The sequence below is a fragment of the Schistosoma haematobium genome, chromosome 3, assembly GCF_000699445.3.
Source record: "Schistosoma haematobium chromosome 3, whole genome shotgun sequence".
NCBI classification, from domain to species: domain Eukaryota; kingdom Metazoa; phylum Platyhelminthes; class Trematoda; order Strigeidida; family Schistosomatidae; genus Schistosoma; species Schistosoma haematobium.
In genome coordinates this window covers 27,189,044-27,249,991 of record NC_067198.1, presented here as the reverse complement: position 1 = coordinate 27,249,991, position 60,948 = coordinate 27,189,044, and the positions used below count along the sequence as shown (strand labels likewise).

At 37.4% G+C, this 60,948-nt stretch overlaps 2 protein-coding genes across 2 annotated transcripts; both read left to right on the top strand.

The window, feature by feature from the left end:
- The first annotated feature begins 2,135 nt into the window (after positions 1 to 2,135).
- Positions 2,136 to 4,748, top strand: MS3_00000099 (uncharacterized protein). The gene has a single exon (XM_051208006.1). It carries the CDS (start codon positions 2,660 to 2,662, stop codon positions 3,692 to 3,694), a length of 1,035 nt encoding a protein of 344 aa, XP_051069460.1. The 5' UTR covers positions 2,136 to 2,659; the 3' UTR covers positions 3,695 to 4,748.
- Positions 4,749 to 17,366: 12,618 nt separating this feature from the next.
- Positions 17,367 to 56,207, top strand: TGFBRAP1 (transforming growth factor, beta receptor associated protein 1). Its single transcript, XM_051213475.1, has 20 exons — positions 17,367 to 17,422; positions 22,099 to 22,237; positions 22,279 to 22,331; positions 22,372 to 22,456; positions 22,494 to 22,592; positions 22,635 to 22,709; positions 22,769 to 22,873; positions 22,919 to 23,053; positions 23,101 to 23,261; positions 25,834 to 26,134; positions 31,665 to 31,769; positions 34,111 to 34,401; positions 35,189 to 35,484; positions 36,141 to 36,209; positions 36,643 to 37,021; positions 39,119 to 39,234; positions 48,031 to 48,160; positions 51,086 to 51,357; positions 54,871 to 54,961; positions 55,521 to 56,207. Exons 2-20 carry the CDS (start codon positions 22,136 to 22,138, stop codon positions 55,821 to 55,823), a joined length of 3,168 nt encoding a protein of 1,055 aa, XP_051069459.1. The 5' UTR covers positions 17,367 to 17,422; positions 22,099 to 22,135; the 3' UTR covers positions 55,824 to 56,207.
- Positions 56,208 to 60,948: the final 4,741 nt, after the last annotated feature.

Sequence of the window (60,948 nt, the reverse complement as noted above, 5' to 3'; positions counted from 1 at the left end):
GAACTTATCTGGTGCTAGTCTCCTGGGTTTTGCAAAGACCGGTTCACCTTCGGTTTTGATAGTGTGACTTACTTTTAGTTTGTCTTTAGAAGGCTGTGGGTTCGGTTTAGTTAAGTTTGGAAATTCCGCGAGTATATCTTGGAATTTCGCTGTTGTTACTGGAGGAGTTTGAATCAAGTTAAGAGAGCTGATGTGACTTTCTTTGCCTTTTGTGTAATACGAAGTTTCTTTTAGTGTTAATCGCCGTTTCTTGGTGTCAACTAGAAATTCGTATCTCTCTAGAAAGTCCATCCCCAGTATTGCCAGATCTAAGTCGGCTACCGTGAAAACCCAAGGGAATTGCCTCCTGAACCCCAAATCTAGGGTTAAAGTTTTCTGCCCAAATGTCGCGATTTTAGTTTTATTTGCAGCTTGAAGTGTAATTGATGATGTTTCTCGACTAATCTCAGTTTTATTTTGAGGGATGATGCTAAGAGCAGCGCCAGTATCCACCAAGAAATTCAAGCCAGAGTTTCTGTCTCTAACATAAAACAAGCGACTGTTTAGGCGCCCCTCCTCAGTCGTCGCGACCTGGGGAGGGGTTACTCGTTTCCCGCTGCCTCAGGATTATGCTTAGGCCAGGCGCATGGTTGCATGCACTTGGTTGAGTTGACACCAAACTTCCAGTGGTACCAACAAAATTGCCCAGATTGTCTGGACATTTGTGACCTGTTTTGTGACTTGGCTCGTGGTCGTTGTGGTGACCTGCTCCTGTTTCTATGACCCATTTGCATTCTGGTGACAGCCTCAGTGAGACTATTAACACTCGCAATGAGTCCTTCTATGACGGGGTCTTTTGCTGATTCTACTTTTTGTGTGTGATTTATTGTGCCTGATCCAGTTGGAGGACCTCTTTCCATTATTCTGTCGGCTATACGCGCTAAATGAGATAATGAGGTTTCAGGATCTTGTGCATCCAAACAGTGTTGGACGTAGCATGGGAGAGCTTGTATCCATCCTTGTTTTAGGACTGCTTCACCCACTGTGTTATCACCCACTAAGACTTGGAGGTGACGTAAAAACTGTGATGGCGACCGATCACCTAGTGTTTCACCTTGAAAAAGTCTTTGAATTCTTTGACTATCTGATAATGATAAACGGTTCATTATCTCTCGTCTTAAGATGGTGTATGGTTGTGTTGATGGTAGATCTAAAATCAAGTCACGGACTTCTTTGGCGACTGAAGGAGGAAGGATAGAACACAAGTCTCTATAGCGAATCCCTTCAGATTTGATATTGTGTCTCGTGAAATAATGCTCTAGTTGAGCAAACCACAACTCAGGATCACTACGATCAAATTCTGGAAGTCGGGATTTCGTGGTCATAACAGTGTCTATCTCCACTGGTGACAAATCCTCCAGATTATGGGTTTCTGTTGAGTCTGACATGAGGTATGTGACAAATATAGCAATAAAGTTAGCACGAAAAAATGGTTTCTATAACACGAATAACTTAAGGTAATTAAAAAAAAAGAAAAAACTATTCATATATCCAACTTAGTTTACGGATAATCAGGTCTACTTTTACGATTGAGTACAAAAAATATAATATTAATAACAAAAATGAGGTTAAATTTGTGTTCAGAAGGGCTCACCAATTTCGTGTCTATAGGTAACCCTCGTGCTATTGATAGAAGAAACCAGACAAGTAGTGAATAGGTCCTTATTTCGATCTTAGCGCAGTCACAGTGGAGCGTGGGATTATCTGTTCAGACAAACAAAGGCTCTCAACATTCAATATAAGATAATAGGGAATATAACGCTTATACAAAACAAGGAAGTGAATGAATACTTGAACAATACTGTTTTGGCATATGCTTGGTTGTTTGAGGTCAACTCTTAACCAACCAACCTAAGCTGTTACAGAATCATCTAAAGGATATAACCCTTCCGATGTTGCAAAGTAATTTTGTAGGAATATTGATTGGGTGTGATGCTCCGGATGCACATTGGATCCTGGAACAACGTCTGGGGGACAGAAAGCATCCGTTTGCTGTGCGTACTCATCTTGGTTGGATGATTATAGGTCCTAAGGGAGTATTAAGGTCTCTACATCAAGTTCATTGGTGTCATTGTTCCACTAATGATATTTTGCGAGATTTAGAAAGATTATATAATCATGAGTTCGAGGATACAGATATGTTTTGTAATGGATATTCTGTCGAAGATAAAAAAGCTCTAGAAATAGTTAGCAGTTCGTTTAGATTGGAGGGTGGTCATTTCCAAGTTGGTCTACCATGGAAGTATGATAAGCCAAGACTACCGAATAATTTGGAACTAGCTGGACGCAGACTGGAATGCTTAAGGAAGAGGTTTATGAAAGATAACAGTCTTTTGGAGAAATATCAATTTGTGATGAATAAACATTTAAGTAAGGGATACATCATTGAAGCTAGTGAAAAGGGATCTGTGATGCTGTTTGTTGGTATATTCCTCATCATCCTGTTATCAACCCTAAAAAGCCTGGAAAATTGAGAATTGTTTTTGATTGTGCGGCTGTCTATCAAGGTTGTTCTCTTAATGACCAGCTTTTGAGAGGACCGAATACTGTAAATAGTTTAATTGGTGTACTTCTACGATTCAGATTAGGTAACGTAGCATTAGCTGCTGATATCGAAGAGATGTTTCTTCAAGTAAAGATTCCGAGACAAGACAGGGGAGCATTTCGTCTATTGTGGTGGGAAGACGGTGATATAAGACGAACGGCTAAGGAATATTGTTTAACAGTTCATCCGTTTGGAGCCGTGTCCTCCCCCTTTTGCGCCTATTTCGCTCTTAAGAAGGCGGTAGATATATTCGGTAAGGAATTCAATGAAGATATCCAGGATGTCGTAGATAGGAGTTTCTGTGTCGACGACTATTTAGCCTCTATTGATAATGTACAGGATGCGATTGAGCTGGCAAAGGCCCTTGGTTCTCTCCTCAGAAAAGGTGAGTTTAGACTCACCAAGTGGATAAGTAACTGTTTACAAGTTCTCGAATCAATTCATCCAGAAGAGAGAGTAGAAGCCGTAAGAGAGATTGACTTTGAAAGACTTCCTACGGAACGCACGTTGGGATTATTTTGGAATACTATGGTTGATTCGTTTGAATTTAAAGTTCGGATACCGAAACGCCCCCTCACTAGGCGAGGTATATTGTCAAGTGTAGCCTCACTTTACGATCCTCTGGGATTGGTAGCACCGTTTATACTTCCCATGAAGCAGTTACTTCAACGTTTAGGTAAATTGGGACTAGGATGGGACGAAGAGATTCCAAATGAGGAAAGTAAATGTTGGTTAAAGATTTTAATTGAATTTCAGAGGGTTGAGAACGCTAGTTTTCCACGTCGTGTATTGTTACCGCAATCAGATCGTTCGCTCCTGGAACCTCATATTTTCAGTGATGCATCGGAAACTGGATATGGTGCAGTGGCATACGTCCGCTCTTACATTTCTGACACTGAAATATGTTCTCGTCTTGTTACGGCTAAGGCAAGAGTAGCCCCCTTGAAGGTTCAAACTATACCGCGCTTGGAACTTACGGCAGCAGTTTTAGCAGCTCGCATGGGATACCACCTGCAGTCAGAATTAGATATTAAGTTTGCAGAGGTTAATTTTTGGACGGATTCCATGATTGTCTTAGAAATGAGAAAAGCCAGTTTAAAACATTCATAGCAAATCGAGTCTCGACTATTCACAGTCTTACTAAGGTGGACCAATGGAGATTCGTACCTTCTAAAGAAAACATCAGACTTTGCATCCAAAGGGGTCAAGTTTGACATTGATGATGTCAAGATTGGGAGAAGGGCTTTATGTTCTGCGGACACAATTAGTTGTTTGTGTGTGAAGGTTATTCATTTTCTAAAAGAACTAGAAGGGTCCAACAATGTTACGATTTGGAATCAGAATAAAGAGTTCGCGGTAAATAAAGAAATTAGTGGATTGGTCCTCTATATGGGTTTATATATCCATGTTTACGTTAGTGTATATGAGCTTCTATGGAGGATGAAGCATTTTGTTAGATGGTCGATATTGCGATTGTTTATGTTGGCGCAAATATTTTGGAAACATTTGTCTAAGGAATATGTTTCATTGTTGCAACTTAGACACAAATGGACTCAACCAGAGATGAACATAGGAGAGAGTAACTTGGTGACGACATGTACTGGGTTTTTAGAGAAAGACAAGTGGTTATTAGGTCTGGTAAGGAAAGTGATACCTAATAGTGATAGGTTAAGACCGACGGAGTTCCGGACAAGCGAAGGGATCTTGGTAAGAGATATTAGAAAACTGCGTCTAGAAGTTGTAGATATTAGGTAGCTACTCGGATCCCTAGGCGTACTGGTGTAAGTCCTAGGGATCACGAGATTGTTGGTATATTGAGTGTTTGTTGTTGATTGTTTGTAATGCATATACTTGGATTCTTGTTGTCTATTGATTTGTCTGAAAAGAACCAAGGTTCTTTTGGTCGGGAGTGTTACGGGAGAACTGAAGACATTTGGCGGATTAAAACCTTTTATTGTACATTAATAATTTACTGTGTTTTTTGGATGTAATTGTTTTACTTAACTTTTGAACTTGTTTGTTTATATCATTATTTCGGACATTTTGGTTTGTCTTTGGTTTGATATTTTGGTGCTCTCTTTGTCTTTGGTTTGGTATTTGGGAGTTTTGCTCCGGGAACCTACAAAATTGAAGGTTTGTTTTGTAATTGTTATAATTATTGTTGTTAGAACGACATTTGGTCGATTATTTGTGAATTACGAATAAACTTGGTATCTAAATTGGAACTTGGTTCCGTTGTTAATTTGGGTTCGTAATTTGCAAGTAGATCGATAGTCCGTACTTCAATAACTGGAACGAGCAAAACTTGGACGTAACACTGACACCTTTTCTTTCAAAACTAGTAATCAAGAGTGCGCAAAGGTAAAACATGTACATCACAGTAATGGTATATAAATCCCCTAAATGGTTTTGTAAGTTTTCAACATCAACGACGGTTTCGAAGGTCTTCCATCAAGCATCCTAACCAAACCATGTTCGAACACATCTTGCTATCATTTGCTTATAACAATTAATCGATTTAGATTACATACACTTCAACACATCGGCTATAGTGAAGTAGCATCTCCGCATCTCGTGCTCCTGTACTTGTGATTTCATTATCTTTGGAATCCTTTTACAAAGAGAAACTCACGTTAGTAGCGTTGAAAAATACCGAATATCAAGGGCAGTTTCGTTGATGAGCCTGGATACTGTCTGATACACCACACAGTAAACTGTGAGCCTTTTCCTTGTGGTAATGTTTTGTGTATGCTTTTATATATTGTAGTGCATTCTTCGCTCCTTTTGACCTTTTACATTAGAATTTTTTATTCCTATATTACGCAGAAACACACTGAAATTTATAAGGATCAGTACACCTCCAGTCTAATAGGAAAATATCTAAACCTGGTTCTACTATTCGGAACATGGCTTTCATGAACACAGCATGAATGACAAACGAAGGTAGTTTCTCGCAGTAGTGAAGAAACTACTCACAAAGTCAACGGGTATGTTCACTTACTACGTATTGATGTTTCAGAATCAAGTAAAACTTTTGATAAGGTTTTCCTTAAATATTGTCAACGGTTAAGTGAATTTGTAAATTTATGGTCTTGTTTGGTACCAGTACATTTATCTTTGCCACTGTATAAGTAGACTTAATTCCAAAACTGTAAATTTGTCATGATGTAATTACTTAATCTATAAGACCTTACGTGGAAGTCACATCATTTTTAATTGCCGCTTCCGCATTCACCATTTTTGGACTTCTTCAGTTGTTACATGCTGAAATTAAACCTTCTCAGTAATTATGTGCTCAGATTCAAATATCGTTTGGTTAGGAACCAACATCGCTAAACACTCTTCTGTGATATCAAACTAGGGTACGACGCCTTAACAGAAATTTCGTTGCGAATGAGATAGGTCACAGGTTAGAGACCCTTCGAAAAAAGCCTATCTGCATGACCCAATTCAATAAAGCAATCTCAGCATGTTCGGGTGCTTCACGTCTCGTCCCGACATAAAGCCGTTAGTCAACTGACTTTGTAACAACTAAGGTCGAACAGTTAAGTATATGTCAAAGCAACAGAGCTCGAGTATTCATTCACTCTCTTATTTCGCATAGTCATTATATCCCCTATTATCTTGTGCTGAATTTCGGAAAGCTTCGTGTGTTTGAACAGGTAACCTCCTGCTCCACTGTGACTGTCCCACGAACTAAATAAGGATCTATTCACTACTAGTCTGAGTTCTATCAATAGAACGAGAGTTACCTACAGGCACCAAAACATCACCTGCCAGCTTGATTCTGAAAATTATCAGGACCCCGGCACTGAGGTTTGTTCTGGAAGGGAAGAGATTCAGTTGACCTAAAACGAAACTTAAGGTGTCCATAATATTCACACCCGATTATTGACTCTGTGGCACGACAGTAGACAATCGGAAACTTCTTAAAAATGCTCATCACGGAAAAGATCTATCTTAAGACCGTATAAAACAACTGACGTTGACTGGTGTCGGTATCACAAATCCCACAGCGAATCTTCCAGAAACTGCAAGAAACCTTACAGCTTCCTCAACCTTAGAGTTTCCGCTATAACAAACCTTTACAGACATTCCACCACCAGTACATGTTAAGGAAAAATAGCAGCCTGTGGATATAGCCGTTTATCTCACATCAATCTAGTGCTAACGAATGTTTACTATCTTTTGGACAATGACGCAGCGGTTCGGTCTTCGGCTTACAGGCGGCGAACTGAAAACAGATCACATAGTGTAAACCATACATCTAATTTGATGCAGGGTCACGCAATACCATTTACATTTTTGCTGTCTCATGCTCGTAAGTAACAATCATCGGAATAAACCTGCTGAAAGCCACAACCTACTTATCGACTCAAGCAAACGGAAGCTAGTGGACAGAGATACTAAATTATCTTTCTGCGGAGCTTCTTTTTCAGGTTGCAAGTTATATCCAATAACAATCTAACACCAAACTAATTTGCACTTCCAGATGATGCTTAACAAATATCGCAAACTATACAAAACACGGTATAAGTCATTGTGTACAATTATTAATGTTACACATCATATCACGACCTCAGGACCATCTGCATTCTTGTAAGTGTACCAACTAGCTCCTGAGTAGTTACATTAATCCGACAACGAATCCAGTTACTAAATCCATTTAGGAATAACTCTTTTATCAAGCAGACTGTGGGAATCTCCTCTGCTTATGATTCCTTAAGATGGGCATCAGTAGCTATAGCCAAACTTGCGATTATCAGTGACCTTGCACGAAAACCACTTTAGAAGATTGAATATTTGAATGACCGTTACATCCAAAATCGGCCTAGTTAAAGAGTATAGTCGGATCGCCACATCTGTGGACGACGATTTTAAGACGGCAATCATCCCTTCCCCAAAACTATATGCTTTTTAGACGTGCCTTTCGATTTAAGCAATGCAGCGCGGAATTTTCAGATTCAGCAACAGCAAATGTGAAGGACTCGAATTTATGCACGCTTATGTTGATGACTGTTTGAACTCAAGAATCCATTATGCAACATATGGAACTTATTTTTAAACGACTCCAAGAACATGGCAATACTGAGAACTTTCAGAAATGTCAGATCGTAACGTACTCTCCAGACTTTCCAGAGCATACTGGTGAATCAAAGGGTATTCGCCCTCTGGGAAGTAAAACGGTGGGCATTCTAAATTATCCAGAATTGACTATCCTCAAACTATCGAGCGAGTTAAACGGTCTTCCAAGATTTTATCGACAATTCGTACCATATCGCGCGTCTGTGATGAGTGAATTTAACTATGTCAGAATGGAGATATAATCAAAGTAGATGATAGTCAGAGGAAAGCATTTACCGCAATGTAATACAGTACCCTCAAGTCGACTACGCATATAAAACACCAGACACAATCTGTAGACACTTCTGATCCATCAACAGGAGTTATACAACAATGGGGAAACAAAGCTTTGAGATTTTTTTGGAGATAGTTCCAAGACAATGAATCGAGGTACAGCAACTCGGCAGAGAACTTCTAGCTTCTTATTATTCGTATGGCCTTTTAATACTCCGTAAAACGCTGTGAATTCGCTTTGTTCTCCAATCATAAACCTCTAACGTTTTTCCACAACTTTTCTGAGTACGATTACGCACTTTAAGAGTCCCGACAACTGGACTTCATTTCGCAATTTAACTCAGATATACATATTTCTAAGTCAAATGAAGTAGCTTTAACTACGCTATATTGTGTGATTATGTCAAACATTCCCCGAGGAATTAACCACCCCAAAGTCACCCATTTCTAAAAAGGGACGCTGATCGCCTAGTCACGCTGAAACACAACCCCAAGATATGTTGTACGAATTTTCTAATCCAGGTGTACCAGCAACCATCGATCTCATAGCAAAATGATCTTGGTTGGCCTACTCTTTGTAGACTCTCAAGGTTTTAAAGGGACTAGTCACCACTGGTTTCAGTTATATTATTTCACAGCTGACGCTGTGTTCAATTAATTTTGATTAACAGCCTTTCTAGAATCAGATTGATACACCTATATTTCGGCATGTGCGAACCGTCTCACATGGTAACGAAAGCAGTACCTACCTCAGATAAAGCTGTTGAAAGAAAAACTCTCACCTTCTTCGACTGACTATTCACAGACTTAGCTGCCATTTGAAAATCACTTGGGACTAAGGACGTCGATTCGAATCCAGACTTTTCCACACCCTTACCGAAATCTTAGAAGTCGAACGATTCTGAACAACCACGTTCCAGCCACAAGTTAATAATTTGGTAAAATGACAGTCAAAAATCTCCCTTCCGGCCCTAGAAAATAACGGTGGACTAACGCCTTTCTATTAGTATTGGGTGATAGACGACGTTTTACTGCAGACAAACTTGTTTGTCTCATGAGACGTCAAAGTCCACATGCTATGCATTCAGTTAAACGAGCTCCCATGCAACTGTAATCAACTGATGACTACATTCAATCTGCTTGATGGTTTTTTTTACATAACTTTTGCACAGCACTCACTACGTTTACTCTCGGACGCTATTTATGAACGACCACAGTAAATCCAAGTACTATACTATCTGTAAGAACGAAAATGAAGGTAGTTTATGCATCCACCGACAGGAAGCCACCTAGTTGGAAGGCAGTTCACTCTCTATAGACTTTCCAACAATACAACAAATCGTGATGAAAACAAATAATAACGGTTTCATATATGGCCGTAATCCGACGGAACGTGCAAACAAAAATGTCGAAATAATAACCTTATATCTGACAATATGACAAAGGGCGTTTGTCATAAAATTGTGTGCAAGGAATCTTCGACGAACAGGTAAACGTATGCGCTCAAAAACGTATGAGGCAATAAAGATAGAGAATTTACAAATAGAATATCTAAAGGACTATTGTTCAGGATATTTTCGTATCATACCCCTTTTCCCCTTGCTTTCTGTGTACTACAGCCTGCTAATTGCGTTTTTATCTTCATATTCAAAGTGAAAGGGTGGAAGTGATACTTTTTATTACGGTTTCTTTTAATGTCTCACCTTATTGTTTGGTTTAAGGACCACGTTATTTTTGTTTATACCTGAACTACAACCTTGCTTCCCGCAGACGTACGTGAATTGACAGCCATTAGTTTCAACACTGACGTATTGTTGCTGGATTGTGTTTATTACAAAGCTCACTTCAAAACCACAAAAAATAATCTAATGGTCCTATCGACTTACATCACAGAGTCATGAGACAACTGACGAATGTAATAACTGAACTACTGGCAATACTTCTTGAAGGAATCAAAACTGCCGACAGACCGAAATGATGCAATTATCTGCCTAGTCTATAAAGCTCGGAGAAAACAGTTGATCACTGTCCTCCATTTGGCCTTAACACTATAGTGGCCAAGCCAATGTCGAATAATATTCGGGCGTCCATTATATATTGCGTGCAACGTAATCACCCTTAAGTGCGGGGCAACAAGTTTGTATACTAGGTCCTTTATGTATTAATACTAAGAGATAAGATAAAATTAAGCTTCAGTCAAGAGACAATCCTCGCCCCCTTCTTTGCTTACCTTAAACAAACAGTTTATCAAGTGTCACAAAACAGTTTGTCCTGTTTTTTGATAGAGTCCAAATATGAAAACTCGTATAAAATGTGTCTGACAGAGTTGGATCACAAGAATAAATGAGCAAAGTAGCTCAATCGACGGATCGATGGGCATTAGTAATGAACTCTAGTGAAAATTAACTGGCTCAACTCAGTCATTGAGACGAATTACTTTACAAGAATTGGAATGAAATTATTCGAAGTAACTGGTCATGATGATCAAGGAGTATTAGTCAGTGATGACATCTGAACCAAGGATAACTTTTAGGGACATCCATCAAAGGCTTTAAGGTTTTATAGGTTTCATGTGAATCATTTTGTCACATAAATAAAGAAGTGTCAAGGATGCTAATGTAAGCGTATGTGAAGTCGTACTTTAAATACGGAAGTGAAGCAGTTATTTCCTGTCCCAAATATGAAGCGGAAAGGGTGGGAAGGGTTCGGCGGCTAGGAACCGAAAAGGTGTAAGGTATCTCAACTTGATTTATGAATGTGGATTAAGGTGCCTAAACACATTTCTGCCATCTTACCGTAGGTTACAAGCTGGTCCGATATTGTATCGGTATTATTATGTCCTGTCTGTTCCTCTAAATTGAGAATTTTTAATCCGAGAGGGTATTCACCGAAAGTTAAGAAATCAAGGTCTTACGCCTAGATATTATTTTCTCACATTGTCTCCCAAATTTATTGAATTCCCTACCATAACACGTGGTACATTACCTACTGGTACATTCAGATAAGTTGGATCTTCGTAGAGCCACAGATTAACATAGGTTGCCTGACCTCTGATCCCTACCTGTGAAGACCGAATACTATGAGTTTAGTACGCGCTATACGGAAACGACGTCTACTCTCAACGTGACTCACAGTTCTAAAACTTTTATCATGACCTTGCGGACAGAAGTAACATTTTTAATCCAGAGAATCTGTCATGAGCTCAACATTCGGTATATTGATTTACTTATGAGTTGTATCCCAGTTAATAATTAACTGTGCTTTTGTCTCAACTGACCATTCGCTTTTTACGGATTTCCACGTTCAGACTAGCTTTAGTATATTTTAACGGTTAATACTACCCATTTTTATCCTTTTTCTGTATTTTTTGACAGTATTAAACTCTTTCTGGGGTTTATTTAACAATTTATGCTTCGACATGGTCATTAGAAACTCATTTAGTAGTGTGGTGGTTCCCAAACAAAAAGAGCTTACACAAAATATATTGCTACACTAGGTTAATAGTGATATACCAAGAAAATTAATAGTAAAGAAACCTAGATGTCTGTCCGTTAGTAAAACCAAAGGTAACAAAATACCGTTAGCAATGCAAAAGGTATATTAAACAAACAGACACTAACAGTTACTATAGAATGAATGTTACTTGTGAATGGCCTCGTGAGAACAACGACCACAAACTGAGTTCACTTGATTGACAGGTGTTCCTCTGCAAGTGACTACACCAATGACGTAATGAGGAAGACGGAGCCCAATAGTATTATGCAATAGTAATCCGCGCCAAAAGTCCAACGTTGAGTCGGAAGGCCTATAATGATGTTATAATACTATTATAGTCTTCAATCAAAACGGTGGCCAATAAAACAGAAGAACAAACGGAGTAGATAGTGTTCTATATTTTAAACAACGCAGTAGTAGAATCGTATATCATTCATCGAAACAATTATTATCGTCTTTTTAACAAGTGATACAGCAAAACAACAGATATTGAATAAAAATGTGGTTACAAATAAAGTGTGACAAATTAGAGAAAAAATGTGGTTTTTATTTTTGTTGTTACAAAAATCACTGAATATATGTCACCATAGTAGACCCGAGTGACAATTTGTTGTCGCATGTGTTATGCAACATGACAAATGCAAACGTTTGTTCCACGAAGCATGCATTATACGTTACATTATCATTATCTTACATACCTGAAGATAGCCGTGACCTTCCTCTCAGTTTGTAGAGCGAAAAACGACAGGATTATTTGGGAAAAGTTTAATAGGGAGCTCAAACTTCTCAAAATTTTGCCACTGACGTTTACATGGATTATTCGAGTGAAAGATAGCAGGCAGTAAATTCATCCATGACTCCGTGTAATGCTCACCAACACTGCTGACGTAGATGATGTTTCACTGGCAAATCACTTGATGAAATCAAATAGCGATATGAGAATACTGCCTGACATACTATATTCTGAGTGCAATCTCACTAGGAACATCCCTAAGGAATATTATGAAACGTTCTTTCGCTTAGTTATGCAGACTTTGATATTCTATGGTGGAAGTTAATAAATTAACTTGTGAAGCCCAAAAACATATTCACCCGACAAGTGGTTTGTGCAACCAACTAGGACGGGGATACTAGATCTCGGCTGATGAAGATAACCTTCCCATCTCGTCAAATAGCGGCTGAGACTCTCGAATAATTTTGTGTCAACAGAAGCCATTTATCAACTCAAGTCTACATGCGTACGGACAAGCAGAAAAGCAAATTGGAATAGAATATTTCACTTGTAGACTGACATGAACGAGGGAAAAATATAAGAAAGACAGGGATCACCCACACGGAGACCTCTCTGTGGGTAGGTTTCCTGTCCATTCACATAAAACCCATTTAGATAAACGGATAGGTAAGCTCACGAGTTTCAGATCGAACACCGCGAGTTTAACAAATAAACTGGACGAGTTGACTTAGCTAAATATTACTATAGATACTCATGTAACAGAAATTTCTGACGTATAAGCGTCCTCTCAAATTACCGGGCGTGAACTTGCAACACCAAGCATGTCTTAGATTCGCAATGACAGAAAAACAGATATGAAGTCTGTTATAACATGTGGCTTTGTGCTCTATTAATGTATGACGTAATGATACCGCCAGTTAAAGAACAGTGAACTATCGACCGGACCAATGGAGCATAAAACAAGTACGAGCAGTCCTCCCTGTCTAGGCCTGCTTGTTAGGTCCAGAACATCAATCTCAGCCTGAGAGTAATGAACCATGTACTGGGTTTATATAAGTTGTTTAATCTGCTTGGCGTTTTTTGGCGAGATTTTTCCAACGGGCATGGGGTTGCTGACATCATGCCCAACCCTCCTCCTTTATCCGGGCTTGGTAGCGACAGCAACTCTAGAAGAGCTACAGGCGGAGTGAAAACTACAGAGGCATTACAATACTATCAGTGCCGGGAAACGTTTTCAACTGAGTGTTGCTGAACCGGATGCAAGATGCAGTAGACGCCCAACTTGTAGATCAACAGGCTGGATTCCGTGAGGGTCAGCCGTGCATAGACCGAATTGTGACACTATAGGCCATCGCCGAACAACCAGTTGAATGGAACTCGTCACTACAACTCAACATCATTGACTATGAGAAGGCGTTCGGTAGTCTGGATAGGAAGACTTATGGAAAATTTTTCGACACTATGGTAGACCTGAGAAAATCGTCAACATCATCCGTAATTCATATGATGGACTACAGTGCAAAGTCGTGCATAGAGGACAGCTGACAGATGCATTCCAAGTAAGGACCGGAGTCAGACAAGCTTAATTACTCTTCCCCTTCCTCTCCTGGTAGTCTACTGGATTATGAAGACCTCGACGTCTGAGGGAAAGCACGGAACACGATGAACAGCTCGGAATCAATTAGAAGATTTGAACTGCGCAGATGACCTGGCCTTTGTATCCCATACACACGAACAAACGCAGATGATGAGAACCAATGTCGCAGCAGCCTCTGCACCAGTAGGCCTCAACATACACAAAGGAAAAAGCAATATCCTCAAATACGACACGGAGAACACCAACCGCATCACACTTGATGGAGAAACTCTGGGAGAGGTTGAAACATTCACGTATCTGGGTGGCACCATCGATGAACATGAAAAATGTGATGTAGACGTAGAGGTGAGGATTGGCAAAGCAATGTCCGCATTCCTGCAATTAAAGAACATGTGGGACTCAAAACAACTGTCAACCAATATCAGAGTTAGAATTTCCAATACGAACGTCAAAACAGTTCTGCTGTGCGAAGCTGAAACCTGGAGAACTACCACAACCATCATCACGAAGTTACAAGTATTTATAAACAATCGTCTACGTGTGATACTGAATGTCCGTTGGCCGGATACCATCAGGAACAGCGTACTGTGGGAGAGAACAAAGCAGCTTCCGACTGAAGAGGGAATTGGAGAAAGACGCTAGTAGTCGGTAAGACACACATTGAGGAAATCATCAAAGTGCATCACGAGGGAGGTGCTAACTCGTAATTGTGAAGGGGAAAGAAAAAATGTAAGGCCGAAGATCACACTACATCGGGAATGGGAGGCGGACATGAAAAGGATGGATAGCAATTGGAAATAACTGGAAAGGATTTCCCAGGATAGGGTTGGATGTGGAATGCATGTGGGTCGCCTATGCTCCTCCACGCGGGGTAACAAGCGTAAGTAGGTAAGCAAGGGTTTATACACAAACCAAACAGACCATATCGTATAAAATAACATTTGCAAATAATCACGTAAATCGGCTGTGTACGTGGGAGACTGTAATTAGTAGACTGGGCATAACTCTAGAACAGTAAATCGTGTAATAATAGCTTGTGTGTTAAAATAAAGCTTGTAATTGGAGGAGTATAGTTGTGTATAATTTAGCTACTAAACATTTATACATTAGGAACACATGTCTAATATTTGTCCACAAACAGTTCTCAAAAGTTACCATTCATAATTCTCGCCGGTATATAACAGTGTCCTAAGTCGCCCTGTGCCGATGATTCTTCTTGATAGTAGATCAAGTGCATACGCAGCAGTTTATCAATTCTGACTGACCTATATGATGTTCATTGAGATCGTCTAACACCTTGAGATGTCTAGTGAAAATTGACTGCAGGAAGACCACTGCTGACGCTGAGTACGACAGTTGTTTGCTAAGGAGTTCATCCGGCTCTATTCACCACAGATTTACTCATTCTTATTCTGGGAGACCTCAAGTCAAACTTTCCGGCACACATTTAAACTGATGGTGACAACTCCACTGAAGTCCCGTTCCTCAACCTCAATGGAGATTTGAGACTATTTAAAAATGTGAGTTTAGCAGCTCGGTGGAGAAACAGACAGTTAGATTGCGAATTTATAAACGAAGGATTTCCAACCGGCACTTCAATTCTGCCCCTCATGCAATGAATGGTCGTAAAGAATCACACTCTCACAATGCTAATACACAAATGGTACTACTGGACGGAATGTAGATGAACTAATGACGAATGTGCATACAGGCAGTTCAAACAAGCAAGGAAATAATGCTCACAAGGAACAAAAGTTGGGCTTTAGTATCACACCAAGCTAATCGAAAATTCGTTTCTAATCCGGAAAGCTTATTCTGCCAGGGTCTTTCTTCGACAAGCCAGAACCAGATTTTCCCAGTTGTTAGGTTATAATACCCAAATTGACAATGACGGTGACACTGCAAAGCTCTTGTCAAAACAGTATTTTCAAAGATTTCAACCGTCACATACAACCTGAATCTGCGTAAGGTTCATCTGCAACTCAACAGGATTCTCAGTATCAAACGTGATCTATGATGTGGTGCACCAGAAAGTACAGCATTTAAACAAGGACACATCTCCTGGCCAGGATATAATTCATTCAGCAATACTGAGACAAGTGGATTAATTGTTGGTTAAACCGCTGAGTATGATGTTCTCACATTCGCTAAGTCAAGGAACGGTCCCAGAGGACTAGATTCTGGAGCACGCTTCACTAATTTTCAAACGAGGTCGACGTTGTGAACCTTCAAGCTACCGGCCGGTAGCACTTCTCTCATCACCATCAAAAGTTATAGGGTCTCTGATATGTGACGGTCTAGGTGACTACTAACTACCCACCCCAAAAGAAGGGGTTCAGAAAGGAGAACTTTTGTACAACTAACCTGCTGCCGCGTTAGACAGACAGATAACCATCCTTGATCGCAAGGCAAAGGTTGATGTCATATATCTTGACTTCTCAAAAGTCTTTAAGTGTGGTCAATCGTGCATCTCCCATTAATAAGCTCAAACAGTTAGGTAACAAGTGACTATTAACAAACGATCTAAATGATCGTTTTATTACGATTAGGGTAATCTTTAATTTCTTTCAGGCTACAGAATGCTTTAATGAGGTTATTCAGGGTTTAGGACCAGGATTTCCTCACTTGTTAATCTATATAAATGACCTTCCTCAGTAAGTTTCTTGAGAGTTTTTATTTGATGCAGCCTATGTGAAACTTCGGAGAGAAGTCTGCAACCAAGATGATAAGCTGGCCCTTTAGAGGGACTGATTCGACTTCAAGGGTGGCAGGAGAACGGACTTACTATGAACAAAACTTAGGTAACTCCCCCCTAGAGGTACCCCAGATTGAAAAACTATCTAAGAGTTTTTATACCCTATGATCTGAAGTCCCACGTCGACGGCGACAAAAATGCCTTCCGACCAAATCTAGCACTTGTAAGATTAGCGTGCATTTTTGGCCGGTTCGGATGTAGGACGTTTCACTTAATCTTCAATAGTTTTACTTAACCATACTTACAGAATGGAACTATAGTTTTCCCCTTGCTTCAAAACGATAAGAGTTCGCTGGGACGTATCCGGAGACAAGCCACGAAATCAGTTCGTGGACTCACATTCGAACATTATAAAGAACACCCCAGATCACTGAGTCTTTTCCTATTAGAGTATGGGCGTTCAGAGATGACACTCTGATGACTTACAGAATCTCTAGCGTTCATGAAATTCTCCAAAAATGTCTAATTAACCCTAGTCACAACACAAACCCTAGGTGTAACACCCAGAAATTAGAGAAAATGCATCTGGATGGACTGTAGGCATACTTTTTACTTTTTATAAGCAGCCAAATTCTAGAATTCTCTGCTGGCTAAAAAGTTTCGGGCGACTTTCCAGGAGTCCAGTATCTTCTCTGGTAGAAATATATTACTTAAGACTTAACATATTCTTTAGGAATAAAGATAGTATCTCTTTATAACTTACTTTTATTTTGCTTTCTATCATTGAATATACCTAGGTTCCTGACTGAAGGAATCGTTGATCTACTGCTACCAGATAAGAAAGCCCGTTAACCTAAAGCTTCTTTTATTCCATCCAGATCCATTTGACTTATTTTCAAAGTGAAACAATGTTTTGAATGTAGCGTTACGTTATGGCTTGCTCTACTACTGTGATACTAAGTACGTTGTAATCGTTGTCAGTTTTTAATTTTGTTTGTGGATTTTGATCGTGCTATACTTGCCTCACAGGCTGCAGGTCTGGTAAAAAAAATATACATCTATTGCGACTTTCGATTTTCAGGATGTCAGAGAGAATTTCAGTGTCATAGGGAAACACTCATATACTTGGTATCTCTGATAAGTTAGTAAATGGACCTGCTACATAGTTTCTTGTCATTTAAGTTCGCTCGTCTGATTTAGGTCGAAAATAGTCTGTTCCTGTACATTTTAGCCTCCAAATTAATTTGCGGAAATTTCGAGGGAACTGTCACTGTTGGCCCAATGACAACATAATGTCCATATTGTGAGAGAAACATGTGCCTTTTGAGGAAATATTTGGTAAGCCGTAATAGAAATGGTTTGGGACGATGGCATAAAACCCAAAGTTCCCCCAGGTCTGGGGAAGACCCATTACCGTGCAGTAATGCATCCATATTCGTCGTTAAAACCCCATATTTTATTTTTACATTTTGGGGAATTTACACAATTTCGGATTTTCGCCAGTATATCTCCGGAAGTTTCGGCAGCGTTGTGGAAATCCATCTACGTTTAGTTACCACACCCCAATAGTTTTCCGCATTTAGGGGATATTTTGCACGATTTTCGGTTCTTCCCAATACCTTATTAGAAAAAACCCCTAGATTACCTATTGTTCAGGAAAGTCTACCAACTTATTAACAAGTACCCACAAGTTGATACACACCTACTCAATTCTTTTCTTCAGTTAACTTCGCAAATTAAACGCAGTTTCAAAGCAATTAAACCACGGCAACAAGAACTAGTCTGTCGCGGCAAATAAGCATTTCCGTAGTTGAAGGACTTATGCGTTATAAATAAAATTGTTTATTGAGGTTTTAAAAATGTGCAAATAAACTGTACGTCCATAACTAATGTCTTCGAATCCTGACACAATTGCAATTGCGCCTCGGTTTGGTACATCGGGTTGATGTTAAACTGTCGTCCACAGTGCTCTACAAAAATAAGAGGAACGTTACTCTTTTGCATTACAAACGCAGTATCAAAACAGCCAAATTGCCAATAGTAGACAAACGATTGCTCTATGTCATAGCAAACATCCAAAATATGAATCCATAATACCATGTGAAAGGTTGATTACGTACTAGTGGTAATAATAATGTTTGCTGAACTAAAAGTTTACAGCTAGGTCTGTGAGCACTTGCGAAGCCAGCTGAAAATAAAATATACAGCAAATAGTTACTTCAGTATAAACATGTGTTAGAAACTAATATACAATCAGAAACAGATATTCAATTACAGACTAAAAGAACATTTGGCTCACCCTTTCTTTGGATCGCCATCCACGCTTATTAAATTTATCTCTCGCGTCATGCAAGAAAGCCTGACTTGTGTTATTTCTTTCTCTGGACAGGTTGCACTTCAAAACCGTGAACATCTATAAATATATTAAGACTGTGATGTGAACGTACTTTAAATCGTTCTGTAGAATATGTAGTTATTTATATTTATTTTATTCTTAGTCCCACGTAAGGTATAAGTAATTACCAGTTCCGGTGTCAACACGTAATACAGACACGCTTTGATTGACTTCCGAAGATCACACACGATCGCGGACAATCTGGTCACCTGAAATTTCATAAACAGCTGTCACAACTTACGAACGGGTCACGGAACTTTTGTTCCTCCAAAGCAGCTTTAACAGTACGCATTTCCTCAGATGGTTTCAATGGAAACGCGCAACTCGAAGTGTCTAGGCTATTGCTGTAACTGTCCTTCACATCCATGTATGAGCTTTTGATTTAAGCAGTCAGTTTGTCCATCTTGCTAGATAGTTCATTGACTTCTTTCAGAATCACTTTCAATATTTTACTCTCATTATGTTTGCAATTACCCCAACTTACGGGTTACTAACTGCCGTTGAAGTAGATGGAGGCGGTGGTGAGAACACTTCTGTTTTCGAGGAACTATTTTATAAGCATGTACTCAATAGATACCTACTTAACTATTGGGGAAAAGTCCCCAGTCAAAATGTTGGCAACTGGAAACTCAACTGCGACATACGCAGCTTCCATTTCAGTAACCTCTAGTTCTTCAGAGGTGCACAAGTAGTTTTTCATTTTGCGTTTGACAACTCTGACAATGAATGGATTGTGTAAGCTCATCAATTCACCTCTTTGACTTCTCTGTTCTACATGTCAGCGTGTCATCCTCAGGTGCAATTGTGCTTTTGTAACCGAGTACTTCAGTGAATGATACTTTCAATCCCTCAGTTATCAGATAATCATCTGAAAGCAATGATTTCAAAGTGATGACAACTTAATACAATGATGCAATACTGTGCATTTTCTCAAAGCTGCATGTGTCACAGTTGAGTTTCCAGTTGCCAATATTTTGACTGGGAACTTTTCCCCAATAGCTAAGTAAGTATCTACTGAGTACATGCTCATAAAGTAGTTCCTCAAAAATAGGTGTTCTAACCACCACTTCCATCTACTTCGACGGTATTGGGAAGAACCGAAAATCGTGCAGAATATCCCCTAAATGCGAAGAAAATACTGGGGTTTAATCACTAAACGTAGATGGATTTCCCCAAAGTTGCCGAAACTTCTGGAGACATATTAGAGAAAACCCAAAACTTTGGAGATATTGCCCAAAATGTTTTGTTTCATGATTAGTAAACTATTATTTTGGTATAGATGTGTACACGCGTGAATGCTATGCCTTTTAAAAACACGTCGTCATTAACCTTTCATTGGTTTAAACATTTTATATCCTACTGGTCGATCCTTACTTGTAGTGCTGGGAGAGGCTCATAACTGTCTAAACGTCTCCTGTTTTTTTCTAAGATTACGAAGAAACTATGTTGTTTTTAGATCATCACTTCCCGGTTGCCCACACCGTGGAAGGGTTGTTCTGGAGGTACCTGAAAAGGAAATTGGATTAGAGGTGGTCTTAGTGACCCGAGAGCGTGACCGCAGTGCCCAAGGGACAACTGCCTGAGGTCGGTCACACGACCTTTTCATGGGCAATTTTTGTGTTAGCTCCGTACTTGTTGAGACCCTACCGCCGGAGACGGATATCCGTGAGATAAGGCGAGGTGTGCATTTTTAGGGTCGACCTTTTCTAACCTCACCCCTCCTTGTGGGAAGGCAGCATCGCTGTCATGCTGGTTGTCTGAAGGAAACACCTTACTGCTGTCACACCTCTGTACAGTAAGCAGTACGACTTCGCCTTCGGACCTTGGGTTTGTTGCTTTTAGTCTTACCGCTCTTCAACCGACCTTTCTGACGTGGTAGGACCTTGAGGAACAGTTGTTCCAGCCAGTATAGCTCGGTTGCTTCATCACGATAGGCAAGCCCGACCACCACGTCAAGGTAGCAACAACGTCACCTATGGAGAAGGCGAGATATCCGTCTATCAATAAAAGGACGAGTATACTGCGCGGCAGTCCGTTCTGTTTTAATTTACGGCAGCGAAACATGCCCATTAAGAGTAGAAGACACTCGTAAGCTACTAGTATTTGACCACAGATGCCTCAGAAATATTGCTGGAGTCTGCTGGGATCACCGGGTAAGTAATAGTGAGGTTAGACGCAGGGTATTAGGAGATGATGGTAAATCAGTTGATAAGGTTGTGAATCTTCATCGACTGAGATGGTTGGGCCACGTGTTACGTATGCCTGAACACCGATTACCACGACGTGCAATGCTAACCGGTGTGGGGGATGGTTGGAAGAGAGTTAGGGGCGGCCAAACCAAAACGTGGCATCAGTGCTTGAAGTCACTAACTTCTAGTCTGAGCCATGTTGGTAGATGCAGACTACTTGGTTGGGGTACGCGTGACTTTCGTAACCAATGGTTGGAGACTCTTGGTGACGTGGCTCAGAATCGATCACAATGGCGTCGTTGTATACACTCTCTGTCTTCTCTTAAACTAAGAGATTAAAATCGCTTCATATCTTTCTTTCTACGAACTAATTCTTTCTTCCTGTACTATATCCTTATTGCAATCTTTCTTTTATATATTACCACCTCTGAATTAACTACTTTTATGAATCCGGTGTCCATCTTGTTGTGTTAATGAGGTATGGCAACTTGGACTGATGCATATATGTACCTGATCCTACGTTGTAGCTGACTGACTGACATTTCTTGAAATGCTCTGTATATCTATTATGGTGGTATGCTTGCAAGTATGTATAAACGGAACCACCATGATAAATCATTCAGCTACACTTCTGTAAAGTTGTGTGAAGATAAACTCTTGTAGGTGATATCCAAGTGCTGTTTGCTGTAAAATAAATGTGCAGTGCTTTCCGTGTGATATTTAGGTTTTGCCGTTGTTCCTGAGCATGAAATACCGCTGGATAAGTTCTGTAATTGGGCATAGAATTTCGAGAGGTTCATATGAACCTATTGTAAGTGTGAACTTCGAGTGTTGAAATTCGTGATATTTTAGATATTAGCTTCCTCCAATTTCGTTTTCATTTTTATCTATTTTCTATCATATTTTTTTTTAAAATTGGCAGTATGGCAGGTAGTATGGGGTTTCACAATGTCCTTTTTGTCTGATTGTGAGGTGTTTTTATATGAATGTTGTCACTGTATGAATGTGTTCATGTAGTTGCTTCAAATACGTTTATTTTCTGTCATTTTCAGACACTGACATTTTTGCGTTCAACAATTATCCTACCTGATGATGAATGACTACGTCAATAAAATTGAACCGGAGAACACAAAGTATTCGTTATTTCAATTACATCCAAGTTCATGTACTGCTATGGAAACTGAAGTGGAGGTATTTTTGTGACAACTATGTTACCTTGTATCCTTTCATAGATAACAGCCATGTGTTCATTTTCAGACTTACTATTTATTGGAACAAGCAAGGGGTATGTTGTTCAGTATGGCTGTTTTCTATCATGACTAAAGTTTAGTATCTCAATTGATTATTCAAGAGTTGTATGACAATAAAACATCATTTTGTTTCAGTAATGTTCTATCAAGGAGAATATTTGTAAATCTCTGATTTTTTTATATGTTAACCTAATCAGACTAAGCCTATTTCAAGGCTTGAAACTTCTTCCAAAAAAACAACACTTTCTATTTTCAGCGATGAAAATCTTACCTTATGTAACGCGGAAAAACTTGAGGTATGGAAATAGATTTTGTAAAACCTGTTTTATTGTTTCTAGATCATGAATTTTATTCCATCTTTCAAAGGCGTTTCATCATTCCATTTGTGCTCTTTCGATGATGAAAAAGAGAAGGTATTTTAATCATTTTCAAATTCGAATTAATGATGTGTATAATTATTACGCTAATTTAGCTGTGCATAGGATTTAAATCGGGTTTAATCCAACTACATCATATTTTTGTATCAACATGTATGCTTGTTTTTGAAACCAGGTTAACAGAAGTTCCACAGTCTCTTGTAAATTCATACTATTTTTGCTTGATTTAGTGACTTTTGTTTTAGTGCATCTCACCACAATTTTTATGTGTTGCATCGGACAGTAGTTACATATCAATAAATTTACGTACAAACAGTACTACAGAGTTATTGCGTTCAGTAAAAGAACCAGTACGAAATTACATAGTCTATTTTACTCAGGTTTGTTAGAACACTAATATATTCTTATAAAAATTCAATACTTGCAGAATGAATTTATTGTTTCTGGTCCAGGATCATTGGGTATTATTGTCGATGCTAATGGTGTATCTCATCGTGCACCACTTCAATTATCACCAAATATAGTAGAAGTTTTTGTGTGGAGAAATTATTTCTTCACTATTACTGACGAATTTTTTACCATTCACAAGTATGTGTAACTTTTAAGAGTTTTTGTAATTCTTTATCGTGTATCCATGTAATTTATTTATAAGTCTAAAACATGTTTCTGACTATGACCTACTACAATGTTTTAAATCAAGTTTTACGTTTCGTATGAGTGTATTCATGCGGAGTCAATTCGGTGATCTTAAAATAAATACGTGTAAATAGCAAAATATTCAATTATCGGAACCAGGAAAAATGAGCGGAATAAATAACTGTAAGGGCAAGGAACATCTATATGTACAAGCAAAATTACTGGCTTAATTTTTGTAATTTAAGTATACTCGTGTGCTAGACTTGCCATTCCGTTCATCTTGTTAAGTAGAACCGCCGGGATTTCTGTAGGTGACAAAATTGTATCAACATATTAGACTGCTAATCGATGATGTAAAAGTTTATATATTCCATATTCATGTTATTACATGTTCTGAATAAGCCTACTGTACAAGTCATTCCGTTGTTTCACCAATCTGCATAAACCGTCAAACCATTTTTCATTTTACTTCTATGTTGGTTAAAAATGTATGCTAAAAGTTGTAATTATATTAATTAATAATCTTTTGAAGTCAGTTTAGTTTTGGTCCTATGATATCATTGCAACCAAGCGAGACATTATTTCACTACTTGGGAGCAATCCTATTTCTTATCGATTTCTGTTGTCCAGGATAATACATTCCTTATTAGCATCTCAGTTTTCTGAGTTATATCAGATTCCAGCGGTAAAATAAGAAAAGCTGAATAGTGGATACTAGTTCAAAAAATCATCGTACATACCATTGAGATAGTTGAACATATTGAATAAATTTGTTTTTTTATTATATAGTTATAATCAGTAACTTTTAAAAAATCTCTTTGAAATAAGTCACTTATGCTCTCAGAAGCGTTGTTTGAAATTTGAAGTTCCATGCAATTAAGGAAAAGGCCATATAAATCATACAGAATAAATAGCATTATAAGATTAACACTTTTGCGCTCATAAGATTTAGTTTTTGAACATAAGAATCATAAAAAACAGCTGGTATGCTTTGGTGTTTTAGTGAAATTATAAACTGCTGGTGTAAAAAATTATGTAAAAGTAGCTTGATTGTATCACTTTTCAATGTTTAATAGAATGATGGGATGGTGGTTGACAATCAAGTTTCAAACCTAAATCTCCGTCTAATCCTGTTTGGTAAACAAAGAAATATCATTCGTTCTAAAACGAGGAACATACATTTTAGCTCTTTTCCTATCGAGGTAGGGATTTACTATGTCTTAAAAACATACCGTTGCGAAGAGATGTGTCCGATGATACAATAGTTATATTCCATAAATCTGCTATACAGACACAAGAGGAACTCATTCATGATTGCTTGCTTGATCTTACAGGATTAGAACAATATATAAACTCATATGGGAGAAACACAGTATCAGATTCCATTTGTACTTGGGTGAAATATAACCCGACAAGTTTGCTGTAAAAAAAGACTTTATGCAGATAAGGACCGTACACCCAAAACTATTTTGTTAAATATCTGACGAAAAATAATTTGCAGTATTGACTGTTAGTGGTTAAGATATTCAATTTACAGCCATCAATTCACAATTTTGTACATCGCTTCATCTACTTCAGTTTTGGGAACTATGTATTATCCGTAACCCTCACTTTTTTGTGGATCATATCCAAGTACCTTGTGAATGAGTTAAATTATTATTGATTATCTTCTTTCTAAGAAATCCTCAGTGAACTAAAAATATCTTGTGTTTGTATAATTTTAAAATGAGTTCATTGTCTGAATGCCTTCTATGTTTGAAGCGATTACGAGTTCGCCTAGTATGCGAACGGAACAAAGACTATGTGACCAAAGACCAGTAAGCTAGCTATTCTGATGAGTCCCAGCCCCGCTAACTAGAGATAGAAGTTCAAGTTCGAAACGGGGAAATATATTCCGCAAGCAACCAGAAGCACGAGCGATAACAAACGGGCACAAATCAAACGTATATATACGGAATAAAACTGTCATTGGGAAGCGTTACAAAATAACATACTAAACGGTACAACGAACCAATAGCGTTTAAGATCCTCCCAAATGAAAAATACGACATGAAGGTGAAAAGAGCGTTTCTGGCGCGAAAACAAGGGGATTCAAATTTTCGAAATAAATTTACACTAAAATTAGAGATGCTATATCATTCTGACAGGTAGTATTTACTGATAAATTAACTTTATGGGTGGTCGTCTGCTGATGTACAATGAAATACTGGTATTTCTGTTAAATGTTATGGATTCTTTCTATACATCTTTCCAGTCATCCAGTGACTATCTACGAAATGTCACCACAATTAAAAATATCGTCAATAGAAAATAGAATTATTTAAGATTTGACTGAAGAATGTTTAGAATTTTAATTAATTTCATTAAAATGATATCAGACTGTAGTCCTGTCCATCTTACGCCAGGAATTAGTGATGAAGATATAAATGAGACTATACTATCAATTATCATAGTATTAACAACCTCCTCATCCTAATCTCATACTTCTAAAACTAACATACCTACTACTCTCCTTTTGTTCTAGCGTCTTGACACAATCCCAGATACAAACAATAAATCTTCAAAAGCCATCTGTAGCTTGTTTTTCTGCTGATGCTCATTTGTTATACTTTACTGGAACATCTGACTGTAATACTGACACTACATCCATCAGAAATATTCAAGTCTTAGGACCAGAACGTTGGGATTTGATTGCACGGAGGTTCATCTTAACTGGTTGTCTTAAACAAGCTTTCCTTGTACAACAACAAGAACGAAATCGTCTTACTCAAGCCATGCAGTTGCAAGTTGAGAAATTCAAACATGAACAACAATTATTCGATAAGGTAAATTTACAGTTAGATTCAGTTTTGTTGTAGGCTGTCATTTATCAACTTTTAATTTACTTTTCCTTTACTTACGCCTGTTACTCCCAATGGAGCATAGGCCGCCGACCAGCATTCTCCAACCCACTCTGTCCTGGGCCTTCCCTTCTAGTTCCATCCAATTCTCGTTCATTTTTCGCATGTCTATCTCCATTTCTCGGCGTAATGTGTTCTTTGGTCTTCCTCTCCTCCTCCTTTGGCCTTGAGGATTCCATGTGAGGGCTTGTCTTGTGACGCAGTTGGGTGCTTTCCTCAATGTGTGTCCTATCCACTTCCAGCGCTTCTTCATGATTTCTTCCTCCGCTGGGATCTAGTTTGTTCTCTCCCACAGTAGGTTGCTGCTAATAGTTTCCGGCCAACGGATCCGAAGTACTTAGCGTAAACAACTGTTAATAAACACCCGTATTTTCTGGATGATGGCTTTCGTAGTTCTCCAGGTTTCTGCCCCATACAGTAGAACTGTCTTGACATTTGTATTGAAAATCCTGACCTTGGTGTTGGTTGACAGTTGTTTTGAGTTCCAGATGTTCCTCAGTTGTAAATATGCTGCTCTTGCTTTGCCGATCCGCGCCTTCACATCTGCATCAGATCTACCCTGTTCATCAATGATGCTGCCCAAATATGTAAAGGTTTTTACATCTTCCAAATCTCCTCCGTCAACTGTGATTGGATTGGTGCATTCTGTGTTGTATCGGAGAATCCTGCTTTTCCCTTTGTGTATATTGAGACCTACTGCTGCTGAGGCTGCTGCCACACTGTTCGTCTTCACCTGCATTTGTTGTTGCGTTTGCGATAGAAGGGCCAGATCATCTGAGAAGTCTAGATCGTCCAACTGCATCCTAGATGTCCATTGTATCCCGTGCTTTCCTCCTGATGTTGACGTCTTCATGATCCAGTCGATCACCAGGAGAAAGAGAAAGGGTGAGAGTAAGCAACCTTGCCTAACACCGGTCTTTACTTCGAACAAGCTTGTCAACTGTCCTCCGTGCACGACTTTGCAGTTTAATCCATCATAGGAATTCCGTATGATATTGACTATCTTCCGAGGCTGGCCGTAGTGTCGAAGAAGTTTCCATAGTGTTGTTCTTTCCACACTATCAAATGCTTTTTCTTAGTCAATGAAGTTGATGTAGAGTGATGAATTCCATTCAATTGATTGTTCTACAATGATCCGTAGAGTTGCGATTTGGTCTGTACACGATCTATCCTTATGGAATCCTGCCTGTTGGTCACGAAGTTGGGAGTCTACGGAGTCCTTCATCCTGTTTAACAATACCCTGTTGAAGACTTTTCCCGGTATTGAGAGAAGAGTGATGCCCCTGTAGTTATCACATTCGCTGATATCTCCTTTCTTCGGTATTTTGATCAGTAGTCCTTCTTTCCAGTCTTTTGGTACTTGTTCCTCATCCCAAATCTTGCTGAAGAGAATGTGGAGTATCCTTGCAGTTGCCGCTACATCTGCTTTTAGTGCCTCTGCTGGGATGTTCTCCGGTCCTGCTGCTTTGCCACTCTTGATTTGTCTGATGGCCATGCTGATTCCTTCAATTGTTGGTGGGCCAACATTGATTGGGAGGTCCGTGGGTGCTGCTTCGATGTTGGGTGGGCTCAGTGGAGCTGGTCGATTCAACAGTTCTTTGAAGTGTTCTACCCACCTGTTTTGCTGCTCTTCAATGTTGGTGATTATCTCGCCTTCCTTGCTTTTCACTGGTCGTTCTGGTTTGCGGCGATTTCCAGAGAGTTTCTTTGTCGTGTTATACAATTGTCTCATGTTTCCTTTTCTTGCAGCCTTTTCCGCCGCCGTTGCTAAATCTTCCACATATTTACGTTTGTCGGTTCTGATGCTTCTCTTCACTTGCTTGTCTACTTCTGTGTATTCAGCTTGTGCCTTGGCTTTTTCTGCTCTTGTTCGACTGGTATTGATTGCTGCCTTCTTGTTCCTCCTTTCTTGAATCTTATCCAGTGTATCAACAGTGATCCATTCCTTGTGATGGTGTTTCTTGTGACCCAGGACCTCATGACATGTTGAAGTGATTGCCTCTTTGATCCCCTTCTAGTTGCTCTCCACAGTAGTTCCTTCTCCATTGAGTAGATCATGAAAGGCCTGGAACTTGTTGCTGAGGACTATCTTGAATTCACTGAGTTTGTTAGTATCCTGAAGAAAGGCCGTATTGAACTTTTGTGATATTGTCCGCCCCATTGTCCAGTGCTTCTTGAGTTTCAATTTCATCTTGGCGACCAGTAAGTGATGATCTGATGCTGTATCAGCTCCTCTCTTGGTTCTCACGTCCTCTATAGTCCTCCTGAACATTTTGTTGATGCAAATATGGTCGATTTGGTTTTGCGTGGTGTGATCCGGTGAAGTCCATGTGGTTTTGTGTATGCGTTTATGTGGGAATATGGTGCTGCCTATGACCAGCTTATTGAAGGCACATAGATTTGCAAATCTCTCACCATTTTCGTTTCTTTCTCCCAGTCCGTGTCGTCCCATGATGTCTTCATATCCAGTGTTGTCCGTTCCAACCTTGGCATTGAAAACTCCCATCAGAATGGTCAGGTTCTTTGTTGGGCACTTCTCGACGATTGACTGCAGCCTATTGTAGAATTGATCTTTAGCGTCTTCATTGTAGTCGTTGGTAGGCGCATAGCATTGGATGATGTTCATTGAAATGCCCTCTTTCTTTGTTTTGAAGGAGGCTTTGATGATCCTTGGTCCATGAGATTCCCATCCTATGAGTACCTTTTGTGTTTGTTTGGACAGTATCAATGCAACTCCTTGTGTATGTGCAGCATTTTCTTCTTCATGGCCGGAGTATAACAGAAGCTCCCCTGAAGCTAGTCGTTGTTGTCCAACTTGTGTCCAATGTGTTTCACTGATCCCAAGTACCTCTAGGTTGTATCTTCTCATTTCTGCAGCAATTTGGAAGGCTCTCCCGGTGTCCCACATTGTACGAACATTCCATGTACCTAAATAAATGGTCGCTCTGGTTATCAGAAGGGGCATCAGCCTCGTGACTTCCGAAGGAATTCGGCTTTCACCATGAGGCGTCATAATTCTTCTAAATGAAGACCTTCTGACTCCCAGGGCAGAGTTTAAAAGGTTTGAATAATTTTTTCTGGCTAGCGTTTTTTTAGCGAGTTTTCTACGGGGGGGGGACGCTAACCCCATGCCCAACCCTCCTCCTTTATCCGGGCTTGGGACCGGTAGTGGCCCCCGGAGGGACTCCAGGCGGAGTTGTCATTTATCAATATGTTAGATAATTCACGATGTTTCTTTTTGATACAGTTTTATTATGGTTTCTGAATTTTAAATCTCTTAAACTATGCTTATTATTAACATGGTAACTAAAGCAACTGTCCTTCACAATATATAAATTTATTCAGTTCATGGTTATGCTATCGGACCGGTTTTCATCGATGCCTATTTTAACCATATGGTTAAAAGTGGCAGGTGTTAGACCACATCTTCGGTGGACGTTTGCATGACACCTGTTGAACTTTTGTCTGCTATTCAGAAAATTTGATCATCAATCTCTAAACAATGTGATTGATTAAATATCTCAACAACTTTCTATGCGAAATATTACCGTTTTAGATAGATGACTACTGATATCAGATCATTGGTGTCTTGAAACTGTTATTCGTGGATAAAATAATGGTAAGTGATTAGTGGTAACGTTAAGGGAAGAACTTTCAATGATACGTGTAAGTCACATCGTGTAGCCACTGATATGAACTCAAGTAGCGTAGATATGCGTGTATCCCATGTCACGATGCATAAACCACGATAATAAACATTGATTGATTACAACTGTGGACAAAACCCAAATATCTGATAAGTTAATTGACTTATTTTCCACCACACATCTGTTAAGTAGTAGTCAGATTATAATCCCACTTTAGTCTTAACTTAAAGGTTACTTTCCCAATCCTTTAGAGGATTAATGAGAATGTCGAAACTAACATAAATCTTAGAAAAATATCCGGGAAATATTATGCAAGGACATTTGTATTATAATACGCTCACAACTGTGATATGGCTTCAGTATGATTTCCAATAGTTTTGCAGCTGATATCATTTCATAAGTAGCTGGATAATTTGTTTTTATACTGTGTTCTTTCTACTACTTATTTTGTCTATTTATTTCTACTTGGCTTTTATTAATAACATTCATTTTCTCAACTATTCACTAATTGTAGTGATTTTTGTCAATCTCTCATCATGCTTATTTCCTGTTTTATTTTATTGTGATAGTTTATACATCTGTTTATTCCTTTTTCTAATGATTGTTCATGATTACCAGATAAATTGTTACATCACATAAACAAGGTGAATCATCAAACTATACAATTATACGTGCATTTAACTAAATTAGGAATTATTTAAACGTCGGGTTTAACAAAGATTTAGGAAAGTGTGTATCCAATCGACTTTTTTTGTTTTTATTCATGGGTTTAAACCATTATGTTGCTGTTTGACCAAGTACTTGGCTTTAATCTACACTGTGTGATGGTTAATAATACTAATCACCTAGACAAACCGAAATTGGTGGAGTGGAATTCAAACCTACAACCCACTTGTTTAAAACATAGTAATTTAGCTATTTTACTTCACATAGTAAAGTGTTTAGTTTCAGTGAAACATAATGACACATCAATTTTCAAAGCTGCTTGAATATATTAATCATTATGTGCTGTTTTATTTCTGAAAAATATTTTGTTATTGCCTTTTGTTTCAAGTAGTCACTGTAATGCGTACAAATTTCAAACAATCATTGTTATATCACCCTTTGATGTGGTGCTTATTACTACAACTGTCTTTGCTGTTCTTCCTTTTTTTCTCTGTATAGATTCGATAGTTTCTGTGTGACTTTTCACAACACTTGAGTAGATTCATTCTAGTTGTCAGACAAATATTAGTTGATTAGACAGTATGCAACTATTAAGTCACTTTTACACCTTATAAATCTATATTTCTCATAGGTAATTGCCGCTTTCTATGCATGTACCGCTGTCATCTGTATTCGTGTTAATTATATTCACGTATGCTATTATGTACACTTCGTTTGTTGTTCATCTACTAGCTTACATTACTCTTTGTCTGTTTAAACTATATAAGGTGAGTCACAAAATTGAGTTGACTTGTTACTAACCCCAATGTTTTATCCAATCAGTTTACACTCATAGTTTTTCTCCAGCATAGCGTCTGTCAAACAAATGATTCCAACTGACATCTTGTGTTTTGACTTTTGGTGTACTGTTGGATTTACGTGTTAAGTCGTAAGGATATATCCGCAGATTAACTTATAATTCATTAATCACTACAGGGCTGTAGTTTCAGTAAGTCGTGGAACTTTTATCTAATATTCTAAAGTTAATTAAGGTTATTTAAATATTTATGTTTTTTGGGCCGATTACTTTCCTTGTCACTTTCATATCTTTTAGTATTGTGATAATTAATAACAAAACGATTTCCTATATTTTGCTTTTCCAGAGACGTCAACGGGTACTCGGACTTTTAGGATTTTATCATTTTGAAAAGGGCGAACTAGATAAAGCAGCTTCCTACTTTGAACAGAGCACTATAGACATACGTGAAGTGAGTTACTTCCCTTTATATAATCCCTTTATTGTTATTATTATATTTGAAGTGGTTCTTATTTTGGTATATTGATGATTAGCCTATTAAGCTGTGATCTGTGAAATTAATCATGTCAGGAATAAGACAGTTATTGTCACTCCATAATTAGATAGACTGAAGCTGTGACTAACTATATACTACCACTAGATTGCAACTCAGTGGTATAAATGTCGCAAACTCATGTGAATCAGCTCTTTCATTTCTGTTGGTTTCTTAATGCTTTTTAAGCTAAAACCAGTCCGTGTTAAAAACTCTTCAAATAAATGATGCAGTTATTTAGAATGAAACTTACTACGTTTTATTACAAATTTAATATTTAGTCTATTACAGTAAACTGTAATGAGATATATTCTTTTTTGAGCGGTGGGTCAGTGGTGAAGGCACTTGAGTTTTAACTAACAAATGGAAGTATGAAAGCCTTCTCAATCTACCTCGATTTAAACAAACGAGTAGTATCACTAGCACCCCCAAATACAGTATAGCTCAAAGGTGAGTGAATTAACTTATTATTGGTTAGACGGCAAATATCATTACATTGTTTCTTATTTGATTAGAGAGTTTATCTATTAATTCAGCATCAAACAAACATAAACTCGTGGAATCCCTACCTTCAACATATTATTTAGCACTAGAAGCAAAAAGTTGTTTTGAGTTTAATCAGCGAATGTGATAACTACAGGGGCATCACTCTTCTCTCAATACCGGGAAAAGTCTTCAACAGGGTATTGTTAAACAGGATGAAGGACTCCGTAGACTCCCAACTTCGTGACCAACAGGCAGGATTCCATAAGGATAGATCGTGTACAGACCAAATCGCAACTCTACGGATCATTGTAGAACAATCAATTGAATGGAATTCATCACTCTACATCAACTTCATTGACTAAGAAAAAGCATTTGATAGTGTGGAAAGAACAACACTATGGAAACTTCTTCGACACTACGGCCAGCCTCGGAAGATAGTCAATATCATACGGAATTCCTATGATGGATTAAACTGCAAAGTCGTGCACGGAGGACAGTTGACAAGCTTGTTCGAAGTAAAGACCGGTGTTAGGCAAGGTTGCTTACTCTCACCCTTTCTCTTTCTCCTGGTGATCGACTGGATCATGAAGACGTCAACATCTGGAGGAAAGCACGGGATACAATGGACATCTAGGATGCAGTTGGACGATCTAGACTTCTCAGATGATCTGGCCCTTCTATCGCAAACGCAACAACAAATGCAGGTGAAGACGAACAGTGTGGCAGCAGCCTCAGCAGCAGTAGGTCTCAATATACACAAAGGGAAAAGCAGGATTCTCCGATACAACACAGAATGCACCAATCCAATCACAGTTGACGGAGGAGATTTGGAAGATGTAAAAACCTTTACATATTTGGGCAGCATCATTGATGAACAGGGTAGATCTGATGCAGATGTGAAGGCGCGGATCGGCAAAGCAAGAGCAGCATATTTACAACTGAGGAACATCTGGAACTCAAAGCAACTGTCAACCAACACCAAGGTCAGGATTTTCAATACAAATGTCTAGACAGTTCTACTGTATGGGGCAGAAACCTGGAGAACTACGAAAGCCATCATCCAGAAAATACGGGTGTTTATTAACAGTTGTTTACGCTAAGTACTTCGGATCCGTTGGCCGGAAACTATTAGCAACAACCTACTGTGGGAGAGAACAAACTAGATCCCAGCGGAGGAAGAAATCATGAAGAAGCGCTGGAAGTGGATAGGACACACATTGAGGAAAGCACCCAACTGCGTCACAAGACAAGCCCTCACATGGAATCCTCAAGGCCAAAGGAGGAGGAGAGGAAGACCAAAGAACACATTACGCCGAGAAATGGAGATAGACATGCGAAAAATGAACGAGAATTGGATGGAACTAGAAGGGAAGGCCCAGGACAGAGTGGGTTGGAGAATGCTGGTCGGCGGCCTATGCTCCATTGGGAGTAACAGGCGTAAGTAAGTTTAATGTCACAGCCGGCATATCCACCTTTGTATTCGCTTGTTCAATTCCACTAATTCTTAGTATTATTATTACAATCCAGATATCATCTTACTGCACTTTTTTGAAATTGAGTGGATTATTTCAGTTTATCAGTACACATCACATACGATGTTTTACCGATATTTTGTTGAATTATGACATCAATCAAGACTTATAAACATAGGTTTATGAATGGTTGTACATAAGTATGAACGCAACTTGCTTCTATTTATGTATTACAATTTATTTACTGCTTAGGATGTGAAAATTTAAAAAACGTTTGTTTATTCCTTCTTTTCTGTAATCAGATTCTGTTTCGGTATTCTGATCTCTTGCCAAAAGGTTGTTATTTTATGCCAAATTGGTTTTACAAACTACATCAGACTAATCCCGAAGCTAATCATGATAATGACGATAATGCTCAAACGTCTGGAATTAATTTGACTAGTGATTTGTGCATTTTAAGAGCTGCAGAAGATTCAGATAATGATGATCATGATCTAACAATTAGTTCATCATGGTTATTAAAATATGAAGAATTCCTTTTCAACTTTTTGCGTAAACATCATAAAAGTAAATTTGTTGAGAAGCATTTACATGTGAGTATGGTTAAATATATCATTACTGTCATTTCCTCGCTTGTTAAATACATTTTCACATAATTAATTATGAATACTATTGAATTGTGAACTAATAAGTTCACAAATAGATATTGAATTGCAAACCGATTAGTTTGGCTTCTTCAGTCGATGGCTTTAGTCATCACCCAGTAAGTTTAGTCTACAAATCGTAGTGCAATCGTGGGAGAATGTGGAATTGGTTACTAACTGGTCATTCCACCTCTAATCATTGGTAATTTTCATAAGTTTAAAGAAATTAACTACTGGGAAAAGTTGCATAAATTTAAAGTACATTATACAAGGGAATTTTCAAAAACTACTGCTACTATTCGTTACTTATAATCCAGTTTATTGAGGAAACATTTTACTTCGTAAAACTGAATATTTATCTAAGACTTTACATCAACACTTCTTGGTAATCAGTCTACTTTTTTTTATTCACACGACATCTATAAATTGGTGTGAACCGCTAACAGAAACCGTTACCCAATTTAGGTGTTGTGTTCTCTGAGCTGGATGATTCAATTGTGAAACTTTGATTTCTGTTTACTAAATATATTTTCTCTGCAGTATTCGTCTTGGAGTAACCAATATTTCTTATAGAGTAGTTGTGCAACATGTTGTAGTACTTTGAAATGTGTGCGATTATTGATCATTGAAGATATTTACCGGTAAACCTAACGTTTAAAGTTTTTAACTGTTATCTTTATCATGTTCTGAGTTACCTTATTTTAAACTTTACAGTAAGTTCATTTTGCTCTTTCAGTTTGTAGAAACTGCTTTAGTTAAACTGTACGTTCGATTACAACAGGCTGGTATTCAACCATATCCCTATGAATTAATCATTGATACGTCTTCTAGTGATTCTCAGTCAGGTGAAGGTGGTCTCACTAAGTCAACTAACAATAATAATCAAGGTTTAGTTTATCTGATTTCAAGCTTGATACACATTGACGTGGAAGATTTAACTGTCTACTTAGAAAATAATAGTGCTTACCATGCTTTGGCGCTTATTTATCGTTGGCAAGGTAACCTTTCAGGTGCATTGGAAATATGGCGAAAGTAAGTAAGGGTAGTTTTAACATCTCATTTATTCTTGATTAATCTATATTTACTTGTATATGTCTACCAGTTAGATCTTTCTATACATATGATGCTGTGATTTACAGCGTTCCAGCTTCCCACATAACAAAATTAATTAGGTTTTATTAAAAATTGGCTTTCGTTTTACCGCAGATCTTTTTTTGTTTATTTACTGTCTTTGCAGATAATATCGTAATACTGTGAATTGGTATACAGGTTACCTAAATCATACTTAATCAGTAGACAGTCGGCGTTTATATATATGATAAGTATATATTTATATATAATAATAGCTCATAAATTAGCCGTAGAAGTTACCATTTCTTAAGTCCTTCGGATATGACAACTAAAATACAAATAAAGGAATTTATAAAGTTTCTGAATAAACAACTGATTTAACTGTGGCGACTATTGAATTTTTGTCTGTTTTGTTTATCATAACATTTTGTTTTTCTTATTCATGTTGATTGTCTCTTAGTTCTACTCAAAAGTGGAATGAATTTACTCGTACATTTAAAGAAATTTCTATATTTTTTTTATAGCTTTTTTTTCGAATACATACATTAATATGAATCAGTAAAATACATTTCAAGATATGTTGGCTAAATTCCTCGATTTATGTAATTTATTTTTAGACTAGTTTACAATGAACTAAATGATTCAAGTTTTCCAGGAGTAGAATTTTATATTTCTATACTATTGGAGTAAGTTTAAAAAGTTTATATTTCTTATTTTATTCATTATTTGCATTGTACTGTATTTTACGTATTTTAATGAACTATACAAATGTAATCACTCATACTTTGAAACATGTTATTATATGTTGGATAATGACATGAGATATCAGGAGCTAGTCGAATGTAAGATGTTGTTTGTTCTTGATATGAATTCAATCAAACTTATCCATCAAATGTGTTTTTAATAAAACATTAAATGGATGTTTACCGGTTGTAAAGAAATTAAATCGACTAAAATATTTGAAATCTAACAAAGGTCTTTGTAGACTCATGGTTTTTATAGTAGCACTACGATTCAGAATTCATGGTATATTTTATACACCATCTATTTTGTTTACTTCTATATGAATGAAGGTTAATAATGATGCTTTTACCTACTTAATCATGTTTTACATTTTAGCCTATCCGCGCATAATTCAACTGACTCTCAGAAACAATCACTTTATAAGGGAGCGGCTATTCATTCGTCAAATGATGTAAATTATGAGTTCTCTGTTTATTCTGAATTAGTTTGGAATCATTTTATGCAAGCTTTAACAACTAATCATGAGATTATAGCTGAACAGCTCATGCTACGTTTTCCTATTCCCTCAAGTTATGTTAATTCATCATGTGAATTGTCTGTTATTGAAGGCAGTACAACCGAAACGTCCTTGGAAAGTAGCCTTGCACCATCCCAAATTCTATCACCTAATCATATTATTAAAAGCCTTATTTCTTCATATCCAAATATGACAATGACTTATTTGAAACATTTGTGTTCTTCTCTACCCAATTGTGTAAGTCCTCTGGTCTCTTGTAAATGACTGGTCATGAAAATTTTTCTGGGAAAAATCTCAGAATGCACAATCGGTGTACTGCGCTTTATTTTTATAGGATTTAATGCATTAAGCATGTCTTATGTTGATCGTAATTTCTGGAGTTTAAAACTTTCTGTAAAGTTGCACTGATAGTTGTGATGATGTTTTGAATGGAAACAGTAGTATGAAAAGTCTAACTACGTGTGTGCTTGTGTGCAGTGTGAATGTCTGATATTAAACAAGAAGTTGACAGCGAAAGTGTTGGAAACAATCGAGAGAGTTTTTAGCATAGATGAATGTATATAGTGTTGAATCCTTGGTTTGGATGGTTCAAATGGGATAGCATGATTAGTACTTAACTTCTATTTAATTAAGAATTATAGAATCATTCTTTAAACGTGCAGTTAGCTCCTCCTGATAATCCTGTTGTTAATCGATTGATCCTCGATGACTGTTGTGGTAGGCTGTCCTCTTACCATGTAATTGATTAACGTTATGGTTACCAGTTAACAGATTAAACTTGTGTCAATATCTCCATTGACTGCGGATTGACTTGAGGTTTCCAAAAGTTTCCAGTATTCTTTAATTTTTTGTGGTTTTCTATGTCCATCGATTTAAGTAACAACATATTGTTGTATATCTGCTAATCTTTATGAATAGGTGTCCGGTCTAATAGTTTTCGTACTTGATACAATCTATCTTGTCGAGCCTGCTTCCCCTCATTGTTCCATCATTTTTTTGTATAAAATAGACTGCTGGGATTGTGCTGGTTTGCAAATAACTCTAATTTCAAGTGCTTCTAAAACCGTGGTAGTAATTTCTGGGATAGAATTTTCCATGGGATGAAGTGATTTATTCAAATTAGTTCAGTATAATCAATATTGTTTACTTTCTCTTTATTGAACACGTTAGTAGAATATAGATTGAATTAAAGCGTGTTCCTTACAGGGGTGTGTTGTGGCATGCTAATTAGTTGAGAAAAAAAATCAGCGCCAGTATATACTTGGAGAAGACTGTAGAATGTTGTGAAGAAATTATATATGTACTATCATTTTTCTTTTTTCGATTCTTACTTCTATTCACCCTTGTTTATTTGGAATACAATTACGTTCCTGTTCAACCGTCTTCCGATTTGGTGACTTATCGATTGAAGTTGTGTTCAAGATCACTAAGCAACCCGGGTAGCTGGGTCGTAATAAGAGAGTTCATAACACAAGTTACCTAGAATTGAGACTTGAATGTTATTGAAAGAATATTTCTCAATGTTTATCCTATATGACCTATTTTGTGAACCTAGTTTTAGTTAGCTATAAATGATCTTTTTAATATTCATTCTTGCTAAAATATTACTTATTCATGGATTCAACTTACCACACTTCTAAGTAGCATAGCTTAAAAAAGTGAAATTGAATTTGAAGAGAAGAACAGGATACTGGGGCGATAGGGAAGTTTTAAATTGTCGAGGGTTCGCATTAAATTAAAGTAAGATATTGTCCCATTGAGTGGTTTATGTAGATTTATTTAGTGTGAAGGTGGTTTTTTCTCAGTTTCGGAATCTTCGAAATCCAAGGCTCATTGGATTTCTTTTCTTTTTAGTTTTGGAATGTCTCTTCTACCCTACCAAGCGTCTTATTCGAGACCTCCAGGTCTTTCAGTGAGCTCATTACCTTTGAGTTTTAATTCATTGATTTTATGGTTGAAACTGGTGAAACCAGTTAGTGTCAATCTGTGGTAAAAATACTTTTCACATTAGAAGGAACTGCGCTTATTCTTATTACAATCTGTATAATAGTTTTTACTGCATATCCTCATAAGAAACGTAAGATTTCAGTTGTATTGATGCTAATATACAATCAAGACATTGTTGTTTTCAGAGTTTTATATTTTCTCATGTCAAATATATTAATCGAATATCATACTACTATGAGTACGTCACAAAATTTGTAATTTTATGATTCAGTACTCCTCTTTACTATGAAACTCATAAATACTATTTATTTTGTTATTATCTTCACTTCAAATACAAACCCACTTCTATTTTTATGATGATCTTTGTTTATTTATTTTGTATTTTAGCATCCAGAAAATCATAATCTGTTAGGCAAACTTTATTTAAATACCCTATTAATGAAATTAAGGAGTACTGACAATTTATCTGATGATCAAATGAAAAAACAAATCCGTAAATTGAGGTAATCCTTTTATTTCTTTGAGTTTATTTACTAGCAAATCTTGTTAAATATTTCATAAAGCTTATTAGTATGGTACTTCAACAATGGCATCAAATAATTGCATTGATATAAACTGATTGACTGTCAACGGAAATCGTATGATTGAGTGTGAATTTTACTGCCTCCTGCCAACAAGCTGTTGTAAATTGGCTCACCAAAACGTATTCTAAATGAATAAAATCAGTGGTAGTAATATTGATATTTTGAAGCCACGTTCTTTTTACGCATAGACAGTCTTTATACTATCGCTTATTTTTCTAATTATATTATTCTCATCGTCAGGTTCGTTTGAAATAATATATGTTATCTGTTGTTCTGTTAACTGGCGAATGGAAGTTGTGTATAAGGTGATAATTGAATGAAATGGATAACGATGCAAATCGGTAATCAAGTTGAAGTTTATGTATGTCTGTGTGCATTAGTTAGTGATACTACTGAGTTGAAAGGAAAACGATTAGGCAACTTACTGGCACTCCAAAATATCAAAAGTAGTCAGTGGATCATTATTCTAGTGATTAATGAATTTTTGAAAATAATTGTAATTCTAACTATTTAAGCTATGTATCGAATTGATTCACATTTGAAAGTAAGTTCGTACCTTTGAAAAGTTCCTGGTAGTCTTCACTCGGTATCTTAATAAGAAAGATTCACATTTGAAGTGGGGTTTACCATGTTCATGTCTCAATGAAGAAGTTCACTTACTGAAATGTGAGTATACTATAATTTTTTACAGCTTAAGCTAAAATTTGAATACTGTATAGGGGGTTGGTAAAGATTGTTGGGTTTTATGGTTAATATCACGAACCAGCCTTAATCAAATAACCATTTAAAGTTAGGAAACACTGAACAGATGTTTCGTTCTAATGTGGAGCTCCCGATAATTAATCATTCATAACTCCACTACAGATCGAGTCTAGGACCTTCAGGTCCCACAGCGAGTACTTAGTCTTTAAACCACTGAGCAAGTATCTAATGGTTTACATGTTTAACTTGAATCTATTCTCATAATTACACAGCCATCCCCCAATTTTATTGATGGGTAACTGCCTCACACTCTTCATGGTTGAGATCCACTGGTCACGACTGATTACTGAAACTCCGGGAATTACCTCAGAGTTAGTCACTGATCAACACATGGTTATTACCATTGAAGTTGAGTAGGTGAATTTAGCGTAAATTCAGTCAGTTTTAAGAATCACTGTACTTATTTGAGATTGGATGATCATTGTCATAGACATTGGTTGTATTTAATTAATCACCTGTTTATAACAAGTAAAATACTTGGCATAGGAAGGCTTTGAGACATATCTTGCGTCACACGATATTGTGAAGAATCGATATATTGAAAATCATTTCGGAAAAACTGATAAAGTTCAGTATTCACGGATAAAGTCCAAGTAAAAACATAATTAAGATCATAAATTGGTCATGAGCTATATGGAAGCTATTTAACCGACATCCCCTTTAAGATGTTTAAAAATGACAATGCTCATAGGTTTATTATTTTCATTATGTCCAGTCATATATTTCTGAATGTCTGCACTTCTCATATCCTGTTACTCGAGAATGCAACAAAAATAATACGAATCTTTTTCCAATATTAAATCTTACATGTTTGAATTAAATCTGTCTCACTGTCACTTTTCTACTACTACTGGGACTGTTACTACTTTCACTATCCAGGGAGTTGTTTCGATAAGTTTATCTCACTGTGCTTACGTGGTATGACACCTACATCGATGAATATGTGTTCCAGGTTCTATAATACATATGACTGACTGACTAATTAGTTAAACAAACATTATGAAAAGAATAGGAGTTTCATAATGGCATTTTTCCACGATAACATATCTTAAGGAATTTGACTTACTGGTGGGAAATAATCCCATAACCTGCTAATCATAATCAGACAAGTTCATTTTATGTTGAAACAGTAGAGTAAACAACATTAGCATCATATGCTAATTATTATTGGCAAATTGGATGAAATGCTAAAATTTGACAGTTATTATACATAAAAAGTTATCATAGTGAAATCATATACACACAGTTCTCTTTATCATTTTGAGGATAGCAAAAATAAAGATTTGAGCGAAATAACATACATTTATTTCATTTCGTTTGATTCCTACCAGCGGCTTACAACCCGTAATATTTAAAAATCCTAATTACAAAATGGGTTCAAATTACTTATATGATAAACTTTGATCGGAGTTTTTTTAAATGTTCACTTATCAGTGTAGTATAGCAAGGGTGTGACTGAGTCTTGTAAACTAAATAAAATATTGTTAACATGTATCTAATTTGGAAGAAACATATTTCAACACTGATAGTAACAAAAGGACAGGAATCTACAGACATGTGGTTGCGTAATGATCATAAGTAAGAATGTGTGTGGTGCATATATATCTGGTGCCCCCTTGTACCAATATTTATGTGTTCAAATAAATAAATATGAGTAAGAATAAAACGAATCCATGTTATTCTAGTCAGATCTTTGTTCTTGCTCTCCTCAGAATTGAAATGAATTGGTTTCTTAGTACACTATCCTTTTTTTATTATGTTGAGGATGCTAGATCCCCAGAAATCACTTGGTAAACGTCTCAATTTTTAAATTTTACCATGAAAATTTGAATTTCTCATTTTCGCGCCAAAACATCAATTTCTACCCTCAGTTTGTATTTCCCACCAGGAAGGACTTTAAATGTCATTGACTCGTTTCCTCTTTCAGTACGCTATTTTGTGACGTTTTCCAAAGACAATTTTGTGCTGTATGTATACTCATGAGTTGTGTGCTTGTTCGTTCGTGCTTCCCGGCTGCTTGTGGAATAGATATTTTCTCGGCTGAATCTGGTCTTCTCCCTCTGGTTAGTTGGGCTGTTGCACAGTGGAATAGCTTAACTAGTCCTGTTGTTGTGTTGCTGATTTTCGTTCTGTTAGCCTGTCCTAGGTGATATTGTAATCTCCTCGAACGTAGCATATTATTACAAATAGCATTTTAATGTTATCAAGTATTATTCAATCATAATAAATTTAGACATATAAGCAATGTAAATGTAGAATAAGTCAATAATTTGATCGGATTAAACATACCTTATTTATATCTGTTTTTGAATATTTAGGTCGTTGCTTTTTTTTTTACCAGAATTTGGTTTCGTGATAATATATTCAAAAATGCAAATTATCGTGTAATATAATAAAATTGTTTGTAAATATGAGTAATTTTACAAGCGATATTAAAGATTATGAATGTAGCATGTCATCGAATTTTTAATTATATATAAACTCTTTGATATTTACACTATAGAATCAGACCTTCTTTTCGATCATTTTCATCAATATAGTGATAATTCATGTCAATCAGCTACAACGTAGGATCAGGCACATATATGCATCAGTCCAAGTTGCCATACCTCATTAACACAACAAGATGGACACCGGATTCATAAAAGTAGTTAATTCAGAGGTGGTAATATATAAAAGAAAGATTGCAATAAGGATATAGTACAGGAAGAAAGAATTAGTTCGTAGAAAGAAAGATATGAAGCGATTTTAATCTCTTAGTTTAAGAGAAGACAGAGAGTGTATACACCGACGCCATTGTGATCGATTCTGAGCCACGTCACCAAGAGTCTCCAACCATTGGTTACGAAAGTCACGCGTACCCCAACCAAGTAGTCTGCATCTACCAACATGGCTCAGACTAGAAGTTAGTGACTTCAAGCACTGATGCCACGTTTTGGTTTGGCCGCCCCTAACTCTCTTCCAACCATCCCCCACACCGGTTAGCATTGCACGTCGTGGTAATCGGTGTTCAGGCATACGTAACACGTGGCCCAACCATCTCAGTCGATGAAGATTCACAACCTTATCAACTGATTTACCATCATCTCCTAATACCCTGCGTCTAACCTCACTATTACTTACCCGGTGATCCCAGCAGACTCCAGCAATATTTCTGAGGCATCTGTGGTCAAATACTAGTAGCTTACGAGTGTCTTCTACTCTTAATGGGCATGTTTCGCTGCCGTAAATTAAAACAGAACGGACTGCCGCGCAGTATACTCGTCCTTTTATTGATAGACGGATATCTCGCCTTCGCCATACGCGACGTAAGTTGGCAAAAGCCAAACCAGCTTTTTAAATCCGTACAGAGATTTCCCCAGACACCAGCCCATTAGGGCTGATCGGACTCCCAAGATAAGTGAAGTTGTCAACGCGTTTGACTACTTCACTCCCTATCCTTAGTTCAGGCGTTGACGCAGACCAGTCCTGAAGCAACAACTTGCATTTAGAGGGAGAGAAGCGCATTCCAAACATTCTGTTATTGTTGCTCAGCGCTACCAAAAGACTCTGCATTCTATCAGCGTCTTCACCAAACAGGACTATGTCATCTGCGTATTCTAAGTCGATAAGTGGACCTTCTGGTAGGAAATCAATAATCGAGAATTCAGTAGACGAGAATGTTATTTGCATCAATAGGTCTATGATGAAGTTAAACAAAAATGGAGAAGGTGGACAGCTGTTATGCCTTTAGGTTGCTGTCGATTTTTACCCTGTGCTAATTGTTGTGTCCTTGACTGGGAAATTAGAGAGCAGAGTACTTATCGATCGATTACAGTGACACGTAAACACGGACGGACGGCCTAGAGTCTCGGTTGGTCCCACTTCCCTGTCTAGCCCAGCCTGTTGAGTCCAGAACACAAGTCACAGCCTCGGAGATATGAATCATTATATTTCAAACATACTTTGTTTATATACCAATCAAGCATACCACATCGTACCATAAAATAGAAAACAACATTTTGTACAATATTCAACAAGTGAACAGATATCGACCAATAGAAAATGTCCATTTAAAGTCCAAGGACACCATTAGACTTAACATGATAATTATTGGTCTGTTCCTCCGCATCCACAACAACAGCCTTGAAGGACACCACTTGAGGTTGCAAAAGCAGATGACAGTTCGCCATAAGCTCTGACTCGACTTGTTTTGCTCGAGTAAAGAGCCTTTACAAGGTTTATGTACTTCTGGGGTACGCCTTTCAATGACAGACACTGCCACAGAATCTCGCGGTCTACAGAGTCAAATGCTACTTTTAAGTCAAGAAAGACCACCATTGTCGGACGTCGATAAGTATGCCTGTGTTCTAGAACCTGACGAATGGTGAATACGTGGTCGATGCAGCCACGAACAGGTCTGAAGCCAGCTTGATTCTCTCGTGTTTGTAGTTCACGAGTCTTAGTTAGGCGTCTGATAACTATCGAGGCTAGTATTTTAGATACTATATTAGTTAAACTAATCCCTCTATGGTTGTCACAGGATGATTTTAACCCTTTCTTATATATTGGGACGATAAGTGATTGCGTCCAATCAGATGGAATAACGTATAACTCCCAGATCTTAGCTAAAATATTAGTCAACCTAATCGTTAAAATTCGACCACCATCCTTAAAGACCTCTGGAGCCAATCCATCTGGACCAGCTGCCCTTCCTCGTCTCAGATTAACTATAGCCTTTTGAACTTCAGCAAGAGTTGGGGGACCTACTTCAATGTTCCATTCACACTGTCTGGGAATGGAGGGTAGTTGTAGAGTAGCTGAAGGTCAGCTGAACTGTTCCCTAAAATGTTCCGCCCATCGTTCTAAACGTCTGGACTGAGAGTAGATGAGGGTGTCGTCTTTTTCCGATATAATCTCACTTACACTCAACTTATTAATTTCAGTTTCTTTTATTAGTCTGTAAAGCTGTCTTGTGTTCCCTATAGCCGCCGCCATTTCCATCTCTTTCGCTTTCGTTGCCCACCACTGCTCACGGTCGTTCCTGAGACTTGCTTAACCTAGATCTGATTTGTTGTCGCTCTTCATCATGCTCGGAACCTGATGGGACGAGTTTGCGAGAATCCATCAGTGCAATAGACCTAGAGGAAATCCATTGGTTCTTTGTAACCCTGTGGTTTAAATCATTAATAGATGTCACTGCTGTTTCCACAGCTGTTTGTATAGCTTTCCAAGCAACATTTGAGTCAACCTCGTTTTCAGAACTACCTAAGTGTGATCTCAGTTGTTCCTGGAACCTACTTTTGGTTTCCTCGCTACTCAGTTCGGTTCTAATGGGTTTTTTTAATGTGGCTGTTTTGCGTCCAGTGAGTCGCAAGCAGATGCGTTCCCGTATTAGGGCGTGATCGGAGTCCAAACAGGTACTCCAGAATGAGCGACAATCTTCTACCGACCCTCTCCAACGATAACTGATGGCAATATGGTCTATTTGAGTCCATCGTTGGTTTGGTGTAGGGGGTCGCCATGTTAGACGATGTCTCTCCTTATGCTCAAAATTTGTGTTTGCTAAAAATAAGCGATTGTCTGAGCACAGTTGCAGTAGACGGTCACCATTATCTGTTCGCTGTGCCGGAATGCTAAAATATCCACCTAAATGCCTTTCTGTTTGGTTTAAGCTACCTATCTGAGCATTAAAGTCACCCCCTATGAGTGCTATGTCTGGGCGTTTAGCTTTCTGAAGAAGTTCAGATAGCTTTCTGTAAAATTCATCTTTCATTTCATCTGAGCTGCAGTCGGTGGGAGCGTAGGCAGAAACGACGAAAAGGCAACGACGTGTGTCCCTATCCTTCCGAGTTCTTACGGAGCCGTTTGGCCGAACAGCACATAGACGACTGTTAACGGGGATCCACTCTAACAGTGCTTGTTCCGCCCTCATGCTTAGTGCTATCCCTACTCCTGCCAGTCCATGAGAGCTGGCCATCGGGTCACCAGATACACGGAGGGTGTATCTCGTTGGCTCTCCGTTTTGCCGAGGTGAGGTCAAGTGAACGACCACACTGGGATCCTGTATGCGTGTTTCAGAGACAAAACATACATCAATGGTACGAGATTCTAGGGTTCTAGCCAAGGAAGCCTGTTGACCGAATTGACATAGGGTGCGTACGTTGAAGGCTCCAATGTGTAGTTTGGAGCGAGGTTTCAGTAGACCTTGGACAGTGTTTTGAGCATTAGAATCGTCAGCTATGGTGACACTTGAGGGGGAAGCCGAAAGAGGAAGTTGAGAAGTGAAGGCCGATGTAGGAGGAATAATAGGAATTGAGGAGGGAGGTTGGTTATGAATACAGTGGTCTTGAGTGCTGTTAGAGATATGAGGGTGGTAATCACTTTCCGGTTGCCCACACCGTGGAAGGGTTGTTCTGGAGGTGCCTGAAAAGGAAATTGGATTAGAGGTGGTCTTAGTGACCTGAGAGCGCGACCGCAGTGCCCAAGGGACAACTGCCTGAGGTCGGTCACACGACCTTTTTATGGGCAATTTTTGTGTTAGCTACGTACTTGTTGAGACCTCACCGTCGGAGACGGATATCCGTGAGATAAGGCGAGGTGTGCATTTTTAGGGTCGACCTTTTCTAACCTCACCCCTCCTTGTGGGAAGGCAGCATCGCTGTCATGCTGGTTGTCTGAAGGAAACACCTTACTGCTGTCACACCTCTGTACAGTAAGCAGTACGACTTCGCCTTCGGACCTTGGGTTTGTTGCTTTTAGTCTTACCGCTCTTCAACCGACCTTTCTGACGTGGTAGGACCTTGAGGAACAGTTGTTCCAGCCAGTATAGCTCGGTTGCTTCATCACGATAGGCAAGCCCGACCACCACGTCAAGGTAGCAAAAACGGTCGGGAGTGATAATTTATATCTTGACATATAATGAAAAGATGAATTAAGCAAAGAGATATTTCCTTTCAACTAGTTTTTCATCATGATTGTACACTTGACCATACACTAAGAATAAATTAAATTAGCCAAGGTGACTTGGGTTAAATATTAGTGTTTACAGATTTAAGTGTTTATAGAAACAGTTGCGAATGATGAATAAAACACGTAAAAGTTAAAGTGCATAAGGTGAATAATGTTCTAAGGTATTTATTGATAAACGAACAAATTACAATGTACAGATAAAGGATTAGTAATAATAGAATGGTTGAAGTGTTTGATAAGAAGTTGAATATTAGTAACAGTTACTTAGTGAAGAATATGTAGGATCGATAATAGGATATTAGGATTGATAAAGTATTTGACAAGAAGTTCAATATTAGTAATAACAGTTGAAATATGTAGTCGAAGAATTGATGGTTAATAAAACTAATTAAGTATAAAGCATGAACTACTAAAGTCAAGTAAGGAACCGCAATCGGACGAGAATTGCGGAAGTATTAAAAGTAGTTCTCTTCACTTTTTATATAACCTATATCAATGGCCAAGTCAGAAAGAGGGGTTGTACATCCTCTTTTAGGTACAGGGGTTGGTTTTCTGGATATGGATTGCGACAGCTTCAACGGCGTAGAGAAGGCAAGCCCGTAAGCTATGTGGTAGATTTGATAGAATTAAGTGCCTTAATAAAGTCAACTTGATGTCATGTGTAAACTAAATGAGTGAGAATAGAACTTTTAATCACCATTGTATGTTCTTTGCTCAACCAGTTCATATGCTGTTCCATAACACTGATGGACAATAACACTAAAATTATGTGGCTTGCCTTTTCAATTTGTCTTAGATATGATTAATTCCGTCTATCACACCACAGGAAAGCGGTTAGTACAAATCATCATATTGTTACATCAAGATATTGCCTATTTCTCTCCATTTACCACTCTAGTCTTCAATTTATTTTTGAGAATGACAGATTCACTATTTAGTTACTTACTATCTTATCAGTAGTTAGTTTTATATCTACCTGTATTTTGTAACTTTGTGAAATAGAACTGAATTTTGCCAACTGATCCGTTATTCATTATTGATATCACATAAAACACTACTGGGCCGTTTATATAATGAGAGTGTTGCAGTTCAAAAGAAGCTCGCCTATGAACTAGCGATTCTTGAAGGAAAGGTCAGTTAACGGTAATTTTATAATGGTTTATTCAGTTTTTGTTGTTGACAAGTTTTTGATACTATTTTAAATGCTTACATCTCAAATTGTGAGCATTCTTGGGACTGCAATAATCTGTTGGTTCGAGTTTTCGTGGTTAGATCGTGTATTGTGTAACAGAGCTTTGGCTGAGTGTTTTAAATATAGACCCTTTAATTGTCGGAGATTATCTCCAATCCTTTATTACACTTTCGTTATCGGCATATTGATACCATATATACCTTTCATGCCACAAGGCATAATTCAAAAACATATAATTAATCGATGGATTGCATAATTAAAACCTTTCTTTCCATGTCAGTCCACAGGCTATCTTTAGTATTGCTACGTAAATTATCCTCTTAATTTCTGGATGAGCGTTTCTAAGCAAGAATAAGGAATAAATTGTGAAGTAAATTGTATTCATTTCATTCACATGTTCACTAATTTGTTCTAATAAACAAAATGTTTTATAATTGTAATTGTAATATATAGATGAATATTTTAAATGTGAATAAGACCATGATGTAATCGGTGATAAGAATCATTTGCAAGTTTTGATTACAACAGATGAAGTGATGATAATGGTAATAATTACCGAACAGAAACAACGTTGAATTAATTATAACAGTGGAGATAGTAATACTAATAATGATAACAATAATTGTGGGGGAGAATATGACTAATGTCCAATATATGTTTTCCTATGGCACTGCTAGGTAGTTTGGAGTCAATCAAGATTAAATCGTAATCATGTTGACATTTAAGGGAAAGTTATCGGGGACAAGTTGAGAATAGTGCACATATAAGCAAGCCCATTTTAGTAATCTTGATGAATAAAAGACTATTATTTCGTTTTATTAAATCGTAGTATACACGGTGAATGATTCACTAAATCCCGTTTTCTCCCATAGTAATTCATTCTGAAGTAAACGTATACGTTTATGACGTATTAATTTAGCTACATATTTTACCACAGATGTGAAATTCTTCGAAAAACAGTATCGAAATAGTTTGGTTGATCTGCAGGTGGTGCTAACGTTTAGTTCAACTTTTGTGAGTGAGGACAATCATTTATTATCAACATGGAGCTTGCTGTAGTCTTTTAATAGGATAGACCTATCTGTTTGGATTCTGTTCACTTTAATATTTTGGTGACCAATAGGATTTAGATTGTATCAATCACAAAACATTCTTATCAGTATTAAGTGATGTCATGGTAAAGAACGGTAATTAAAATACGACTAAATGGTTTGAGAACTGAATAGTCTGTCGCAGAAATCCAGCAACAGCACTTTAAAAGAAAATATGAGGTAACAGTACATATAAAAAAAGTTATAGATTACGAAAACAGATCGATCCTGGACCATCTACGTGGAATAACACATTATTAATATACGCATCTGTAAATGTTAAACTGTGTAATGGAAATTTAAAATATCTGTAACATTTACAATTATACTATATAGATATCACCCCCTTTTGATGCATTATATCCAGTCAATTGATATTATGCTAATAAACGATTCTTTTATGCTGAGAAGTTATCAACGTGCCAAGGAGTGGTGGTTTGAATTTTTGATGTCTATGTTGCTTGCTTACTTAAGCTTACTACCCAACTTAGTCTGTCGAAAAATATGGAGAGTAGTACACAACTTCATGGATTGATATAAGGTAGTTTAATGATCGAGAAGTAAGAGTAATACTAAGATAAGACCAAATGTGTGAAGGATAATTATCCACTTAAGGAATATAAGAAGGATGTCTAAATTTAAAAAAAACATGGTGTTAATAAAAAATGACTAAAGATTAAAAACATTAAAATGAATTGCCAATAACCGATTAAATGTATGTGAAAATTTAGGTATTAGTCATAGTATACCTTATTTGCCGAGATGGGGTCTGGTTAGAAAAAGTGGAGAAGTGGTCAGTTTATGACATGATGCCCGGGTGTAAAACAAAACTGAACACGACTGGGATCTTTCAATCCTTTATAATTCTCTGATTGAGGTCTGAGAGATGGTGCAATCTAGTTACTTGAGACTATCAGATGTGGCTCAAAATAGACTTTGGTGTCAGTCCTGATGTAATTTATCTTTCTTTTTCATATGAAAGTGAGAACTTTTTTAACTGGAAAGATTCCTTGTTGTACTTTTATGTACTGAACTGCTCATCCGATAACATACTAATCTCGTTCACTGCTATTCATTTATTGGTATCTGATTATATTCACCCTTGTTCATTTATCCCTTCATTATCTCATACTCTGACTTATATGGCCCATATTTATTTTGATCCCCATTTATGTCATTGTGTACGAGTTCAAATAAATAAATAAAATGGATATTTTGCCATTTGTTATTTGAATTTGTATTTTTGAAACGCTTATTTGATAGGATTTCACTTACAATCCTATTAGTTTACTGATAAAATCATCAACTCCTTTGTCAAGTATTTCTAAAATTCGAATCATGAAAGGAACATATGATGTCTTCACCTTCTAGTCTTAATCTAGCAGTTAAAAAACAATCAAAAAACCTAGATGATATCTACTTTCGGCACTCAGCATCTTTTATACATCTGAAGATAATTTTTGTCGCTTACTTACTTCAGCTAGATAGAGATTCAAATCCAGAGTCATTTGATCAACTCTTTCATATTATGCGTCTGCCTAACATTGCACAAATCTGCGGCTGTACATGACATTGAAATAAAGAACCTTCAGTTTCGTAGACTACTGTTTTTTTTAAAAAATTTCCCCAGTCGATTTCATTTCTTAATTAAAAATTGTCGGTTTGATTTACATTTCGCAAGCCATTTACTTAAACCTACATATTTATTCAATTCAACAACATGAGTTTCTTAATATTTAGCCTTTTTTGTTGTTGAAAAAATCTTTTTAATCAGGCCAATAATCATGTGAAGGCTTTAAAATATCTTATTGAAGATGTAAATGATTATAAAGCCGCATTGTACTATTGTCTTACATTCAGCCGTCAACAACCTATTCATTGTAGTGCACGTAACAATGATACTAATGTAAAATGTAATACAATAGCAGTAAATTCACTTGGTACTTATCACCATTGGGACCAGTTTGAATTTATGGAAGGTGATTCTAGTAATCAATCAATATCCTCCTTGTTATTTACAACATTTGTTGAAATCTGTCTTGATAGGTAAGAATTTGACTTGATTTAAATTATAGTTTACTATTTATGGATTAATATTTTCATAATAATAATATGTAGGAGGGTTTTTAAAACTTGATTTATTCTCATGAATAACTTAAAAACTGTCTACAAGCTTTATTAAATCATTATGATGAATATTAATTGTGTGTTAACTGCTGATTAGGGTCGATTATGAGTTCTTGGGGTTATTTCATGATACCATGGTCTGTTTGCTCAACTCTGTGACTGGGTAATATTGTACTCATTTCAAATGATATGTTCAATCCTAAGATTAGTTGTGGATATGCACCACCGAGGAGCATCAAATTAAAACAAAATACACTTTCAATACCGTTTAGTTTTTACTGATCATCCATTGCATAATAAAAATTACTTTCCAGTTGTTAAACTGTAGTGTTTGGAAATAATGGAATTCGTAATGACCAGGAGTACTGTATATACCAGTATCGAAAACAGTGAGATTACAGTGAGCACAATTAGAAATATTGTATTTGAAAATCAGCTCAACCGTAGAATCGCGTACAAAAGAAATCATCGATTAGTACAAATACCACAAAAACATCTCGACAAAATCAATAAAGTAAATTAAGATTATTAGGTCAGAATACAGATTTAATGAACGGAATTACAAGTGTAGTCTAATGAATTGAAAGATAATAAGAATGATAGCGATAACTGGAATAGTCATTTGAATTTTTGTTCAGTTTCCATAAGTTGTGATATCTGTGGCTTCCAAAAGTAGTTGGATTATATTGATCAATTATTTCATTATCAAGTCCAAAAGAAACTAGTATACGTTTTTGTTATAACTGTGAAAAATAATGCTGCGGATTAAGGGGATAGCGAATTATTGATCCGACCAAAGACGCGCAAACACGTAGAACGACCTAGGGTTCTGATTGGTCTCGCTTCCCTGTCTAACCCAGCCAGTTGAGTCCAGAACACAAGTCACAGCCTCGGAGATATGAATCATTATATTTCAAACATACTTTGTTTATATACCAGTCAAGCAGACCACAACGTACCATAAAATAGAAAATAACATTGTACAATAATGGCCAGTAGGAAAATGACACGTTAAATAAATATTGACCAATAAGATGATACCATTTCATGTCCAAGGATAGCATTAGGCTTAACAGGATAATTTTTGGGATATTTTCCTGAATATCCCAACAGTTTTACAGAAAACATCTCACCATTGTCATGAGTTTTTATTCAAAAATTGTATTTATACAAAGTAATTAATAGATTGTTACTTTTAATATGCATTTTTGAATAATTTTGATTTCATTGGAATTTATGTGGTTCACGAAAAATCAGTGAATAAAATGATTGACTACATCTACCCCTACTTTTTATATCTCTTACTGAATTCATATCACTTCATACATTACAGTACGTAGTCCTGGAGCAAATATTTGATCTGATTTTTGTTAAATGAATTGTCAGATCAATCAGAAAACGTAGAAATCGTAAGTAAGTAGACTCCAAAAACATAAATGTCGAAATATTCAAGTTTGGTTATATCCTAAATACTCTGTGATCTGTAAAATATTAAGTAATTTAGTACGTGGATGTTATAAGTTGTAAGCAGTGTATGAGATTCCATTGAGCTAAAGTTTCAACGCTACTAGCATCAGGTGAATAACCATTAGAAATCAATGATAATCGAATAATTGTTTCTACTTAGTGGGATGTTGTGTTGTATTGAGTTTGTTGAGACAGCTTTTTTTTAGTATTGTGTTATGGTGTGCGAATCACCTGTAGTTAAAACTGTGAATTATTGGTTTTCAACCCGTTTATTCAGTGGTGCCTTTTTCACTGAGAGATGTGACGATTTTTGTTTCCGTTTCATGTAGGATCGCGAATATTCTTTATAAATTAATCTCAAACTGAGATGAATCAGTTATCGAGTGCTTCTTGGTTTTTGCCATTTTTTATTTGATTACAGTTCATAATGAAGGACATATTTGAATTACGTGTTACATTATTTAGTCATGTTATCAGAAATTATCCGTATTTTTCAAGTGTGAGATATAAGTTACATAATAGTAATAAGTAGTAGTTTATATAAAGATGTATGGGAAAATTACCCACTTGACGAATATCAGGAATATGAAGGACGAAAGAATTTCGCAATAATAACTTGTAAAATTAGAAGTGGTACTAAGATCATGGTGCAATAACGTAATAAATATGTCTCTCGTGAACACAAAGATCGGGGTTGAATTGGTGAACCGACAATTCCTCAGAAATGTACAAATTTCTGATCCAAACTTTTAATTCAGTTTTTGCAACTTTGTAGATACCCTTGAATGGTGGTTCCTTTGAGTTGAAATAACGTAACACTCTTCTATTTTGTTATAATTTATAAGTAAAAACTAACCATAAATATGACTGTAAAGTTCAATTAAATGATATTGTTGAATATAAAATTTTATGCGCCGAATCCCTTTCATTTTTCATCTACGTTAAATCATAAATCTTGTTAAAATCACAGAAATTTATAGTTTCTATCTATTTGTTACGTGAAAATTTAACACTTCGAAAATGAAAGTGTTTTGTAACGTCGATCAAGTCAGAACAACACACATATACGAACAATATTTTCAATTAAACACTTCATCAGACTTTAATGTAATTTTTACATGGATGTATTAAAAATATTGAACCAGTCAACACAATATGTTGGTCTATTGTAACAATGAAAACGTTTTACATAACTGCTTGTTTGACAGGTTTAGTAATAAATAAAATATAAACAAAGTAGCAATATGAATAAGAATACTGACTTAAGAAGTAGGTCAAAGTTTGCAAAGATAAATGTATCAAAATAATTATTATTCTTAACTAGACCATTGTTAAAGACTAAAAATGACTGAATAGCTGTTACGTCTTAATATGGGACTGAATAATGTGCATCTAATACCCTTCCATACGAAATCGAACCCTAGAACGTTGGCCCTACATGCGAACTCTGAGCGCGTTGCTAAGTAGTCACACGTTTGAATCAAATAATAGTTCAGTCCTTTCGTGTTTTCAATGGTGATCTAGCTAATATTAATTCGTGATTTAAATAATTAAAATCGTCGCCATCTCCATAAACTCCCTTATACTAAAAATACTAATGACTGAAAATTACGTACTAATAAATGTATGAATAGTCAGTTTAAGTATACAGATAATTATCATTAATTCAGAAATTGCTTTAACTGATCTCTACCTTTCTCATACATGCACATAAAAATTATGGTATATTTGGTGTGAAGCTGGATAAATATCCAATGGGAAACAATTTTGTTCATTTATTTGTGTTGTTAGGAATTTTTACACTATGAAAATTTCTAAAGAAAATTTATCTCCAATCTATTAAATTACTCAAAAGTTTAACAATTAAAAACAGTGAATTGAAAACTTTTGACATTATAATGTCTCTTTTTCATTTGTTTCTATGTATTCGTTTTCCTCCCTGTTTGTTTGTCTCTGTTTAAATAGACTTCATACTAACGAGAACAATTCTAAAGATATAAAGAAAATGATTTTGAATCTTCTGAATAATCCTGATTTAAAATTTAATTATTCAAAGGTAATTAGTTACTCTTTTTTTTCTATGTCATATATGTTTGATTTAACTAAGACTCTAGAGTTTTTCTATTTGCTCAACTTCTTTTCTTAGTTGCTAATGGTCTATCTATACTAAGAAATGACATAAGCATAATTCCCATCTTGATTTGCTCGGAGTTAACTGCGGACTATGTGCACAATGTGTAAAATCGTCCTCAGGACCCATAGACGTAATCCTCTATCATCAAACCCCCTAAATTTAACTTTAATATATTCGAAGGACAATTTAATATTTAGCTACATCTACTTGGATATCAGAGTAATAAAGTTTCAATTCTTATTGTAATCCTTTATACAAGTGTGTTTTGGTTATTAATATAAGGTTCATTGATCTTACAGTAATCACAAACTTAAAATTACTGACTGTTTGTCAGACAAAGGTACAGTGAAAACTTTGTTTTTAATGTTTTCCAGTTTTCAGTGTCTTTTTCACCTGATATAGACTTTTTTTACGAAAACTATCTTCAAATTAATCATATCCTTTGAAAAAGAAACATTAAGTATTGTTATTTTTCTTCCAGTTATTATCTCGTTTTCCATCAACATGGAACATTCTGGAAATCAAACCATTTTTACATAATGCATTTCGATCTACTCTACAAGAATGGTCAGAACTTCAGTTAGAATATGGTTTGACTAAATATAATGCGAAATTATCTATTGTTGATCTCCCTAACAAATCACATTTTCTATTAATTAAAGATGATACTTTGTGTTCTGTATGCCATCAATCAATTTGTGTATATGGTCCATCTGATAGCTTTGCTTGGCTTATTCCTAAAAACCAAGTTGTTCACACTCACTGTTTGTCATCTATTCAATGAATAAAATCTATGCTTATGTAATTCCTTTTTCCTCTAATTTATTTTTGTACTTCTGTTGTTTGCCTAGTGTTTTCTTATTTATTGATTTTGTTTTTTCTTCTATCCTGTTGATCACTAAAGTCATTCAAACCGACAAACTGTTCTGCACTATATTTACTTAACTTTCTTTTTCTTTGTTTAATGTACATATTTACATGTTTTCTATGAGCTATTACGTTTTCTTGTATTTATATATACATAATATTAACAACTTGGTACTTGAAAAGAATATCCACTCTTGTCATGCCTGTTGAACAATTTATAAGCCATCTGAATTCAGTAGCATAATGAATGAAGCATTTAAATTTAGAGCGATAATTTTCTAAGTTTGAGTTTACATATGAACACTAAGATACAAGGACGTTTAGTTGACGAATCGTAAATAAGATAAGAACCTTCACCCTTGACTATGTTGCGAAGTATAATGCAAAGTCATAAAAAAAAATTTGTAAATAAAAGCAATTTTCATTATTCATTTGAACACACAAACATTGGTACAAGGGGGCACCAAATATATATGCACCACACAATAACCACGAGTGTGAGGAGATACAGAATGTAAAGTGTGTATGATATAGAGAATAACAACAACAAACAGAAATTAGTGTATGAGGGTGAAATAATAATAATAGTGGCGGAAACAGTTCAGTTAGTAAAAATACAACCAGAAGGATTCCTTTCAGTTAAAGAAGTTACGCTCACTTTTATGAAGGAAGTAAAACAAGTTACCACAGGATCGCCACTGGTTTCTATTCTGAGCCATGTCTGATAGTGTCTCAAACCACTGTGCTACACCATCTCTAGGACTTCAATTAGGAAGTCGTGAAGGACCAACAGAAGCCAGTCATTTACAGCATTCTTTCATACCTCAACACAATATCATACACTGACCACCTCACTGCTTTTTGCAACCAGTCCTAGCGTCGGTAAACAATGCACGACTTGGAACTCTCTGGAACGACATTCGCAGAACATGAGTAAGCCACCGAAGTCGATGTTTCAAGATAGTGACACTAATTGAATTATCGTCTCTGTGCCCGAACACACGATGCCGAACCTCTGCATTACTAACATGGTGTTGCCACTGGATGTCAGCAATCCTTCGGAGATCGCGATGATCGAACACAGAGAGTCGTCTAACATCCTCAACTTGGAGAGGCCAGGTTTCACAAGCATAGAGCAAAACCGCTCTCACCGACGCGTTGTAGATCCGAACTTTTACAACCAGACTAATATCACGAAGGCGCCAAAGATGGCCCAGATTGGCATAAGCCGCTCTGGCTTTCACTATACGAGGATTGATCTCATCACTCACGCCACCACCAGCACTTATGCAGCTACCTAGATACACGAACTCGACTACTTCTATCTGCTCACTATCCAGGGTGAGTACAGGACCAGGGTTTTGCCAGTCTTGTAGAAGTACTTTGCACTTCGAATGTGCGAACCACATACCGTATCTACGGACACTAATTGCCAATTGATTAAGTGCGGATTGCATGGCTTGGGTATTATCGCAAAGTAACACAATATCATCCGCATACTCAAGGTCGAGATGTCTTTCTCCAGGCAACAGATCCATATGATTGTTGGCCTATGATAAGTATGACGGTGTTCTAACATTCGGTGGAGGGTGAAGATATGATCGATACATCCTCGACCAGAACGAAAACCAGCCTGCTCCACGCGAGTCAATCTTTCTCGGGTTTTGAACAATCTACGAAGTATGACTAAAGCCAATAGTTTGGACTCAGTTGGAAGTGTACTTACTCCTCGATAGTTGTTACAGAATCCTTATTAAAAATAAGGACAACTATCGACTAATTCCATGATGTTGAAGCACTCTCTAATTGTCAGAGCATTGTAACCAACTCAGACGGTTCCTTGACCAGAAAGTCACCACCATCTTTTAAAAGTACCGTAGGTTAGTCACATGGACACGGTGATTTGTAGCGCTTCAAGAGTTGGAGTTTTTTGCGGACGTCTACCTGGCTAAGTGAGTCAGTCGTCCCAGGCCACAAAGGGCAGGAAACTTCGATCGATGTCGCCGGGGCAAAAGGTCAGTTGAACTGCTCCTCGAAAAACTACCCATCGATCAAGACGTCTATAGATGTTAGCGATTGGCATCCCGTCATCTTCACGGATTGTTTCACTCACACCAGACTTATTGCTGTCAATGGCTCGGATGAGTTGAAAGATCTGCAAATTGACAGATGCAGCTGCTGCTTCCAACTCATTGTAATGCTCCGACCACCAGGCTTCTCGGTTTTCACATAAGCTTTGTTCAATTTCATTACTACTTAACAATCGTCGTTTATGGTCAATCTCACGGTCATCCGGAGTAGACCGACGTGCTTCATTGAGTTGTAAGGAGCCTGAAGAAACAAAGTGCTTATACGAGGGACGTTTCGTGAAGCCACAAGAGACTTTACTCGCGATTTTCATGGCGTTATGCAACTGCAACCAATACTCATCTATAATTTACGGTAAGATGTTACCCATCCTTGAACCTAGCTTAGTTTGATGTTTAGTTGCAACAGAAGCTGCAATCAATTCTCCAACCTGTGACCAACACTATCTGTTATCCGATCTGCATTAGTTTGCGAACGTTGAAGGAGACTATTTTGAACGGTATGCGTGGTTTCAGAAAGACCGTTTCAGTATTCGTATTCGGTGGTAGCACTCAACTTTCGACCAGTCAGTGACTCGATATCGTTTAGATGAAATAGAATCGTCACCATAGGCGAGCTACTGTATAAGTTAAAAAATAAAATACACAAAATGAGAATAAAGAGGAATACATAAGTGGCGTAGTATAAAAGAAATAAAAACGAATATTAGGTGATTGTGAATAACATTTTTCTCAGCAAGCGTTGAAGCAAGAGAAAGTTTCCCAGTCGTAGTTATCATTGATTTGTGTGTGGGTTGTGATACGACCCAGGTTCCCAAATCAAAGCAGGAGGTTTTCTTGGGAGGTCAATCCCCAAGTCTTTGACCTGAAGGTCTAATCCACAAGGCAGTGGATCAACAGGAGATGAAGTCCCATGGTAACCGGTCATCAACATTTGGTTCATGCACCATCCTTTCCTTTAGGATCCTGGAGCCCATGTGCACTATTAGTTTGGAATCTGAGTTTTCCAACTCCCCTAGCTGGAGTCTCCCTGTCCGCCGATCCGGTTAAAGCGCCGGACATTCGCTTATCGTTCTCTCAATTCCGTAAACAACACCACCGCAAGAAGGCAGTAAGTAGGACTTCCCTGGCATTGGCTGTATACGCGCGGCCATGTGAGAGCATTTCGAGAGGGAGAGCTGACTCTCCCCACCCTCAGCCGTACCAGGGCATTTGAGGGCCATAAAATCATGGTAAATATGTTGCCAACAGTGACTAAAACAAATTCAATCCTGATTATCAACGATTGGGAAATAAACCTTTACGAGTTAGGAGACTGTAGTTGTTGTGCTTCGTTAAACAATCACCCTCGTAACCGTTATCATATAATCCTCAACGGTGTTTGAACTCAGAAGGCAAAGAGAAACAGCGACTACAGTTTTATTACCAGATAACTCAGACCACAAAGCAGTGAGGCGAATGAGTGAGTCAGCGAACCGATAGTGTAGTGTTAAATGTACATGCATATTTATATATGGAAATGAATGGATCATTGAATCAATTAAGCAGCTAATAATAAAGCTAGCAGAATGAATATATGCGTAGGCGGTAAGCAATGTTCAAGCATACATATTTCATACAAGCTTACTGACTTACTTACGCCTGTTACTCCCAATGGAGCATAGGCCGCCGACCAGCATTCTCCAACCCACTCTATCCTGGGCCTTCCCTTCTAGTTCCATCCAATTCTCGTTCATTTTTCGCATGTCTATCTCCATTTCTCGGCGTAATGTGTTCTTTGGTCTTCCTCTCCTCCTCCTTTGGCCTTGAGGATTCCATGTGAGGGCTTGTCTTGTGACGCAGTTGGGTGCTTTCCTCAATGTGTGTCCTATCCACTTCCAGCGCTTCTTCATGATTTCTTCCTCCGCTGGGATCTAGTTTGTTCTCTCCCACAGTAGGTTGTTGCTAATAGTTTCCGGCCAACGGATCCGAAGTACTTAGCGTAAACAACTGTTAATAAACACCCGTATTTTCTGGATGATGGCTTTCGTAGTTCTCCAGGTTTCTGCCCCATACAGTAGAACTGTCTAGACATTTGTATTGAAAATCCTGACCTTGGTGTTGGTTGACAGTTGCTTTGAGTTCCAGATGTTCCTCAGTTGTAAATATGCTGCTCTTGCTTTGCCGATCCGCGCCTTCACATCTGCATCAGATCTACCCTGTTCATCAATGATGCTGCCCAAATATGTAAAGGTTTTTACATCTTCCAAATCTCCTCCGTCAACTGTGATTGGATTGGTGCATTCTGTGTTGTATCGGAGAATCCTGCTTTTCCCTTTGTGTATATTGAGACCTACTGCTGCTGAGGCTGCTGCCACACTGTTCGTCTTCACCTGCATTTGTTGTTGCGTTTGCGATAGAAGGGCCAGATCATCTGAGAAGTCTAGATCGTCCAACTGCATCCTAGATGTCCATTGTATCCCGTGCTTTCCTCCTGATGTTGACGTCTTCATGATCCAGTCGATCACCAGGAGAAAGAGAAAGGGTGAGAGTAAGCAACCTTGCCTAACACCGGTCTTTACTTCGAACAAGCTTGTCAACTGTCCTCCGTGCACGACTTTGCAGTTTAATCCATCATAGGAATTCCGTATGATATTGACTATCTTCTGAGGCACGTCGTAGTGTCGAAGAAGTTTCCATAGTGTTGTTCTTTCCACACTATCAAATGCTTTTTCTTAGTCAATGAAGTTGATGTAGAGTGATGAATTCCATTCAATTGATTGTTCTTTGTCGTGTCATACAGTTCTCTCATGTTTCCTTCTCTTGCAGCCTTTTCCGCCGCCGTTGCTAAATCTTCCACATATTTACGTTTGTCGGTTCTGATGCTTCTCTTCACTTGCTTGTCTACTTCTGTGTATTCAGCTTGTGCCTTGGCTTTTTCTGCTCTTGTTCGACTGGTATTGATTGCTGCCTTCT

Excerpts from the sequence above, each read along its gene's own strand:
- MS3_00000099 (XM_051208006.1), top strand. The coding sequence starts at position 2,660 with ATGTTTCTTCAAGTAAAGATTCCGAGACAAGACAGGGGAGCATTTCGT.
- TGFBRAP1 (XM_051213475.1), top strand. The coding sequence starts at position 22,136 with ATGATGAATGACTACGTCAATAAAATTGAACCGGAGAACACAAAGTAT. Across the intron at positions 22,593-22,634 it reads GTAACGCGGAAAAACTTGAG|ATCATGAATTTTATTCCATC; the intron begins GTATGGAAATAG and ends TATTGTTTCTAG. Across the intron at positions 39,235-48,030 it reads AAACAAATCCGTAAATTGAG|AACTGAATTTTGCCAACTGA; the intron begins GTAATCCTTTTA and ends TTTGTGAAATAG.